The sequence below is a fragment of the Vicia villosa genome, linkage group LG5 (genome assembly GCF_029867415.1).
Source record: "Vicia villosa cultivar HV-30 ecotype Madison, WI linkage group LG5, Vvil1.0, whole genome shotgun sequence".
In the NCBI taxonomy this organism is placed as follows: Eukaryota; Viridiplantae; Streptophyta; class Magnoliopsida; order Fabales; family Fabaceae; genus Vicia; species Vicia villosa.
In genome coordinates this window covers 153,133,680-153,205,768 of record NC_081184.1, presented here as the reverse complement: position 1 = coordinate 153,205,768, position 72,089 = coordinate 153,133,680, and the positions used below count along the sequence as shown (strand labels likewise).

Here is a 72,089-nt window from a genome sequence, read left to right as displayed (position 1 = left end):
TATTATTATTATTATTATCATCAATATTATTATTATTATTATTATTATTATTATTATTATTATCAATATTATTACTATCATTATTATTATCAATATTATTATTATCATTATTATTATTATTATCATTATTATTATTATTATTATTATTATTATTTTGGACAGAAAATATATTATTTATTGAATAAATATAAAAAACCAAATTTACTTATTAGAATGAATTGTGTATAATTTACTCAGTGATTTTGGTGACCATACCATAGAAGCGCTTAGTATTTGTTTCTCTTTCCCATTCTAATTCCCCTTTTACAGTATCAGTAGCTATATGAACATGTCAGGGTTAACCAATCCCATACCCTCCCTCTCAATTCCTTCTCACAGATATAAATTCCCCTTTTCCACCATATCCCTCACCTTCCAACCTCCATGAAAACCACACCCACTTCCATTGTTTGCATCATCCAACAACAACAACAACAACACTGAAGAAGTAAAGGAAAAGGGCGAAAATTCACAAGAACAACAACAATCACCCTCTTCTTCTTCCAATCGGCAAGAACAAAAACGACCCCTTTTTGGTTTCAATTGGAGTTCCCTTCAAGATCCAGATCCTGACTCAAAATTAACACACAATAACAACTTCATCTTCATTTGTACTATTTTCTAGTTTTAGGGTTCCTCATCCATTGGCTTCCATTGTTTTCACCAATACAAAAATTCATCCATAGTTGTCCTTTTTGTTTTCTCCAATTTCGTTTCCTTTCTAGCTTCTGGTGGTGGAGTTGGTTGTGGCGTGGTGATGATGATGGTGTTTTTGGTGGTGATGATGTGTTGTTCTTGAGGTTCACGGCGATGGAAAACGGTGACAACCACATACAACACATTTGAGGGATATAGGGTTGTTGGGATGTTAATTTATAATAAATAAACAATTATTTTTCATTATACAAAAATGACCTGGCCACCAAAAAAAACAAATATAGAAAAACTAAATAATAAAATTTAGCCACGTCTGATGCCAGCATGGAAAAGTTAACACCGTTAGCAAAAATTGGACGGAAAGGACTAACGTGGTCCTTTTTGAACAATTAAAGTATCATTTTGACACTTTTTAAAGATAAGAGACCAGAATGGACCTTGGGGTATAAGTAAAGGACCAAAAAGGGTATTTTGCCTAAATTCATTCATCTATATTGTAGTAGCAATAGAGTTCAATGCACTTTATGAGGTGAATTTGTTGAATTTATGTAACAAATTTTGGAACATGAATCCTCACATAGTATTATTATTATCATACTTCAACTATACAAGTTGAAGAAATATTATGGTTTAAACTTAAACTTAGTTGATTTATTATTAGTAATGAATATTAAATTTATATATAAATTAACGTGTTAAGTGAAATTCATATTTTAATTTAGGCCCAATGAGAGTGTCTAATTTCTTTTTTGAAACAAATGTGTTATTGAACGTTAACATATATGCTCTTAATGAATATATGATGAGGTGAATGTGTTTTATAATTTTCATGTCATTTATAATTGTTTAATTTATAGATAGATGAATATTTGACATTATATTCCAACAAGATGAATGTCTCGGTTTTTGAATTAACTCATGGATTTATTCAAATAATTAGAACAACTATAATTCCATTGGTTGATGATTTGCTTCAGACATAAAAAAATGACTGGATCAACCATTGAAGATTTGATTGAAGCTATTGAAGTAATTGTTTTTTATTCATGCGCTAACAATAGTCAATTTTTGCGTCTAAAGTAAATCACCGGCCAATAAAATTACAGTTGGTCCATTCATTTGACTAATACCCTAAGTTAATTTTAAATTTGGGTCATTCATCTATTGAATTACATTGTCAAATATTCATCTATAAAATAAAGAATTATAAATGACACATGAATTATAAAACATACTTACCAAATTCTATATTCATTGAGAGTATGTATGTAAACATGCAATAACATATTTGTTCCAAAAAAGGAGTTAGACATTTTCATAATGTCAAAGTTAAAATATTTCACTTACCATATTAATTTATATATAAATTTCATATTCATTATTAATAATAAATCAATTAACTTTAAGTTCTAACCAAATTATTTCTTCAACTTGTAGAGTTGAAGTAAGATAATGACACTATATAAGGATTTATGTTCCAAAAATTGTTTCATCAATTACACAAATTCACACCCACAAAGTCCAATAAACTCTATTGCTTCTACAATATAGATGAATGAATTTATTTTATAATATTTGGTTATAATACATGATAATAAATAAAATGAAATATTTATTCACAATATAAAAAAAACTCAAAATTTTCAAGATAATATCCATAATCCTACTCTTTCTGCCATTTTTTCTTTTTATAATACTATCTTTATCGACCATATGACCAGTAATATCTATCAAACCAAAATTTTAAAAATTATCAAATGACATGCTTTAAAATTATCAACATATTATATTAAAGAGATCACATTAAATTTTACCAAATAACTTATTCTCTTTAGTTGATGTCAAAATATTAATAAAACACTTAAAATCAAAATATGCAAGAGGTATTTCAAGAGCATTCCCTTTGAAAATGTTTGTAGATCCCATAAAGTTTATCTTGTAAATATGTTCAATTGTCTTGAATGAAACATCATTAAGAGAAGCCAAAAATATTTCAAAAATATAAGTTGAATTTTCTAAAATTTTATCCTTAGAATCTGGTATCAGATTCTTCCTAACCGTTGATGAATCTTTCCACAACATATTCATAAAATTAATACATTTCATCAAGCAAAAGCATATGGAGACTACCATTCTCTACTAGATCGGTGCGATATTTTATATATATATATATATATATATATATATATATATATATATATATATATATATATATATATATATATATATATATATATATATATATATATAAAATTACATTTCTATTTTTCTTTATAAGAATGCAACTAAATTTAGAATCATATAAGACACTCTTTTATATCATGGATGTACTTATAGGGCAAAAAAACTAAATGTTTAAAATTTAAATTAGACTTAAATGCACTTTTGGTTTTCCTATTATGATTTTTCTAACTTTTTAGTCACCCTTTACAAAACTCCAGCTATTTGGTCTCTATTTATCACATTCTGTGTTTTTTTGGCAGCCCCATAGCTGGTTTTTTTTAAAAGGGGACTAAAAAGTTAGAAAAATCATAATAAGAGACCAAAAGTGTATTTAAGTATTTAAATTATAATATTAAAATTTATTCTAATTTATTGTCTTTCACATTAAAAAAATGATAGTATCATTGCAAGTATAATGTAAATGATTTACAATATAATTTAATATGCTATTAATAAATTAAATATCAACTATAAAAAAAAAATTGTAGCTTTCAATTCTAATAGACATGTGCATCGCACATGTCGATAGTCTAGTTTTTAAAATTCTAGCATCTTAATTAAATATGATATTATAATATGTTTTCTTAAATAAATATGAAACAAAAGTGTCACCTCACTACAGCGACACTAAAAAAAAATGTTATAATTTAGTTGGTAAACTTAAATATAATTTTGATTAATATTTAAAAATGTAATGTTTCTTTTGTCTTTAGTTATGGTCCATTTTGAATAATTTTTATCCTTAAATATAAATTATGTGTAATGGGGGAGAGGATCGAATCTTTTTGGAGGCCTTTGAAATTTGTTTTGTTGTTGATTTTGTGGGATCACCCATGGTTGTTGTGCTCTTGGTTGTGACGCTAAGGCATTAGTTTCTCCTTCCCTCTTTGTTGTGAAGTTAGGAACAAGTTTCTTCAAGTTGAAAGAGGCACTTGACGATGCCCCTTGTATCTTGCCATTTTTTAGACCTGTTTCGATCCGTTCTCCAATCACGACCAAATCTGATAAGCCAGAGGAGACATTTCCCACCATTTTTTCATAGTAGGTGCCTAGTAGAGTACTCATGAACATGTCCACCAACTCCTTCTCGAGAAGTGGTGGTTGCACTCGTGCTGCAATTTCCCTCTATCTTTGTGCACACTCTTTGAAGGATTCTTCCTTCTTTTGAGATAAGTTTTGTAGTTGCATGCGGTTAGGAGCCATGTCCAGGTTGTATTTATATTGTTTTAAGCAGGCGTGAGCAAGATTATCCCATGTTCGGATGTGAACTTTCTCTAGTTGCATATACCAATCTAGCGATGCTCCACTCAGGCTGTCTTGAAACGTGTGGATCATCAACTTCGGGTCGTGAGCGTAAGCAGCCATTTTTCTATAGTACAGGCGCAAATGGTTCCCTGGGCACGTGAGCGCCTTATATTTCTCAAAGTCTGGCACTTTGAATTTGGGAGGAATCACAACATCAAGCACCAAACACATTTCTCGTTATTTTGCAAATGTTCTTTTCTGTTTATTTTTTCGAAAATATGATGAAGAACTTAGAACAAAAATGCAGAAAAGTAAATGAACACAAGAGATTTATCCCAATTTCTCTTTCCAACTTAAGGGTACACTAAGTCCCTTCCCACCTTCAAGAATTTTCCACTATATTATATCGTTGTACAAGCCTCACAACAAAACATCTCTTACAATATTCTAACATAAACACCAAAAATATGGTGGACTTTGAATTAACTCAATTCAAAGGATCTTTTCACAAACACCATCACTATGATGAACTTTGAATCTCCCCAAATTAAAGAACCTTTTACAACACTAACAGAAAATATACGAATTTCTATTTACACACACTTATAGATAGTACACACACTTTCTTTACAAACTAAGTCACCAAACTCTTGGTGATCAACTATAATACTTGGAACAAATTTGGATATATGAATTTGTTCTTGATTCAATTTCAATAGACAATTAATCTGCTCTTTCAATATACAATTCAATAATATATGATCTTTAAGTGCTCAAAAATTTGAATGAAACATTTTCAATGATATGAGAGTTTATGCACAAAGTTTCATTGTTTTATGAAATATGAACATTTTGAAAATTGTTTGAACTGTATATGAAATTTGTATGAATGAGGTGGATGAAAAATCTAGAATTCTTGCTTTAAATTCATCATAAGATGCCTCTTAGATGAGTGGCAACGTTTGGAAAATGTTCATGATTAAATGCAATGGTTTGTAAAAAGATTTATGGACAATTGCAATATACATGCATTATAATAATTCAGATTTTTTAAAATACTTCAGGAAGCATTCGATTTCACTCTTGGATAAATGGATTATCCTATGTGCAACGTTTAAAAATTTGACAAAATTCAAACAAGTAATTGATTGCTTAACTTGATTAATCGATTGTAGGATCAAATTTTCAAAGCAAAAAAGACCCCAGAATCGATTGTCCCCTTGGATAAATCAATTGGCACTTCCAAAATTTCCAATTTTGATAGGTGCTGTAGCGGTAAAGCAGCAAGCAACAAAAGTTTTGAAAGTATTTATCCGGGAAATTATCGTGTCCACAGAGATTAGTGTCATTGAATCGCCATTCGACGGATTCTTAGTTCTTGAGTTTGGGTTAATTGAGTTTTAAGTAAACAGGAAAAATATAACATATGAACATAAAAAGAATACATTCTTGATAGAGAATAACTTATCTAGTTTGAATCTAAACTACTCCTCACAAACTTAGATTTATCACTCTGCCGCACTCAATCTACAATACTCGTCAGAATCACCACATACCCCTCACATCAATGTCCATTTCTGAAACACCGACGAGATTTCAACCATATTGCTCTTTCGACGATGTCTCAACCGATCGAACAACACAGAGGCATGAAACTTAGATATTATGTGGATGTTAACCCCAACCCTATGTCTAGAATCAAAAGCTATCAGGTGTTCTTCTAATCAAGATTTACGAAGCATATGTCTATAACAACATAAATCCGAAGCGATTAAGCAAAAAGATCATAAAAACACCGATTAAGATTTGTAAAGCAAACTTTATACAACTAGTAGAAAGAGTAACAAACATCCATGTGTTTAGAGTAATTAATATACAAACTCACCAAAAGAGAAATACAAAGAGAAGAGAAGAAGAGGAACCAAACATTTCTTGGTTTGTCAACTCCGATGGATGAGAAATTCGACCTCCGATCATTCGGTTGCAAGCTCCAATGGTGTTTCCAACCTAAATCTATCCAAAAATGACCTAGGATGAGTTGGGGTTCAAAAATACCCAAAACATAACCTAAAAAAATTTGATTTTCGCCTATTTATGCAATTTTCAGTTCTGTACATCACGCGTCGCGCGCAGGAGCGCGCGTCGCACCCACACTGCTGTCATGAAAAAATAGCTTTTAGTAAAAATAACGTAACTTGAGAACCGTAACTCCGATTTGCGTCCGGTTTGAAGCGTTGGAAAGCTTATTCAATTTCCCATCTAAAAATTACAACATATCAACCAAATTGATGATTTATTATTCTTTGGTTTTGAGCTTTATTCGTTGCTCAAAAGCGCGTGTTTGAAGCCGTGTCTTTGACACGTTGTTGCTCATGCTCCAAATACGCCTCAATACCTACAAAATGAATAGAAAACTATCAAAAAGTATAAAAGTATATGAAAATACATCTATTCACAAAGTATAAGTATTTATACACAAAACAGGATATTATTCAAACGGTATTAACAAAAAGTATCGATAAGTGCAACAAAACATATATACAAAATAAGTACATTTTTGCACTTATTAATAGGTAACTAAGAATTCGATTGCTCAAAATGTGCATTAAAAATTACGGTGGTTTCTAGAAGGTGATATGGAGGCTTTAGATGCCATAATTTACAACAACAAAAAATAGATTTTTTTTCTTTTTAAAAAACTTGGCAAGAACTTTCTTGATGCATGAGAGAGAGAGAGAATTGTTAAATTGGTTTTGTAAACACTTTTTTTAGAGTTGATTGTTCAGTCATTGATAATAAATTACTAAAACATATTTGAAGTCAATATTTATCATCTTACTTCCATTTGTTATTTGCTATAATTGTGATATATGTGAAAAACATCATAAACGATGTACACGCGCTAGCACACTTTTGCTTTGCTTCTCCTTTAATTCATACTTATGCGCACTGAATATTAAAAGTGAATACTATTTATTATTTTACTTTTAATTCTAATAATTATGTCTAAATAATATTAATTTTCATCGATGTAGATAAAAAAAAACTCAAAAATATACACGCGTTTGTATAATATAAAAAGCGGACAAACGAACACTCCGACACTAGTGTGTGTATATATCTATATATATATATATATATATATATATATATATATATATATATATATATATATATATATATATATATATATATATATATATATATATATATATATATATATATATATATATATATATATATATATATATATATAAGGAAAATATAATTTTAATCTCATATTGCAAGAATAAAAAACATATCACATATCTGAATAGATTTGCACTACACCAGAGATCGGTAGATGACTTTATGTTCAATTCCAGCCTAGACAAAAATAGATATACTTTCTATAATATTTTTACAAAGAATTTAAAGCCACTAAAACCGGTTGACTAAATCTTTATACTACTAGTTTAAAATACGTATGTCAAGAAAAAATCAAGACTTAATTACTAGAACTACATATCTCCTTAATAATCACATGATCAAATTATGATTATTGACGTATAATATCATAATTGGCGAGACAAAATCTGCAGTTAGATGAACAACCACTGATAAACTAGTTTTAATATTATTGAACTATAGAAAATATTCAAACAATGTAGAACAATTTGGGAACATACGGCGTGGACATCATATTATTATGGTACCGAGGAGGAGGAACTGCGTGGACATCATATTATTATGGTACCGAGGAGGAGGAACTGAGATTCCACATGTCATTACGTTTATTATTGGATTTTCATTATTGTTTCATGTATTAAATTAAGCTTATAATCTAATCTAGATACCAAAAAGAACATGAAAGAAAATAAGATGCTGGTTTTGTTTTGTATTAAATTATTTTAAGTTGGTATAGCATGATGTCACAGTTGTCTTAAGAGCATCTCCAATGGTGTAACCCATTTTTGGGTTCTTTATGGGTCCCACTAGCCACATCATCTTAAAATAATTTTTATAATTTTTATTTTAATTGTATAATTCTAAAAAGTTATTATTGGGCCCACAACTTTACCTCATAAACTAATTTGATTGGGTACCACAATTTTTTCATAGTTGCATTGCAATGCAATGGTACTATGATGTGGCATGTCTAGGTGGAGAACTTATTAGAAGGAACTACCATTGGAGATGGTCTAAGCAGATTTTAGTGTTATAACATATTTTGTCCTATGGTCGGCCTATCAATATAGCGGGAATATTGGTTAGTGTTTTCTTTCTCTAACAGACAGTCTGCTTCTTTGGAAATGTCATCTGATTCTAGTTTCTAATCTTGTAATTGAGGATGATGAACTGAATAATACTCTGCTTATATTAATTAATTAATTAATTAGGATCTTGCTAAGAGGTCATTAGGTCACTTGCTAAGACTTAAGAATAAAATAAATAAATTAAACACTAAAAAATGACAGTTTTGCATGGGAAAACTTCTGAAAAAAAAATATGCAAAAGTCACTAGAAAAACTAGTAATTTCAAGGGACATGGTTCAAAGGAGCTAGGGCTTAAGAAGTTTCCAAAGAACACACCCCTTAGAGCATCTTTAGTGGGAGACATGTTTTAGATTGGTTGTCTCGCTCAAATTATCACATTACATTTAAAAAATTCTTAATAAAACTTTTTCCCACTTATTCACTTCCATTTTTTCATTATTTTTTTTTTTGTTGAGTATGGATAATTGTTGTTATAAGATGATTGACAAAATATTTATTGGCAAGATGTCGTGACTTCTAGTGAGACATCTTGTTTCTATTTGATTATGAGGTGCGTTTTTGTTAGTTGTAATTTAGATTTAACATTAAATTAGTATTTGCATTTCATTTGATTTGCATTTAAGCTTCATTTCATTTTGGGTGTTAGTATATAAACCTAAAGTTAGTTGCATTTGTAACAGTTTTCTGATTTGAGAAATAGAGATTGAAAGTTTGTTACGATTCAATTTCTCTCTCTGCAACTTTTCTTTCATCTTCATCTTCTTCCTCTTATGCATCATTGGAGGTGTAAACTCCAACAAATTGGTATCAAGAGCTCTGATTCCGATTTAGGGAAACATGAGTGTACGTGAGGTGTGTGATTGATTTTGTTCCTCAAATTCACGCTGAATTGAAGTTCGAAATCGGGGAAAATCAAATTTTTTGATTATTAGGGATTGGGAAACACGAGTCTTTGTGAGATTTGCACAAGAACGAAGATGAACGGCGGAAACGGTAGCTTGAACACAAAGCTTCCAATATTTGACGGAAAGAATTGAAATCGATTGTTGTTTGGAGCTCAAGATGTTCTTGATCTCGTCAATGACGGTTACACGCCAGTTGCAGAAGATGCTACAGAAGCGCAAAGAAACTTGTTCTATATCCATCTGGCGCCCACCGTGGGGTCTCGGTAAAAATTTCCCAAACCACGAAAAAATCATCAAAAAATCCCTTATCTCACAACAGTCGGATGTCTGGATCATCTTCCAGTAGGTGTGAATCTCGTACTCCTCCAGACATGGCACAATTATTACAATCGTTGAAGCTCTACGACAGCAGAATGAGTCACTACAGGAGAGTGTTAATACACTACTACAAACTTTAAGCCAACAGTAGCGGAAGCGGAAGAGGAGTTGCTTGATCCCCAACCACTTTCGAAGGTAATCAGGGGCGATCAAGTTCCAGAAAACTTCAAACCACCACCTTTGGTATCTTTCGATGGCAAGAGTGGTCCTCGGGATCACATCATAATAATCAACAATCAAATGGAGATCGACGGCGCCTCCGAATCCCTAAAATGCAAGCTCATAGCAGGAACGTTTAATGACATGGTCATGCATTGGTATATGAGCTTACCCCGGTTCTCGGTCACCAGTTACCAAGATTTGACCAGGAAGATGGTACAACATTTCTATGTTAGTAAGCATATATAGAAAGGGATAAACAACAAGCTTATTCAATGTACGTCAAAGACATTCTGAGTCACTATGGCAATATCTGGCATGGTTCAACGAAGAGACCATCAAATTCTCTAATCTGAATCAGGAGATGTACGTAGGAGCATTCCAACACAGCCTGAATGTTGTTCACTTCAATGAATACTTGGCGCAAAAACAGCAACTAATGTAACACCCCAAATTTAGATTATCTTGTTTAATTAGATTATTAATAAATTTTTGTGTATTTATTTAATTATTGTGTGGTAAAAACTAAATTAAATTGGGTGGTAGGGGTGTGTGACCTTGAGAGGAAAGTTGGAAGAGTAATTAGAAGTTGGTAGATTTATTAGAATAATTTTATTAATTAAAATAATATTTTAGTTTTATTATTTAAATAAAATAATAAGATAAAGAGAAAATAAGAGTTTGTAGAGATATTGGGGACATAGTGGGGATTAGAGAAAAATGTGAGGGTAAGGTAGGAATATTCTAATAAGTGAATTAAGTTTTTATTTTAAAAAGAGAGTTAGGAGGAAAGAGTTTTATCATTACATAGAAAAAGTGAAACGAGAGAAAGAGTTAAGGAAAATAGGAGAACAAGAGGAGAGCAAGAGTCTTGAGAAGAGGAGACCATAGAGATTGCTCGCTTTTGCTGGAATCACAAGGTAAGAGGGCGAATAACCTTAATAAAGGGTATATGCATGAGGGGTAGGGTAGATAAGTCTTTAACCTCCAATAGGATTTGCTTATCCATTGATTCTTCAGGAATATTGATGAATATATGATGATGAATTTGTTTTTATATGCATTGATTTGATTTGCAATGGCGTGTTGCTATTGTGTGGTTGTGTTCTTATATGTTCTTGAGTTTTTATGTGAATTTGAATATTTTAGGGTATGAACATATTTGAATCCTTAATGATGTTTGGTTAGTTAATTAAGATGTTTATTAATGAAATTAGGATGAACTTACAGTAGATAATTGGTCCATAATGTTAGAATTCAAAATAAGCTATTTTGAACTGTTAAGGTGTGTTTGAGTAGGATTTAAAATTGATTAAAGTTGCAAGAACGTAACAAAAAACTAGAGTTTTTGGAAAACTCGCAGGTGTCAATCGATTGACACCCTGAACCAATCGATTGGTTCCCTTCAAAATTGTGAAAAACATAAACACCAACTTGAAACAATTGATTGGGCCAAGGGGACAATTGAATGGTCGTTTAAAAAATTGACAAATTTTGGGACAGCAACTTGAGATAATTGATTCACTCCGTTCAAATTTAAAAAAATCACACAACATTAGGTCAGACCAATCGATTCCTCCGTGGTAGCAATAGATTGTTTCGTCGGTTGTTTTGATTATAACTTTTGATCCGTAAGTCTAAATGAGTTGTCGTTCAAATGTTGCATCCACGAAACCTTTGTCGAAAACAAAAATCTGGCACATGGGATTGGGCCATGTCAGTGTAAGGGGTCTGGTCGAATTAGGGAAACAAAATCTGCTTGGTGGAGACAAAGTCGAAAAGCTGAAGTTTTGTGAACCCTGTGTACTTGGAAAATCTTGTAGAGTGAAGTTCAACTAAGGTAAATAAAGAACACATGAATCCCTTGATTACATCCATGCTGATCTTTGGGGGCGTGCAACTGCAAGGTGTCCATCACATTCTGGAGCAAGGTATTTTCTATCCATAGTTGATGATTATTCCAAGAAGTTATGGGTATTCATCCATAAGACTAAGGATGAAACTTTTGAGAATTCCAAAAGTTGGAAGACTCTGGTAGAAAATCAGACTGGTAGAAAGGTCAAGAGGTTGAGAACCGATAATGGCCTTGAATTTTGCAATGAGGCGTTCGACAGTTTTTGTGCTGCCTATGGTATTGCAAGGCACAAAACTACTGCAGGTACTCCATAACAAAATGGTTTGGCTGAAAGGTTTAATCGAACTATTTTGGAGAGAGTCAGATGCATGTTGACTGATGCTGGATTAAAGAAGGTGTTTTGGGCTGAGGCCGTTTTGACCGCAACATATCTGATAAACAGATGTCCTTCGACATTGTTAGATATGAAGACGCCTGAAAAAGTTTGGTCGGGACATCCACCAGATCTCGACAAACTGAGAGTATTTGGCAGCGTAGCCTATGCTTACATTAGGCAAGACAAGGTCGAACTTAGAGCTCTGAAATGCATGTTCATGGGATACCCTAAAGGAATCAAAGCTTATAGGCTATGGTTCCTAGATCTAGGTCACAAGAGGTGTATCACCAGTCGAGATGTAGTTTTCAACGAAGATGAGATGGCTTTCAAGAAAACTAATGATGATGGTCGAAGTGTAGAAGAGCTGGAACATGTAGATATTCTTGTTGAGGTGGAGCAAGTTAATGGTGAATTGCATATTCTAGATGAAGTCGAAGAAGAAGCAAAAGATGCTAAGGAAATTGAGGAAATTGTCGATGACTACCTATTGTCGAGAGATAGATCAAGAAGAGTCATCAAGCCACCTCAGATACTTGGGTATGCATATCTTATAGCTTATGCCTTAATCTTTGCAAGTAAGGTTCTAGACGAAGAACCAAGAGACCATAAGGAAGTTATGAGGAGTCAAAATAAGACTGAATGGCTGAAGGCCATGAATGATGAGATGAAATCTCTTCATGATAATCACACTTGAGAACTGATCAAGAAACCTGTTGGGGCAAGGTTAGTCAGCTGTAAATGAATTTTCAAAGTTAAAGAAGGAATTGAAGGAGTGACATCGAAAAGATACAAGCCAAGGTTGGTCGCAAGGGGTTTCACTCAGAAAGAAAGTCTTGACTTCAATGATGTGTTTTCTCCTGTTGTGAAGCATGGGTCTATTCGAATGTTGCTTGCCATGGTGGCACATTTCGACCTTGAACTGGAACAGATGGATGTGAAGACTGCATTCTTATACGGTGATATAGATGAAATGATCCTGGCGAGGCAACCTGAAGGGTATGTAGAAAATGGGAAGGAAGATTATGTGTGTGAGCTAAAGAGATCTTTATATAGGCTGAAACAATCTCCTCGACAATGGAATAGGAGATTCGACAAGTTCATGGCATGCATGAGTTTCGTTAGAAGCCAGTTCGACCACTGTGTTTACTTTAGATTTTGACATGGTAATTCATTTGTTATTTTGTTGCTTTATGTGGATGATATTCTCATAGCAAACAACAATGTCGAAGATGTAAAGAGGGTGAAGGCTGAACCCAATAATAAGTTCGATATGAAGGATCTGCGAGCTGCTTCCAGGATTCTTGGAATTGACATTCAAAGAGATAGAAAGAAGTCGAAGTTATGCTTATCTCAAGAGGCATATCTATGAAAGATTCTCGAAAAACTTGGTATGTCGAATTCAAAGCCAGTTGTGACTCCGTCAAACCCTCATTTCAAGCTGAGTATTGATCAGTGTCCCAGTACTGATGTCGAAAGAGCCTATATGAATAGCATCCCATATGTTAATATAGTTGGTTCTTTGATGTATGCTATGGTTTGTACCAGACCCGGCATAACATATGCAGTAATTCTTGTAAGCAGGTACATGGCGAATCCTGGAAAGGCTCACTGACAAGCATTGAAGTGGATTTTAAGGTACATAAATGGGTCTCTTAACAGGGTCCTAATTTATGGTGGAGCCTTGGGTGAAGATAGTAAAGTAGTAATCGAAGGATTCCAGAAAATCTATTTTTGAATATGTTTTCACTATATTTGGCACTACAATTAGTTGGAAAGCAACACTTTAGAAGGTTGCTGCTCTATCAACCACTGAAGCGGAGTATATTGTCCTAACTGAAGCTGTGAAAGAAGCATTGTGGCTTGAAGGTTTTGCAAAGGAGCTGGAACTTCAAGGTCGAGGTATCACTGTTAAATGTGATAGTCAAAGTGCAATACACCTGTTGAAGAACTCAGCATATCATGAGCGAACTAAGCACATTGATGTGAGGCTGCATTTCGTCAAAGAAGTAATCGAGCATGGAGAAGTTCAAGTGCTGAATGTTTCGACAGAAGACAATGCTGCTGATATGATCACCAAGACATTGCCGAGTTGCAAGTTTTTCCACTGTATGCAGTTGATAAAGTTGCATGAAGAAAGCTAGTTTGTTCCCTTGATGTTGTAGATTTAGGTCCAAGGTGAAAATTTATGAGATATTGAATCGAACTCTAGTATGGTTGAAGGGTAGCTTCTTGGTTCGACAGGATTAAGCATGAAATCGAAGGTTGTTCACATGCTGGTGTCGAAGATACTAGAGTTGTTAGCATGTTAAATTAGGTTTTAGTGTTTAAAACCTAATTTGTTAAGTTAGCTTGTTTATTAAGTTGGTTGTGTAATGGGACTTGTGGAAAAAGCCCATTAGTTAGTATGTTAGGTTTTATTATAAATAGCATACTAGTCTCTCATCATTGCGTACTGCAAATCCTAATTTAGGGTGAGAAAAGTTATTTGTTATTCTTGTAAACTTGTAATCTTGTTTTCTAAGAGAAAGTAAAAGAATAGCAGTTATTACCAATTCTTGTGTTCTTCTTCTTCCTTGTTCTTTATTTTTCCTTGTTTTATACTTCGTTATTGGCATTGAATTCACAACAAGTTGTCAGTGCACAATGTTAGGACCAGAGAGGGGTCTTAAAGCATTGATAGTAATATAAATGATTTGTGCATCATTTGAATTGTGTCAAGAGGCATGTTTACTAGTTAAGAGAGGAGACTGTTGGCTTGTCTCTAGCTCAGATAGGGGGCTTGGAGCTTAGTGAGGGGGCTCATGAGTTCAAAGAAGGGACCCGGTTCTTGAGAGAACCAAATGTTGAGTTGGTATCACATGCATATGCATCAATATGTAAATAATAATATTATGAATTATTATGTAATGAATCATTACTGAGAGATCGAAATTTTTTTGTCTGGAAAAGAGGATGTGAGTCATTATGTAGTGAATCATCCTACTTTTAGGAATATGTGAAAAGGGCTTTTTCATTAAGGAGGATGCCCTGGTGAGATAGTTGTACCTATTGGTTTTGTCTCCTAACTTAATGAGATGGTCTTTATGAGGGAGGTGAAGGTCTAGTAGTTTCCCAAATTCTTCTACATAAAGGTTTATGCGGTGTTTTCTTACTTCGCTCTGAAGAATTCCACCAGTTAGACGAAGGTTTGAGAAAAGCATATTTACGTTTTTTTTCAACATTATTTCATAATAAATAAAAATTAATGTATTGATATAAAGTAATTAATATTACTATATATGAAATATCAAAAAGTTGTATCAGATGAAATAAAAATTAATGTATTGATATAAAGTAATTGTAATACGGTGAACTGACTTTTTATCGAAATGTTGCGGTAAGCAAGAGTCGCCACCGACTTTTATTTTATCCAAATTAAATCAGAAAGGCTAAAAGAACAGAGAAAAATTGAGTTCGGGGGGTAATTATGCAAAGGGAAGGTGTAAGGCACCCTTTGCATCCATGGTTTTCCATGGGCTCTTAATTGCTTTGCTCGTTTTTTGAAAAGAAATGTAGAAGAAAAGAATAGGGACTTTAGCTCGTAAATGAGCGTAGCCCTTTTGAAAGATTATGAGAAAGAATATAAAAATAAAAAAGGTTTTAGAGCAAGGCAAAGCAATTAGGGGCAATTACCTTAAACTTAGATGATAGGTTTCTTTTAGCCTTTCAGGATGAAAGGGTCTATCCATGCCATGAGAGGGCAGGAAGCCTTTCGTTTGGATGTAAACGGGTCATCGCATTATCGTTCGCCATAAGACTGACCCATGCCATAGAGAGGAAGGTAGTCTAAGGGGAAGGATCAGAATAGCCTTTCGTTTAGGCAACCAGAGGATACCTCAGCCTTTTCGTAGCCAACTTCCGAGGGTCGAGATCATGTATATCGAAGGCAGCATCATTATGGACCATGATCTTAATTGAGGCAACATGGCTGAGGTATCCTCGTATTCGAGGGACTGGCTATTCTGCAAAAAAAACACAAGGCAACAAGGCAACAGGCAACAAGGCAACAGGCAACAGGCAACAGGCAACAGAGCGGTTACCCCAAAAGCGTGCGTGGGTGTAACAATCACGTGATCAGTATTCAGATATTTATCTTATATTTAAGTGATTCTAATTTAATTCAGGGTTGTCACTCCCTAAAATTACTAACCACAACAATTAATAATTAAAGCAATAACGGTAGAGGGAAATTGAAACCAGCGGAATAATAAACAAATAAGTCTAACATAAGTAATAATTAGGGTTTAGGGTTACCGACTATGCGAAGCTTTGGCATTTGGCAAACCCTGCAAGGCGGGAAAAATGGTAAACAAAAAGTAGGGTGAGTGCATTATAGTTCGGAGGCAAACGTTACTAACCCTAAAAATAAAGAATAAAGAAATTTAAAATAAATAAAGTAAATAGACACTTAGCTTCGAATTTGATCTGATATGGTTGGCGGGAAGCCTCGGAGTTAACCCTGAAAAAGGGCAAAGCAAAGGCAAAAAGTGAATGCAAAAGAGTCCATTGACTTTCGAGGTTTTTACTCTAATAATCATTTTATAATGCAACTAAAGATTTAAATAATAACATGAAAGAAAGGAAAAGTCGGGACTTAGCTTCGTAAAAGGCGTGACGCGTAATCGGAGGATACTGGGGTAACCCTGAAAATTTGCACACAAAGAAAAGAATTCTTAGTGTATGAATGATCTAATGAAAAGCTTTGCGACCTCGATTAGGGCACAAGTTAGCCATGGTTAATAGAATCAAAATAAATTAATGGTTGGTTTTCAACTCAATCCATTAATAATTAATTACACAAATAAACCAACAAATTAACTTAATTATTTAAATCAAATGGGAATTATTATTTATAATTAAATTAAATTAATTTTGTAATCATAAAATAAATATTACTAAAAAATAAGGTTATTTATTTACAAGATAAAAAGTTCTTAAATTAAAAGAAAATAAATAAAGAAAAAAACAAGAATTAGAATAAAAAACTAAAAAAAAGAAAAGAAAACTTAGCTAATTATCACGTGTGGAGCCCTCATGATGGACCATGGTGGTCTTGAGCCTTCAGGTGCGTCAGATCTGGAAGGGGAAGGGATCTAATGGCTGGTGTTGAGCGTGTATGATGGGCGCGCAAGGCCTTATTGCATTGAATCTGCAAATGGCTTACAACACTTAAACGTAAAAAAATATAATGTTGGTGGCAAGGCTCGAACTGAGGCCCCTTCGCTCACCAACGTCTCCGCTTACCATCTCAACTGAAGGTACATTGTGTCAAATAAACGCGCGCGACTGATTTAAACGTAAAACAAATGATTGGTGGGAAACGCGCGCGTGATTTGAATTAACCAACAGAATGCTGACACGCATCATCTTCTAGCTTGGACCTGCAAATATTTATCAGCACTTTGCTACGAATTAGCTGCGAAATATCCGTAGCTATAAAACCTGCGATTCACAAAACCTTCAAACAAGCATAAAAATAAGAATCGAAACCATGGTTAAACTCGTATCGTTCTTGCGATTCCAGTACTATCCATAACTAGAGCTAATTTTCCCTGTACCGAGTATCCCTCTTCTGAAACCCTAGAAACTCAAACATGGCATACTAGGATATACGCAGATAAACATCAAATTAAACGTCCAGGAATACTCAATGCATTATGACAAACAGATATATGCTTTCAAAACAAGTTTATGTACTATGAATCGATGGGAATAGTGATGATTTTGAACACGCAAACCTTGAACTCCACGAGCGCGATTCTGGGCTTGTTGGATGAAGGCAGTGATCGGTATCGCTTCTCAGAACATCAAGGAGCACGTTGCAATCCTTTAAATGCCTCGAATTACTCTCAAAACCAGAAAACGCAATTGACTTGTTCTTGATTTTTTGAAGGTTCGGTTGGAGCTCTTGGGGGCCGAATTCGTGAACCCTTGTTATAGACCTTGTTTGTGTATTTATAGAGGAATGCTTAGGTTAACAATTTTGCAAAAATCCCCTTGAAATCTTTGATTGCCAATTTAGAGAAATTGATTGAAAATATGATTTTTAATCTTTCTATATTTGCCAAATTCCAAATATTTTCAATCAATCATGAGGAGCACGAATTTGTGTGGAATATGGGATTAAATGATGATTGGATTTGATTCAAATTGATCCCTTAAACCATATCTTTGATTTTCTAGTAATTTATTTGATTTTAATCATTTTTAAATGAATTAAAAATTCATAATAAATCAAGTAAATCAAATAATTTCGTGGAAAGGAGATTTTGGGCCCTTGGATGTTTGAGGATCAAGATTGGATTAAAAGAACTTGGGCCCATTTGCAAAAATATTCAAATTTCTTCACATTCTTCCCTTCGAAATAGTCCAACTTTGACAAGGCCTATCTCCCTCAATTTTTGAGGTATGGAAGTGTTCTAGGACTTTTTAGAAACCTTAGAGAGTCCTCTAACCAGTGTCTTTGGTCTCATATCAAAATTATTTTCCATGCTCCTTGTGTGTCCTTTTGAAAAAAGTGACTTTCGGTTGACTTTTGAAAAGGACCTGTAATGTTTTGGTCCATATCTCTCAAATGAAGCATTTTTAGACTTGGCATGTGAGAGACAAAATTGTAGAGAATCAAATTTCCTTCAAAGTGAGCTTTGGATGGGAAATTTCTGATGTTCCATGTGAGAGTTATGGCTGGTCAAAGTTCAGTTGACTTTTCCTATACAAAACCCTAATTTAGAAACTTTTGATTTGTTGATTTTTGATCTTTCCTTGATGAGGATCTTGACAAGAAATCAGGAGTTTTGACTTTACTTTGACCACAATTGACTTTTAGGTTAACCTAGTCGACTGTTGTCTTTCTGAATAATTGAGTGACCAATTCTTTGAGATGAGACTTGATACTTGTCATGAGGATAATGTGAGATATGTTGAGCTATATGAGATGCCTTGGAGCCATTGATTCACTGATTTTCTTTTGAATAAAACAAACCCTAGTTTCAGATCCTTGCATAGGAGAGTGTGTCTTGGAGCTTTGTGTTTTTATTTGAATTTGAATAGGAGAAAATGTATGGACAAATTTTGGGGTATGACAGTAATTAATATTACTATATATGAAATATCAAAAAGTTGTATCAGATCTCTCTCTAATGTTTAACACACATGTTATCATCTTGTTTCATCACCAAGATTTTCTTCGTGACATTATCTCAAATAAATTTTCATTGCATCAGAGAATTAACATGTGTTCATAACTCATTGATTTTTCTCAGATATATCCAAAGTCCAACAAATTTATTTTTCACAAAACCCGAAATTTTCACATCTTCATATTACAAACTCAAAATTCATTTAACCTCAACCCTAAAAAACCTAGGAAATTTTAGAAAACTCATCACTAAACTAAGAGTCTTCATGAACAAAAACATCAATTCATTAGCTAAAATATAAAAGAATAATTGCATGAAGTAATTAGGTTTTCTCACGTGTGTTATTGTTCTTCTTCTTCATTTTCATACCTGAAAAAAATAATCTGAAATGTTAGTGATGGTAGAGTTGAAGATGTGGCGAAAAGAAAATAAATGAAAAAAAGAAGAGTGAAAAGAAATAAAAAGGAATTAAGAGTGAAAAATAAATAAATGAAACATGTTAATTTATGTGTATTAAAACTTTTTTTTTTTTTTTGTGTTTTATTTTTTAAGTTTTCAAATTCCTTTTCAACCTTATGATATCTAGTATCAATTTGTATATTTGATAGTAAATTTATTTTAAGATGCAGTAGAAATCATGTTATCATTTCGTATGGATTAAGAATAACTGGTAAGTTCGAAAAAAATAAAGTATAAAATGAATTATATGAGATGTATTTTTTTATAAAAAAAATATTATAAAACAACACCGAAAAAAAACAACAGTTGAAAATACACATATGAATACAATATTTTAAAAGAATATTATAAATCGATTAATCAAACCAAATCAAATCAGTTAGTTTAGTTCAATTTCCTATTTTAGAAACAATAAAAATCAAACAAAATCAAACTAATAAAGATATTGTGAATTCAATTTTTTTAACTAAAAACCAATTTAAACTGAACAGATTACACCATTTATGTTTCTTCCGTCATGGAAAATTAAAACCCTTAATATTTTTCTTCCGTCATAAAAAATGTAAATAAATGGTTTAAATTGAGTTTTTAAGGTTGATCTTTAGAATTAAAAAGGTAAAAAGAGTGTTAGTGGTATTGGTAAATAAAGAGATAAAATATTTTTATCATTTTCAAAATTTTATATTCCTTGATAACACTTTTTATTTTTCATTTCAAACATCAAGAGTAAAACTAATAAACCGTAGATAAATATTTCTATATAATATTCCTTCAAGTTTTTAAACATTAAAAAATCAATTTTTAGATATACTTAATAATTAATATATTTGAATCATGAATAAGATATATTAATAATTTAATATATTTAAAAAACAAATTTGTTTTTTTATAAGAAAAAAAAGTATATAATAAGACTTTTGTTAAGATTGTTCCATAAAAGTTAAACTTTATCCTAAAAATATAGTTCAATTTTTTTAATATAATAAATAAGACATTTTTTAAGCAATATTTCAATTCACCCCATAATATTTTTAGGTATTTAGTGCAAATTTTTTTATTTTTTTAGATAGAAATATTTTGTCAAAATTTAGATTTTTTATTTACGGAAGTATTTTGAATAAAAAATGTAAAAATTTTCAAACTAATTCAATTAAAAAAATATTCCGTAAATACATATATAAAACAAACTAATATTAAATAAAAAATTACTTTTAAAAATATATCTCCAAAAATAAAAAAGCATTTTTGACAATGCATGTCTAAAAATTTTATGAGATAAATTAAGAGTTTCTCATTTTTTATATATAAACTCATTTTTTTAATTGATTAAGTACTTATTTGTTAGCTATAAAAATATATTAAATGCATCTCTTAAATTTTAAAATTCATTTTAAAGTCTTGAAATAAGTCATTTTCATAGCCACCACCGTCCACCGTAAGTTAGGGATGTCAGTCCTAGTGCACCCTACGCTAAGAAAAGAAAAATAATTTTACATCACTTTCGTATCACTTCTAATGATTACGCTAGATTATTGAGACTGCACCGCATTTGAAAATAATTTATAATTTTAACTTTGTAAATCTTTTAGAATTATTATAAATATATTTGCAATAAGGTTGAATATAAATTAAGATTTTGGCTAACTTGTATTTAAAACAATATAAATTAAAGAATTTAAAAGTAAAAATATTTATATTTGTTGTAAAAATAGATAATTAATTTTAAATTTTTTAATGAATATTTTTAAGGTGAAGTCTAGAATGAACCATCTATTAGGTACTTCACGGTGAACCATCACTATATACCGTTGGATGAAAGAATTCTATGTGATGTTATTATGTACTATATACATACTAATTTATTTTTTCCACCGTTTTCTCTTCTCTGATCTCTCGCTCATTTTTCAGCGTCTATCCACTCAGACACAATTTTTGTCTAACTCTGCATTTCTCACTGTGTCATATACTCTCTAAGGGTGCTTCAATGTTGAAATTTCAGAATCGCTTAACTATCCTAAAAAAAATTTGTCCATCTACTTTTGTTTCAAAAACAAATTTAAGAGTTTATCCAAACAAACAAACACCATAGTTTCTGAGAAAAAATTTATTCAGAATCTCCAAATTCATATTGCGATTTTTTCTGATTTTCAATCAATTCATCATAACATTTGAAAACTTTCTATTAATCATTTGTGATTTATGTTATCATTTTTTTAAGTTCTCTACAAAATATATAAATAAAGCTAATTAATTTAGGAATCAATAACAACTTCTTTTTTTTTTATTTTGGGAAAAAATCCACACAAAACCAAGACAATTTTTTTTCCAGAATCGAGATACAATTGAAATTGAAATTAAAATTGATTAAGGGCAAACTCATTATGCTTTATGTATAATCTGATTTAGATCTCAAGCAAAAATGACTTGAACAAGCGATGGTGATGGAAAGCACCATTTTCTAAGGCATGAGAGAATGAAATCACCATGTCTGGGTTGGAGAAATTGATGGAGGCAACATAGTGACTGGAGTGAAATCTCATAGCAAAAAATGTTCTTTGAAAAATTATGTTCAATGTAGTACCAAACAATAATGAGTTAATTAAAAGAAAGATAAGGCAAAAATGAATGAAACCTAAACTGCCAAGACCCCTTAGAGTGGTGTTACATAGGAGAAAGGTTGAAGGATGACTTGGAAGATGAAGTGCTTCTAGACAACGAGGCGGAAGTTGAAAGAAACTAATTGCAAAGGAAAGATTCAATGTGGTAATGAGTAATAAGATAATGTAAGACTATATGATCTAATGGTTAAATTAAATGGTACATGGGTGAAACACTTAGTTGGACCCTCACCCTAGAAGCAAAGAGTATATTTTTTAAATAATTTAATATGAAGTTAACATTTTTTAAAATAAAATATTTTATAAACTTTTGCTTTAAGAATATTTGTTAAGAAATGCATACCAAATTTAAAAGCAAGGTTAACACAAGTTAATATTAATTTATGTCACCTTTTATTCAATTATAGTTTTCATAATTTTATCAATTTATAAATTTAAAATTTTCTTAATTTTAAATTCATAATATTAATTTTCTGTTAGTTTTTAAAATTAAATCTTATTTAAAAATTAAAGTTGGAGAAAATGTCTATTTTTGCTAGAAAGTCCCACATTGAAGTAAGACACCGCTTCAACTCAGACTTCGCTGACATGGATGTTGGACTGTTAACAATTGTAGGAACACTCCTTATTCGACCATCATAGACATCCATTATTTTGCTAGAGACCCTCTAAAATGGGCTTCACTAGTCAACAACGTATTCTTTGTTGCACACACAAAATTGTGATGTCGTTTGTGGAAATCTCTTCTTAATTTCCTTTGTAGCGTTATTGGAATTGTTTTTGCTAACCAATCTAAGCAATGTTAACTTTTGCAACCGTCAACAATGGTAACCTCAAAAGCAATTCAATCTAGGGTTCATCGCAACCTTGTTCCTACATATGATGTTCATTTATCCTTCTAGGCGTTTCATAACACTATCATATATGTCCTCTCTCTCTCTCTCTCTCTCTCTCTCTCTCTCTCTCTCTCTCTCATCTTAAAAACAACTTCCTCCCCTAAAACCGGATTTTGATCCTAGTAACTCATCAAACAAATACACATCTACCATCGCTACAATTTTAAGAACTACAAATGTCTCACAACCTCCTATCATTCCTGGCCATACTCAGAGCGCAAGGCGTCAATGGATTTTCTACCAGCATTTTTAATTTGATCTCGCGTTAGCCAGAGGCAATGTGTTAGTTATTCCTGGGCCACTCTTGAGGATTCTTCCATCGGCATTGCAACATACTCAAATAAAGCATCAGATTCACCAGATCACCAATGTTTTTGTTGCTACGACCATGATTCCCCTCCTCATGGCTCAAAGGGAATTAACACTGTTTGTATCTATCCCAAAAACATTTTTGATAGGTCTCCTTCATGCCACTCTCAACTAGAAAAGTCATTATTCATTGCTTTATTAATGAAGGATTACCCCGCCCAATGGTTGAGTGACCTGTCATTGGGACTTTATAGAGTTTATGGTCACTTTCAAGGAAGGAAGAAATGTCATAATGATGTACTTATAATTTCTAGCAGATCATTGTAAAAGTGCCTATAGTTGCATCTTGGGAAGATCTTTCTCCCCAACCCTTGAGATTATTGCTTTGATTATCCACCTGAATATGAAATAACAACATATTCACCATGAACTAGTAACTATTTGTGTTGACCTAGCAAGATTATGTCAAATACATAAAGCTTTTCAACGGAACCCATACGCGAACCCGATCAGCATAAGGAGATTGGAAATGGGACAACTCTTCCAAACAGCACCCCCTAGACATCAATATCGTGAATTTTAACGAGCGCATGGTGGAGGCGACGTTGAGCGACGAGAAAGATCCATACAACCCTCTCCCTAAAGAAGCTTGAATGAAGATTTCATAACGGTCCACTCGATGAGAATCTAGCTAAAACAATGAAGATTAAAGCAAACCTTCATAGTTTAGTGGAGGAGAAAATCATCAAATGTCTAAAGGCCAACACTGGCTTAATCTCCATTTCTCTTGACGAGATGCCCAACATAGGCTCTAACATTGTCTGCCACTAATTGAACATTGGTCTTTATATTCAATATGATACTCAGAGAATAAAAGGTCAACTACCAGAGAAATATACCAAATATGACATCCTTAAAAAGGTCATGTCGGTATTTAAAGCCTGAAAGCTTCCTAAAATGAATCACATGTACCCTAAATGTATCTAAACACGCCTTACAGAAAACAAGGCAATCCTCATCAATAGGAAATAAATGAATCATAATGAGGTATCTTAGGATAGTACGGTACTCCACTGATGACATATGTTGGATAAGTCCATCAATAGGAATAGGAAATAGAAATTCGTGATCATGTGCGACTTGCAAACAAAAAAAAATGTTATATGTCTTATGTTCATGTCAAACTTTATATTTATGTTCATAACATTTACTAAAAAATGCACTCGCCAAAAATGTTGTGCTTTAGGAGGGACAACGTCCTTGTTAGTAAAACTTCTATGGTCAAAATTTGAAATTGCAACCCTAAGACCATCCAAAATATTAAAGAATGATAAAGATAGCATAGTTGAAAGAAAAAGATGAATCTGTTATAATGAATTAACATAATAAATGGAGTTAGTTACAATGTTTGTTATTTATCAATAAGATGAATTAAATGAAAACTCAACATAACAAACTAATAAACCAATCTCTAAGTAACTTGTTAAGATTGGTTAAGCCCAACTTCTATTATCGCTTAGGTTGTGAACATTTTGGAACCTTATACCATGTTGTCTTAAGTTCTGGTATGTTTAGAACTTTTGACTTCTGAGTCCTTGGTTCTGGTTTCTTTAGAACCTTTGACTTTGAAGTACTAAGTTATGATTCATTCAAAACTTTGGACTCTATAGTCTTTGATTCTGAGTGGTTCAGAATTTTTGCTTTGTTAGCAGCAGATACAAAATGAGAATATAGCCATTTCTCAATAGAGCTAGAGCAAGCTTCTATTGGTTTATTCAAGGTTCTCATCCTTGGATTATTAGGTTTTTTTGAATAACCATTGCCTTTTCCTCTACTCCTAATAACACCATAAATCATGGAAGCAAGTTTTGTCCTGTTAAAGTCACTAATGATAAACTCCCGAAGAGCAAGTTCATATTCGTCTGGAGGTGTTAGAAGATGTTAGAGCCATTAAAGCTAGATTAACGTCTTCCTCGTCCTTTTTAGATTCTTCTTCATTGTCAAGTTTATACCATGTTTCTATGAGACTCTTCTTGACTTTGTTTCTAAAGTTGTCCTTCTGATAGCTTCCTTTCACTGGCTTGTCCTTATGCAACTCTGAACAGTCAACAATGAAATGACCAGGCTTCTTCAAATTGAAGCATCCCTTATAGTTATATTTTTTGTCTATGGAACTATATACTTTGAATCCACTACATCTTCCTAAGTTTATTCTGTTTTTCATGGCTAGATACTAAAATCTCTTGATCAAGAATGCCATTTCTTCATCATCTGAGCCTTTTTCAGAACCTCTTGCAGAATGAGTTTCTTTATATTCCCAAACTTGAAGATGTTTGGCAGAGTGGCCAACAGATCTCAAAGCAAGAGAATTGAGTTTATTTGTAGGTTCATCATCCATGATTTCCAACTCACGACTTTGGAGAATACTTATCAAACTTTCAAGACTAATCTATTGAGTCTTAATCCTCTTGAATGGCTGTTACTTTTGGTTTGTATTTGACACGAAGACTCCTAAGAATCTTCTTGACATGATCAAAAGTTGTATAGCTCTTGTTTAAAACCTAAAGGCTAGAAATGATAACTTGAAACCTTGAGAACATGGTTTCAATATTCTTATCTTCCTTCATTCTGAACAGTTCATATTGTTGAACCAAAAGAATAGCCTTTTACTCTTTAACTTGTTGATTTTTTTCATAGGTAGAACACAGAAATTCAAAGATAGTTTTAGTAGTAGGTTTGTCAATAATCTTTATGTACTCATAGTGAGGTAAAACATCTACCAGAATGCCACACACTCGGTGATGTTTTCTATATATCTTCTTGTGTGCAAGTGTGAGTGTTTTTCTATCAGCAACCATTCCTACTCCATCAACTGGAATATAATTCCATCTTCAAGAATATCCCATAAATTATCATTAATACCTATTGTATGAGTATACATTTTACTTTTTCACCATTCAAACTCGGTAGAATCTCCACTGATGGTTGAAGGTTTAGAAATATAATTATTCTTCTCAGAGTTACTATAATCTTGATTCACATTAAGGTGACTACTAACACCAGATTCATCACCATTAGACATGTTTTTCTCTCAGGATCTTTAATGTACCACTGTTAAGTGTTAGAGAATAGACCAGGCATTATAATGCCAAATGAAGGTGAGAAAAATACAAGAAATGGGGTTGAATTGTGTTAGCTTTTTCTTTCTTTTCTAAAACCCTCTTATCAGACTCTAAACACAAGGTCTAGAATCCGATACAAATGTGATTGTTTGTATAAAATAAGTTCAAAGTTAAAGAGTCAAGAAAAGAGATACATGTGCGATATATCTTGTTTCTTCCCACAAAACAGAAGCAGTCTAGTCTCCTTGCACTTCTAAGGGATTTCACTATAATCACATATGATTACAAATGCTCAAGCACACAAGCAAGAGATTTTAAATGCTCAAACACACAAGTAAGAGACTTCTAATGCTCTAGCACATGAGCAAGTGACTTCAGATGCTCATGCACACAAGCAAGACACTTTTAATCCTCATGCACATAAGCAAGAGATTTCATTTGCTCAAGCACACAAGCAAGAGACTTCTAACACTCTAATTTACAAATGAGATATTGTATGAGTATTACACTTAATATACAATCATAAGTATAAAAATAATGTATACAAAAGAATCTTAAGACTTAAGAGTTTCTAATGAAATTCTGGCCCTTACAACAGGTGTCAAGACAAATGTCATAACAAGACACAATCAATATCAAGATAGTTGTTATAACATCTGCCGACTTACAACACACTTATTAAAACTGAAAGTTAATGACAAAATGATAAATAACACAATGAATTGTTAACCCAGTTCAGTGTAAACAACACCTTATTTGGGGGCTTCCACGCCAAGAAAGTTCACTATCAGCAGTATTATTTCAAAGCCTAAACACCTCTAGTTTACAACTTCTCGCTTAATCACTACCCAATACTACTTTTCCTAGAAGTCGACATCTAAAACTGAGAAATTGTCATCCCACTTCTAGTCGCCGTAGTGATAAAACAGTCACACACCCCGTGACAAAGGGAACCCAAGTAGAAAGATTACACTTTCCAATATATAATACTTAGTTAAGCACCTTAGCTAAGAACAATAATTGATCTTTCTGAAAAGCTTTGATCAAAAACACCACTAAACTCTATTGCTTAAAAGCTTCAAGAATGAGAACACGCGTTCACCTCAATACATCAGAAGATACATAAGTGACACAAGGAACAGAACACACGAAGAATTTGAGAGACTCCCAAAACAACAATCCTTATTGCACCCACGGTTTTCCTTGTGTGAATACTTAGCAGACTGGGTTTCCCAAGTTCCTTTTTATAGATACTTGCATAATGGGCTATGACTTTAAACTGAATTCAATATTCTTTTTTTCTGAAAACAACTGCAAGATCTTTTCACAAATTAGGAACAAATAAAATCTTAGTTTTCCAAAAAAATCGCAAAGATTCTTTTTTTAAAAACAGAGACTAATATGCATTTATCCTAATCATCCATTGATTGCCTGCAACTATAATGATTATATGAATATTCCAAATTCTCATATTTTTCAATTAAATCTATCAAGGTTTAAAAACCAGTCTGAACAGTCAGGATGTTCTGGTGTAGGATGTCACAACATCTGACAGAACATCTGCCAAACACATAACAATTGAATCTGTTATGACAGTAGGACAAGATGTTTCAACATCTTGCTTAATATAAGTTAAGAACCACGTTTTAGCAAAATTTTGCCAATTACAAAAATCATGGAATTAACAATCTTCTCCTTTGACAAATTTTGGCTAAAATAACCAACACACAATTAAGTCCTGGAGATAAATCACATTTGCATGATAGCATATAAATTTAAAACAAATTGCAAGGACATATCAGAGATGCACATCAGTTACACAAAAGGTCTTCTTCAAAGCTCTTTGGAGCTTGTGCAAACAGACAAGTCCACTACTCTCCCTGTCATACAAAACTAGTACTCCCCCTCAAAGGGATACCAAAATATGAACTACTCAAGTTCACACATCATGGGCATATGCAGTAGAATATTATTTAAACAACCTCACATTCGACAGGATGTAAGAACATCTTCCACACATTCTTCAATCTCCAGTCTTTAGCAACACAATCAAGCAGCATGACAAACTATCATGGTCCCCCTAAATAGTTGCGGCAGACAATCATGATAGTTACTCTTCCCTTAATAGTAGAACAACAATTAAGATGCATGCCAAGCAGCATGTTGTAACATTAAGATAATCAAACACACTAACATTTTACTCCCCCTTTTTAGCCAGAAATTGACAAAAATAGAGTAAATGTAAACATATGGAAGCATACAAATATTGCAATCAAGCAACACACATAAACACATATGGAAACACACAAATTTAATGGAAACACACAAGTAGAACACCTTTAGGTGGTCTTCTATCTCTTATCACTGTCAAAAAGTCTTTTGCATTCCTTATGGCTGTCTTGCAGAGTCCTTCTGTTTCATCCATTGTCCATAGCAATTTGAGTAGGCTTTATCAGCCTCATTAAATAGAGGAAAGATGCATAGAACAATCTTTTCACCTGATTGAGTAGCCATCCCAATCTGCATCACAAGGTATCTCAAGAACAAACCCCTATTTTCTACCCAAGTGTTTCTCAACCTCTCAAACTCCCAATATATAAATCATTCAAAACCAAGGTATCAAGAAGTATTGTCTGATTCTTCTATATAGCTCTAAAAGGTTTCCCTAAACTATTATTTCTCCATTTTCTCCTAAAGCTCTAAAATTGTCACATTAATAAAAAGAAGATATATATTTTGTATTAATTTAGAAATAGTCTAATTATAAATATCTTATAATATCTTTAATTTATACTATTTCTAAATTAATACAAAATATATATTCAATATTCTAACGATAAATAAACGGATCCTTAAATCGAATATGTCAAACTAGATACCCGCAAACCGTCCAAAACAGACATTACAACAATTTTTTTGACTTCTTGAATTTTTTGCAATTTCGACACAAACTTTCTTTCTCTTCATCACTTAAGAATTTAAGACATACTTTAAAAATGTAACACTCAAGATTGAATCCTACAAACTACAAAACGTATGAGACAACCTTTGCTAATTAATATAAATTGAATCCCCTAATTCTAATGAATAATGAATAAAGAAGTCACCTTCCGTCATCGAAAGTATCCAAAACCACCCTTCCACTTTATTTAAAAAAAAAGTGAATTCTTATCTACCCAACTAAAAAAGTTGGATAGAGTTATCTTCAGTGTAAAATATTTTGGAAACAACAAATAATTGTATTATTTTGAAATTAATTAAATATGTTAAAATAAAATGAGATTTTGTGATTGGTTGAAAGTATATTACCCAACTTTTTTGTGATGAATAAGAAATTGTCCCCATATGAGAATTGATAATCCTCACGTTGAAAAGAAGATCTGTTCTATTTTCTCTATCAAATCACCCATGGTTTATATAGATTATAGAGAAAGTATTTTAAAGAGTCACAACAAGCAATTCAAGTTCATTTGTAGATAGTATTTTAAAGAGTCGCCGCAAGCAATTCAAGCTCATTTGTAGAGATAGATATGATTGGTTTGATATAAACGAGTCCAAAAACAAACACGTCACTCAGCAAGCACAATTATATGATAGATCAAAATCACAATATGGAATGGCACAAGATGTGCATATTTGCATATCATAGTTAACTGTGTCTCTGCTTCTACAGGCACTATATAGTCATTCATCATCAATCTTTTCATTAGACAATACTCTGCATGAATGCATGAACGCCAAAAAGTTAGCTTGATTCCAAACACTAAAATTGTGCTTCTTAGATAAGTCAATTATTGGAGATTTTTTCACTTTTCTAAATATGCTCACATTCCTTACTCTACTATTTAATAAAATAAAAAAATAAGTAGAATAATTCTGTTATTCAATTTTGGAGAAAAAGTAAAGAGAAAATGGAATCTTGATTATTGAATAAATGGACCTCCATTGGTCTATACTTTTTATTTTGTCTTTTTTACTGTACCTTAGTCCATGACTCCATTAGTTTTCATTAATTTTGTTTTATTTATAGTAAAAGTATAGGTTAGTAAAAACAAATGTTCTGGTCCCTCTTTCTGGGAGTCGATTGAGATGAGTGATTGAAATTGTGCAGAATCATCCCATTAATATTGAAATTTTGCAGAGATTGAGATGAGTGATTGAAATTGAGCATAGAATTGAAGAATTACATTGGAATTTGCGTCCCAATATTTATTAACTCTTACAACTTTAAAATCACTTCCTCCTCTTCTAAAATTAAAAACAAAACACAACCAGTGTAATTTGCATGTCCTTGAGGTTTTCAAACCAATTTGAATAAGAGATTAAAAATGTGTGAGTCTTTGGTCAAGAATAAAGCAAAGCTACCTTAACTACACACAACCTTGTCTGTTTGGTCATAAATAAATACCAGTAGATGCATAAAAATTACTACTACGGTTGACCGTAGCATGGTTTACCTAACCTTTTCACCGGGACTTTTCAGTCATTACAATAAATTACTGTCTCAGCTTTAAAAACAAAAAACCAAAAACATAAAAAGCTTCAAACCACGCAGTCTGTAACACACGCTCATAAGTAAATTACCCAGTAATTTGTCAAAGCTTGAACTATGGTCCAAATTAACCTTTGCCACGTGACAACATTTCTCTTCCTAAATTCGTCACCACCCTCCAGGGTCCCTGTCCTATTACTACACTCCTACTTTCCTCTCTCTTCTTCACACGTGCGAAAACAAAAAACTCACACGCTTCGCTCTCTCTCTCACGTGACCCCACTCCCTTTTTCTGTTAAACTCAGTACGTCTTTCGCTTAAATACATCACAACTACCTCCCCCTATACTATACCTCTCTATTTCTGGCCCAACCTGTTCCTCTCTTATTACTCTGTAAAATCTTCGTACGAATACAAATTTATTATCCTTTCTATATTTTCTGCTCCCATAACCCTAACCAAGTTCCAATCTCTTCACAAACAGAAACCCTACACTTTCTATAATAACTATATGTATTTTATTATTTCTATTACTTATCCTCGTTTTATTCAATTTCAAGTTTACCATTCAACCTACGCATTCAAATTTCCAAGTTTAAACCCTCTGTTGCGTGCAATCAACAGTGAACCCTCTCTGTTTTCTGTTTACCATGTTAGAACCTCCTGCACGTGATTCTGAGTTGAGTTTAGAGACTGTGAATTCCACACAACGAAGTTCAATGAGCAGTGAAAGCCTCTGCAGCACGAGTTTCAGTCGTCTTTCATTCGACCTTATCCCTGCTTCCCCTGAGAGCCTCTCCATCAAGCCTCACCGCTCCTCTGATTTTGCTTACTCCGCTATCCGTTCCGCTACATTCCGCCGCAAATCGGCACTTACCTTCCGTGACTTTCACCTCCTCCGTCGTATCGGTGCCGGTGATATTGGTACTGTTTACCTCTGCCGCCTCCGAAACAGAAATAACAAATTCGAAAATGAAGAAGAAGCTTCTTGCTTGTATGCGATGAAGGTAGTGGATAAAGAGGTTGTAGCATTGAAGAAGAAAGTAGAGAGAGCTGAAATGGAGAGAAAGATCCTCAAGATGCTTGATCATCCTTTTCTACCTACACTTTACGCTGAGTTTGAAGCTTCTCATTTCTCTTGCATTGTTATGGAGTTTTGTTCCGGTGGAGACTTGCATTCTCTACGCCATAAATATCCTAATAACCGTCTTCCTCTTTCTTCCGCAAGGTAAATTTCTTGAAACGATGACGTTTTTGTTCTTCTATTATTCTATCACTACAGTTACTTATCTTTTTTTGTTGTTCAGATTTTATGCATCTGAGGTGTTGGTGGCGTTGGAGTACCTTCACATGCTTGGAATCATTTACAGAGATCTAAAGCCTGAGAATGTGCTAGTCAGATCCGACGGTCACATTATGCTTTCAGATTTCGATCTTTCACTCTGCTCTGATGCGATCCCCGCCGTTGAATCATCAGATTCATTACAAGACTCCGCGTTTCCACCAACATTACCATGCACTCGCACGCGTTCTTTCTCTACTCCATTCACTTGCTTCTCAAATCGGTTATTCCGGTCTCGTAAGGTTCAAACCATTCAACCGAACCGGCTCTTTGTAGCTGAACCGGTTTCAGCCCGGTCCTGTTCATTTGTTGGAACACACGAGTACGTCTCACCGGAGGTAGCTGCCGGAAACTCCCACGGAAACGCCGTAGACTGGTGGTCGTTTGGAATATTCATCTACGAACTCATCTATGGACATACTCCATTTGCAGCTCCATCGAACAAGGCTACGCTGCGTAGCATCTTAAAAAAACCCTTAACCTTTCCCACAGCCACGCCTTCAACCACGCTTGAACGTCACGCGCGAGACTTGATTTGTGGTTTGCTTAACAAGGACCCGGCTCAACGGCTCGGGTCAAAGCGCGGGGCAGCTGACGTCAAGAAGCACCCGTTTTTCAAAGGGATTAACTTGGCGCTGATTCGCATGCTGACGCCGCCTGAAGTTCCTGGCTCAAGAAGGCCAAAAACGACGTCGTCGTACCGCGGTAACGTTAGTAGTAGTAGACAGGAACCAACGGCGTCGTTTGATATTTTCTTTTGAAAAACCAACGTAGTACTAGCATTTAGTGCCACGTCTTCAGTGACGTATTTTGTATATTGGAGCATATGTTTTCAATATGAAAAAAAAGATAAATATTCACATGAGCATTATTTTGTCTTTTATGCAATTTTGAATGCTGTCTCTATTATTAGTATTATTATTGTCTATGAAATCGAGAAGGAAAATAAGTAACGGGGACTGTGTTGTCACATTTTTGTTGCCCTATATATGAGTGTATGAACATAGACATTTATAGGTGCCTTAATTTAAATTTAAAGCTGAGACTGGATTCTACTATCTCTAGCTCTTTTCCTCTTGAAGTATGTCTACAAGAGACCAACGTTGAAAACTTACTGGACAATTCTAAATGCAGAAGATTCGATACTTTGTTTAGTTTTCTCTACCCTACTCACATTTTTGAGGACTGCCAACATGTATTTTTATGGGTCTATATATGCATCATAAAGTCAATATTATACGCAAAAATAGAAAATCGTCAACGTAGAAAAATGTAAAATAATCAATGGAAGAATGCGAGGATTCTCGTTATTTTATTTTTGTGATATTCTAGTCCTACCTAAACCGGAAGGGTTTAGTTACAACTCATAATCGACTTGTTTAAAGAAGTATGATTAAACTGTACACCAATTTTTTAACCTGTTTGTGCCTCAATGCAGGGAACAAACAAAAAACAGGCGTTAAGTAACGTGCGGATGATTAAATTTGTGTGTGTGAATGTCGACCATTTATATCCTATCATTTGACCTTAGAAATATTAAGGAGTTTGTTTTTTTATAAGTTTGTCTCTTGTTAGTAGAGAATCATAAATTATAGAAATGATTATTCACATGGAATACTTTCACGAAAAATATTAATTTTAGGTACATTCAATAATAATCTTGGCTTGGTATAATTTATTTAACCGAGTATTCATTCCTAATGTTATTTTAACTTAAAAGAAATATGTATCAATATATTATAGACTCAGACTCAGGTCAACATCATCTAACCTCCGCTAATCTGAATACAGTCTCGAGAATATACTCCAACGATGTTAAACAAGAATTACAAGAGTTTGTAATTTTTTAGAGTTGTCGAGTTAGTCAAGCTTGTGTCCGACTTGAACTAAAGGGCTAAATACCAACTCATCATATTCCCTAAATTAGTTCACTTGGTTTTGTGGCCGGTTTAAGCTAAAGGTGGTATGTAAATCCGATATCAATAACTCATATGAGGTCATAAATAACAAACTTGATAAGTTTGGCATACACAGAGACAACAAGGTTAATGACCATTGTGACCGTTAGACTCAGATATGAGAACAACAATTAATTGTCGTTATGGTCGTAACGCTCAGATGAAAGAACAACAACATTAAGTAATATGCATAAATATAGTAACGATTATAACCGTCAAAAAAGAGAAAGGAAAAGTTGAGTTTTAAAAGCCAAGGGACAAAAAAGGAAGAGAGCTCAACCATTTGACAATAGTAACACCATGGCTTTGTTGGCTATAAGATCACATAGTTGCAAATAATATACATTTTTCACTATATTTAGCGCTCACCATGGAATCAAGTAAAAATTTCCTAGGTCAATCCTTCTAAAAATTGAATTACAAAATCACTGGTTTTCAACGGTGAGAAATACTACAGTAATAACAATGATGGGTGTGCCGTAACAAAAATACATACCGCTATGGACGTATTGCGACGACAAATTGTAGCTTTTTAGGGCGATGTGTGAAACTTGCAACAAAGGCAACAACAACTAGTCCTTATGGAGGAAAATGAAGAATTTTGTGATCCTCTGCCTTTCTCCTCTGATGCTTGGGATGCTTCTATCAGCGAAGGTTTCAAACCGTCTACAGTAACACCTTTTTATGACAAGAGTGATCCTGAGAAACATATCAACGTATTCAATACCCAAATGGCCATAATCAATGCAACAAACTCTCTCAAATGCAAACTCTTGGCAGGAACGCTCAAGGAGACAACAATAAGGTGGCATATGAACTTGTCGAAGTTCTCCATAGTCAGATAGAAGGAGCTCACCATAAAGTCAATCCATCAATTCTCGACAAGCAAGCATATAACGGTCTCGACAACCAGTTTATTTATTGTTCGTCAGGGAAAATGATGAGTCCATGAGATAATATTTGGTCAGGTTTAATGAAGTGATGATTAAGGTGGTTCATCCTAATCTAGAAATGTTCATAGGGGTTTTTCAGAATGGCCTTAAGGCATGACAATTCAATGAGTTGCTCGCACAAAAGCTGACAGATTCAATTGAGGAGATTATGGCAATAACATAATGCTTTGTAAAAGAAGAAGAGAATAACATTGAGAATAAAGAAAAGATTAAACGTTTTATTTAAGAAGACCTTTTAAGGAGATACATGCAAGGAAATTTTCGTAACAATTGAGAAAGTTCGCTCTAGCTCGAGAGAAGTCAACTAAGACGCCCCTAACCAAGAAGAAATAGGGACCCGGAAGATGCCGAGCAGATTTTCCACACACTTAATACCATCGTTGGAGGGTTTGCAAAAAGAAGATAATCAAGTTTTCTTAAAGGAGATATGTCAATTAGGTATGCATATTTTTGAGCCACTATCTGGATTGAAGTTAACATCTCTGACAAATATGGCTTTTCATATCCAGAAACTGTAAGAATCTTACTCCTTCAGTCTCATATATAAGTACTTTACAAAAAATCCCACCCTTTAAGAAAAATGTCTAGATGCATTTATGTTTTACATTCTTTTTAATTTTACCCCTACTTTTTGCCTGGGAAAACGTTAAAAACATAGAAATGTGAAAAAGTAGGGTTATATCTGGAATAATGACATTAAATGTAATAATTATAGATGATTTTTGCTTATATTTAAGACCATAGATTTTTTTGTTGCTTATATTCGAGACCGGAGGGAGTAGTTCACAAGGATGACCCTATGGTCAATAGCGTGAAAATATATGATTGGGATATCAAAATATTTCTCATTGATCCCAAGAGCTCGACCAATGGTATGTATTGGGAGGCATTCTAAAGACTCCAATTGGACCATGAACTTCTCCAGCCTTTCAATGGCTCATTAGTTGAATTTTCGGGAGAGCAAGTGCGAGTATGTGGCCATATCACTTTCACCTTACAACATCACCATGGTAGGCTTGCGTTCAATGCGTTAGAAGTAGTCTTATCCACCATCTATCTAACCATGAAATATCCTCTTGATAATAGTCGAATAGGAGTGATAAAGAGATACCAGGAAGTTTCCTGAAAGTGTTATTAGGATAGTTTGAAGATTAAGAAGAGATAGGGGTAACCTCCTTAAAGCCCAACACCCGTAGTATCAACTTTGTGGATTTAGACCCGAAAGAGGAATTCTTGGATGATCGTCTAATTGCTATAGAGGATTTGAAAATAGTATAGATTGTTTCCAAAAGCTTCCCAACTAACAAGACTAGAACACCTCTATCAAAGAGCTAGGAAGTCGAGATTTTCGGATTGCTACAAAAAATATGGATTTATTCGCCTGGGCGCACTCAAAATACAGTCCAAGCCTGTTATATATAGGAAATAAAAGGTTTGAGAAGAAAAAATAATTGTTATCACATAAGAGGTTAAAAAATTAAAAGAGGCCACATTTATTAATGAAATCAAATATCCTTCACGATTCTCAAACATGGATTTGGTCAAAAAGCCATCAAGAAATGACAAATGTGTGTATTGATAAGTGTCAAATTGTGGTGAATTTATGCATGAGAAAGTGGCACTTATTAACTTAATTCATTTGACTAACAAGTCAAAACCTCAACTTTTATGTAAATATTATTTAGTTTGATCTTTACACTTTATTTTTTTTAGGTTTGTGTGCATTGGAGGAGCTTTGGTCATCAAAAGGCAAATAAATGACTTCAATATGAATTGTTGGGAAAAAAAGGAAAAATGTTGCAGATGGGGCTAAACGCCAAATGTCGTGCTTAGCCCACCGCGCTTAGCGCCTTCAAAGCATGCTTAGAGGTGTTGGAGTAGAGGGTAGTGCGCTAAGTGTCATTTTTCTACACTTAGCGCGATTTGTGGCAGTTTAAGTTTCTTTTTTGTCCTGTAGCCGCGCTAAGCGCCGTCTGTTGGGGCTTAGTGCGATCGCCTATTTTATATTTGTATAAATAGAGCTCCTCTTCATATTTTTGGATATAGACACCAACTTTGAGAGAGAAATACACCAGACACATTGGAGAAAATCAGAATCAGAAGAATCAAGGCTGGATATGCATCGAGTGTCAAAAAATCAAAATTGATGCTCATCCATCTTTTTTCTCCTCACTTGTATCAAATACCATACGTAGCTTAATCTCTTTTTTGTTGGGATTGGATGTAATTAACTGTAATCGTATGTATTTCTTCTGATCTTTGTTTTGTGAACTAGTTATGAATCAATATAGATGTTAATATTTGTTTTTATGTTATTTATACAGTTTGATTTTCTATTGACAAATATATTTCAATTCTTAACCTAAGATCATCATCTATCAAAGACCAAAGTCTAGACATAGATTTGGAGTTTGACATTCACTTTGTATCAAGTCTTAATGCTTATTGTATTGTTTAATGAGTTGAGAAATTTTTTATTGATCATGGTGTTATATACAATTTATTTAATAATTGATATCAATGTTATCTTTTAAGATGAACTTCTGTTAGATTATAAATTCTAGACATAAATTTAGCTTAACATTCACATAAAGTTTCAATTCTTAATGCTTCTGTATTGTTTAATAGGATGAGAGATCGTCGATTAAACAATAAGGTTGAAATCTCATCAGAAGTTTAGACATAAACTCTGTTGTGTGCGATGCGTAATGATATTGATAGATGTTTAGATTGTGTATAGCTGATTAGTAAGTTGCATATTTAATCGGTGGATGAAATCCAATCCCAGCAAGTCTCATCTCTCTAAAATTTTATTTATCATTCATCCGTTCTACATTATGTAATTTTCCATAATAAAAAATCTTGCAAACTTACGCTTAAAACCATAGTAACTATTTAACAACATTGATATTGTATCAGTCCTTGTGGATACGACAAAACAAACACTTACACTTTTGATTGCTAACACTGCAACATCATGTATACTTCACTGATCTTAATCAAGCCTGTCCAAAAGATCCCTATTTGTTGTCTAACATTGATAAGTTGATTGATGGTTGTATTGGCTACAAAGTGTTCAACTTTATGGACACGTGCTCAGGTTACAATCAGATTAAAATGAACCCACCTCACACGCCCAAGACAATGTTCATGACCAATAATTACAAAATACTGTTATGAAGTAATATTGTCTGGCCTAAAAACGCTAGGAAAATTTACTTAAGGGCGATGGATATTGTGTTTGCCAATCATATTGGACGCAATTTGGAGGTGTGAGGACCTTAACAACAAAGTGGTGTCATTGATAAGGTATATCATGCATCTAAATCCAACAAAATGTTCTTTTTTTTTTTTATTCAAACCAAAAAAATATTTAGGTTTCAAGATCACAAGAAAAGGAATTTAGGCTAAGTCTAAAAAGTTTTGGGCCATAATTAACTTATGGAGTCCTAACTCTGTCAAAGAAGACCAACAGTTAATATTCCATTTATGCTAACATTAAAGAAGAAAGAAATGTTTGAATGCACAAAAGAAAGATACGTTTGCAAAGCTAAAGATGTTTCCACCTACCCTCTAGTATTATCTCTCCCAAAGGAAGGAATGCCTTTATTGATGTATTTATCTACCAAGAATAATGCCATGAGCTCGGTTCTGGTACAAGAAGTAAAGGCGAGAACATACAAATTTAAATTGTTAACAAGGTGTTTAAAAGAGTCGATATAAGATATCAGAAGATTGAGAGGTTAGTGTTGGTAGTCATCGTCGTAACAAGAAAATTAAGACCCTAGGGTCATCATGTCATAGTAGAGACAAATTATCCTATGCTCCTTGTGTTGAAAAAAGCTGGGTTTGTCAAAAAGAATGGTCCCATGAGCTATTCAATTATGAGAGTTTAATATCACTTTCGCAACAAGAAGTAGAATTAAACCTCAAATTCTCATTGACTTTCTGGTGGAGTTCATATCATCTATGAAGGAAGAAGATCCTCACACATGGATCTTGTTTGCAGATGGATCTTACGATTTGAAGGTGAGTGGAGTCGAAGTAGTATTGGAAGGTCCAGGAAGCTACTTGAATGAGCAGTCCTTACATTTCAAATTCAATGCTAGAAACTACGAAGTAGAATATGAGGCCATAATCGTTGGAATGAGTTTATTAAAAGAAATTGGGGCCATAAATTTTGTGCCCAGAGTGAATCTCAGTTTGTCATAAACTAATTGACAAATGAGTATCAAACCAAGGAAGCACATTTGCTAAGATATTTAAAGATGGTTCAAGAGATGGCCAAAAATTTCAAACACTTTAAAATGATCTATGCACCAGGAAATGAGAACTTTAGGGCATACCTGCTCTCAAAGCTGGAGACAAGGTCATAACAAGACAATGATTCAAAAAACATTTATGGTTCCTAGCACAAAATTTGAAACATGCTAGTCATAGGTCAGAGGAACAGAGGTCGTCCATATTAAGATATTTGAAAACGACCTATTACTAGAGGATGAGTCGGAGGTGAAAAGGGGGAGAAGATTGACCGCCAAGTACATTATAATGACATACTAGTTATATAAAATGGGAAGAGTCACCCCTATGATAAGGTGCTTGGCTAAAGATAAGGTCATTCCAGTCTTTTTCCGCACATTTTAACAAAGGAGTTGACAAGCCTCTTCAATATATTTTCCTTCAAATGATCAAATATGAACATGTCATTCTCTTTATGAGGTTGGCCTCTACAAGGTCGCTCGGTAGGGTGTTGACTTGTAAAATATTATCAGTCTCATCCATGAGAGGCGCACACGGTACTGTCATTCATGGCCACTACCAGGCTAGGTGTGACGAGACTAGATTTGTTCGATGTCTCTTGAATGAGAGAATGGTTACCGCCTACACCTTTCGTGCTTGCAAGCTTGAACAGGGCATATGCCCTCGTGTTTTGCTCTGGAGGTACGTGGACGATTTCATATGATCTAAATGAGGTCACCTTGTTCTTCTTCTCCTCCTACCACTACCAACCCTCCAATTTCCACTCTTTTCTCTTAACAATTTTAGTAAGCAAAAGCATTTGATTCCTGAATTCTTGTCATCAATTCTGACAAAGTAAGAGAAGTCGAAGAACCAAAAGAATATATATATGGATATATCTTGAACAAATTAGCTTTAAATTATTCTAATACAATTAAAATTGCTTATCTGTATATTGATTATTAGAAGACACATAGACATGTTTGTAACAATAAAACAAAAGACTGGTTAGACTAGACTTTCCATCAACAATAAAATATCAAGACAGTGCATATATGAAAGTGCAGGAATAGATTAAACTTAGTGACTTTCTTACCCCATGGTTTTCCAGTATAGTACAGTACAGTGAGACCATTCATCACTTGTTGATGCAACAGTTCCTAAATCAATTCATTTTGTAATGGAATATTTTTCAAACCTGTCACAACCTCATTCTTAAATTTCTTTCTCGCACAATCTCTTAAAACCTTGCAGAACCCTCACAATTCCTCAACACCATATTCGGAATCAAGTCTCTGCTGCGAAAATTCGCGAGAGCTGCATCCCCTCATCGGATCAGTGTTATCGCTCTTCCAATATCATTCACTACAAATATACTTAATAAGCTCCACTGCAAACATCTTTTATCATCAATCAGCTCATCAAATAACCAAATCTATAAGGCACATTCAAATGGAAATTCAAATCACCATGCATAAATTTATAATTGGATATAACCTTACACATTTGTTACGAAATTCCACTTGTAATTGTTTTTGTCATGCTTGAGTTAGGAAACAACAGTCTTAAAATTAAAACAGTTTAAACACAACCAATCCTAAAACCACTGATATGAAGAAAACATAAAAAGGGAGATGAAATTGCATCATACTAGAGCAAATCATCGATCAGGGAGCGCTTATAAAATCGTTTAACTTTAGACATGGCATCTTTGACACTTTGAGATGCCATGATGGACTCTTCTTGCATTCTAGCCAATCTCTTTTTCCAATCGGCCTCTATATCACATATTTCCTTAAGCTTCAGCCACAATTTCTTCTTCTCATCTTCGCACTCTTTCAATTCACTCTCAGCAATTTCAGTAAACCCCGTAATGTTGTCTATTTTCTCTTTCAGCTTGCCACATTGCTTAAAAACCTGCCTTGCCTCAAGTATCTCAGTGAGCCTCGTGTGAAGCCACTCAACCTCCACCTTCATCTCTTTTACATCATCGATTTGACCGATCATCTTTTTCACTCCTTTCAAGTTTGTGACATCTTTCTTGTCCAATGCTGATATGACTTCACAGATTATCTCCAACATCATCGAACGAAATTTCACTGATTTTGCCTGACAATTCTTAGCAATATCTCCATGCTTGTCGATGATTTTTCTTAATATCTCCATATACTCCGGCTTCACTTGATATGCATTAACATTGTCTTCATACCGACTTTGTGTTTCCGAATCGTCATCATCATCATCATCATCTCCCACCATGGCAACCAAGTCACTTAGTTTGAGACTAAGGGATAAGGATGAACATTCATCTTTTTCCTCAATTACTTCTGGTCCACCTACTGCTGAATTTTCAACAATTTTAGCTGGAGACATATGAGGCTCTAAACGTCCTGGCAATGTTTTTTCAGTTTCAACCCGCTTTTTAGAAGATCTCAAAATGCGGCGGCTATTGCAATTCGGATTTAATTTCTTTCTGACAGAAGGAGAGCAATCCAAAGGATCTGACTGAATATATATATACAAAGCAACAAGTTGAATGTTAGGATAAAATTGAGTACCAAGCATATACATCCATGAATAGGTTTATCAAAACTGAGAACCAAAGGGTTTAATCTACTTTCATAGCATACAAATTAACTAGTCTAAAAGCAAAAACAGCCCTAAATTATATCAACATTGCTAAACAAAAAAAAATAGAGTGGATGAACAAGGTTTTACCTGGTTGTTAAGGTTGGTTGGTTCAGTATGAGAAACATTTTCAGCTTCATTCAAGTTCTTCCTTTTCATCTCCCCAGTTTTCTCTATCTTTGGTGACATTGTTGTGTTATTGAGTATGAGTAATATTTGAATCACACTTTTATTGTGACAAAAGTAGTTTAAGGATAAAGACAAATTAGTGGCTGTGTAGTACTAGGAAAGAATACCAATACAGCAAAAAAGAGAGGATGAAGCCACATGCAAATACTGCAAAATACTCAAAATAGAAGATTCTCACATTGCTATTTCAAGTGTTAGTGTGCTAAATGTGGTTTATGGTGGACCATCATGTTTTACCGTTGATCCATCTAATCCTCACCATCGTACCATGTACACTCCACATGCAATCCATTTCCTGAATGTGACTTTCCTCCGGTTCGGTCATTGCCACCAAGCTCAGCCACTTTCAGAACTAGGTTGTTTTCCTTTTATGCCCACTTAGTAGTGCTATGTGAATTGTTTTAAGAAACAACTATTTCATACAAAAATAAAATAATACTCCCTCCGTCTCATAATAAGTGTCCTATTTGAGCTGTGCGGTTCTTAAGAAAATGATTAGATGTGTTGATTTTAATGAAAAGATTAACATCATTTACTAAAATACCTTTATTTATTATAGGTAGTGGAGTATTGATTTGGCTTGGTTTACATGACTAGTTTTAGATTGTGTTTTTACATATTAAATTGTATTTTTTTTAAATTATAATTGTTCCTCAAGGAAATCAGATTCAATTAGTGATCAGCGGATGCAGATTGCAATGATAGTTTGTAGTGCGGTGGAATTTGAATTAAAAAAATACATGAAAAATGGCGTGTTTCCCCTTGTATATTAGGGGGGATATAACTACTCACTAACCTTTTGGCGTGAACTGCGGATATCTATAAGATTACATGCATTCTTAATTAGGATAAAATACATGCACCACATGTGATGCGGTGGATCGTTCAACTCTCTGGATCAAGCCACTGCCTCTGCTTTGTAGGGTGAGAGCTTTGATACATTTGTCTTTTTTGTTGGTCGTTTCCTGATTGGAGTGAAAAGTCGTGATGTGGTGTCATTGTAATGTGGAATCTTCACCTTAAATGCGCTTCATGCTTTAGATGTCTCTTCAGATACTTTACCATGATGACCTTTGGCAACTAGAGTACTTGGGTGTTTTTTTATAGGAAACTTGAACTGCTGATAGTGCTCAATTTTTCTCTTATAGTAAGAAATTGCCCGATTTTTTTAGGAGAATTATACAATTTCTTTGTATATTACCTTTGTTCTTTCATCATCTGTGTTCTTGCAACAAACCATTTTTTTACGTACCCACCATGACTCAAAAAGTGAAGGAGGATATTTCTGTTGCTTGGGTAGACTCCACAATTTCGGCAACTGTTTCTATCTTTGCTCGCGAAGGTAGTCTCAAAAGGGTTTTTCTTGAAGTGGGTCCTTCTTTTAACTAGTGTGTATTGATCACTAAGAAAGATAAAAGGATTTGTAGTGACATTGGATAATACGTTATACCTTTTTATGAGTGCACCTTTTAAATCTTAGATCTTTGATTTCCTTTTCATAGTTTCAAAGTTGAAGGTCTAAACCATTTGATGATTTCTCCCTCTCAATTGAACTTTGTGACTTGGGCCTTAATCAAATTCTTCTAATACTGGAGTAACTATCAGGGAGGAAACTCATATATATATATATATATATATATATATATATATATATATATATATATATATATATATATATATATATATATATATATATATATATATATATATATCACTCTTCTTCTGTCTTTTCAAGGTACAATAGAGTGCATTGAATTGAGTTCAGGGTCAAGGCTTGATTATACTGATGCATATTATTTATTACTTCAAAGCGTATTCCAATGGCATAAAACATTTCGAAAATTGGTTTTTTTATTACCCCTCTCAATGAAGAGGCTCATGCGAAGGCCTGTGTCATAGAGACGGAATCAGAATATCGATGTTTGGTCTTATTTTGTAACTTTTGGAGCCAAAGCCACGTTTTGAAGGGGAATGGTTCACACGTCTACAAACAAAGCGACATGTCTAAGGAAGAGCTTTACCTGGATAAACCGTTAATTATAATCACCTTCTTTAAAAATTAGGTTATGTCGGGGGTGTTATGTAAAACTTGTGCATGCAGGTTTAACAAGAAATGATCAAAGCTCATAAATAAGCAAGATATGACTAGCCCTGATAACATCATGGTTTTGATGATTAAAACACGTGAATATGCAACATCCTTTATAGTGACTTTAGGACAACAACAAACAAGTGTCAAAGTTGGTTCAAGCGGTCAAAGATGCATAAGACACTTGTAAAATCCTCTGATGATGGCATTTGAATTGAAGTAACTCAAACCTCATACACAAGAAGACTCAAGTGAAGTGATCATATAATTGTTATATATGGAAAAAAGACTTGAAGCTTCAGAGTGTGAAAGAGACAAAGTGTGAAAGCTCGACTGGTCGTATCTGTTAAAGTGATCACTGTTTTGTAAAAACACAAGGTCGTTTTTGTAAAGTAATATGGCTATATCACACACAATCGCTAAAACTGATTTTGAAGCCTCTAAGTTTTTGAACTGCCTAATCAATTTACCAAATACTTAATCGTTTAAATAAGGGCGAAACAAGTTGATAATTGATTATGATATTGTCTTAATGAAAGGTAAAAGTTCTCTATTAAAATCTTCGAAATTGGGTTCAAACAATCGATTATTTATGGTACCAATTTCGTCTATGGATTGTTTCATGTTTCAAACCATCCTTTGGCCTATAAATAGATTTCTCTCCTTCATTTCTTTCCATCTAAAAAATATTCTCTCCTCTCTCTCTCTCTCTCTCTCTAATATTTTTCATTCTCATATATTTTTAGTCATATCGCTTTGAGAAACGTTCTTGTGTTTAAGTGAGGAGGTTGTTCTAAAAAGGGTATTATTGCAAATTCACTAAGATTTATTTTGGGTATTAATGTTGGTTTCTGTTTGGTTCGTGAGTTCTGCCACTTAGAGAAAAGCTCTCTTTCTAGATTCGTGAATAATAACCAGTAAAAAATCTCCACATCGATTTTTGAGCTCATCTGGGTATAAAAGCTCAATCGGTTCAAGATCTGTCTGATATAAAAAGTTTTACACAATCAATCTATCGCAACCATTTATAATAATTACTTTAGATATATTTATTTAAGATCTGACGGTTACCATTTACTGACGGTGTAAAATTTCTTTAGATAGTCGGTGCATTCCAATTAATTTTTTTTAATATATGCCAAAATTGATTTTTCTAATAGTTATATGCATTTTTTCTTCTTCTTTCTCCTCCTACCACCACCAGCCCTCCAATTTCCACTCCTTTCTCTTAACCATTTTAGTAAGCAAAAATATTTGGTTCTTCAAACCTTTTCTCTTAACCATTTTAGTAAGCAAAAACATTTGGTTCTTGAAATCTTGTCACCATTTCTGACAAAGAAAATGAAGTTGAAGAACCAAAAGAATATATATAGTTCAAATTGCTTATAAATATTCAATAAATGTTAATATTGCTTACCTATATATTGATTATTAGAAGACAGAAAAAGACATTCTTGTAATAATAAAACAAAAGACTGGTAAGACTAGGCTTTCCATCAACGATAAGCGCCATATTACAACATTGTCTATGTTACCAGAGGACTATTAGATTTAGAACTGAATGCATTTAATCATTTTATGGAAATATGATAGTTGTACATAAAAACATTTTAACTGTTAAATACTAAAATATCGATATGTTAGACCATCCCTTTCCCTGTTCTAAGTAGATGAAGCTCCCAACAGCCTTCAATACAGATTCCTCAGAAAATCTCAAAGTTATTCAGACACATTCATATAACCAAGTCATCAAATAACCAAAACTATAAGGCACATTCATAGGGAAATTCAAATCACCATGCATAAATATATATAATTGGATATAACCCTACACATTTGTTACCAAAATCTGCATATAATTGTTTAAGTCATGCATGAGTTAGGAAACAGAAGTCTTAAAATTAAACCAGTTTAAACATAACCAATCCTAAAACCACTAATATGAAGAAAAAAGAAAAAAGGAGATGAAATTTGCAACATACTAGAGCAAACCATCGATCAGGGAACACTTAAGAAAACGTTTAACTTTAGATGTGGCATCTTTGACTCTTTGATATGCCATGATAGACTCTGTTTGCATTCCAGCCAATCTCGCTTTCCATGCAGCCTCTCTATCACATGCTTCCTTAAGCTTCTGTGAGAATTTCTTCTTATCATCTTCACTTTCTTTCAATTCTTTTTTAGCAATTTCAATAAATTCCGTAATGCTGTCTGTTTTCTCTTTTAGCTTGCTACTCTCTTTAAAAGCTTGTCTTGCCTCAAGTATCTCATTTAGCCTCGTGAGAAGCCAATCAACCTTCACCTCCATGACTTTTACATCATTGATTTGATCAATCATCTGTTCCACTCCTTTCACGTTTGTAACATTTTGGTTGTCCAATGCATATATGACTTCACAGATGTTCTCCAACATCACTGAACGATATTTCATTGTTCTTGCCTTACAATCCTTAGCAATATCTCCATGCTTGTTGATGATTTTTCTTAATATCTCCACATACTCCGGCTTCACTTGATATGCATTATCTTCAGGCCGGCTTTGTGTTTCGGAATCATCATCATTTCTCACCATGGCAACAATTTCAGTTAGTTTAAGACTAAGTGACGGGGTTGAACTTTCAGCCTCATCTTCTTCCTCAATTACTTCTGGTACACCTACTGTTGAGTTTTCAACAATATCAGTCTTTTGACATGCCTGCACCAAATATATTCAGTCCGTTGAATTTTCATACGTGCTGATAAAGTTGACAGAAAATTGCACGAAAAATTACGATAAAATAGATATTGCGCATAAGAAACATTATTTATTCCATACAGAATTGATGGTTTGAGGTGGAAGAACATCATGTTGTTGGATGGCATCAGTGGCAGAACAATGTCCTCTTAACATAGGAGGCTCTAAACATCCTGGCAATAATGTTGTGCCCTTTTCAACCAGCCTTATAGAGAATCTCCTGCCAGAGGCAAACTGAACATATATACAAAGCAACAAAATGAGTACCAAGCATATACATCCATGAATAGGTTTAGCAAAACTGAGAACCAAAAAATGTTCAAAACATCCCCTAATTTTTTTTGCTTCATCTCCGTGTAACAAATGATTTCCTAAGATAGTTAAATGAAAAAAAAGAAGGAGAAACTGATTTTGCTTCCAAGATCATGTTTTTATTTTCAATAAAAATTCCTCCTTTAAGTAATATTTAAATTTTATAAAAAAAAAAAAAATCACCATCTTCATAATATCTAGAGAAATAAAGCTAGAGGGTTTAATCTACTTTCATATCATACAAACTAACTAGTCTAAAAGCTAAAATAGCCATAAACTGTATCAACATTGCTAAACAAAAAAAAAAAAAAAAGAATCAGTGGATGAACAAGGTTTTACCTGGTTGTTAAGGTTGATTGGTTCAATATGAGAAACATTTTCAGCATCATTCAAGCTCTTTCTTTTCATCTTCCCAGCTTTCTCTATCTTTGGTAACATTGTTGTCTTGATGGGTTTTTTAGTATAATGTATCCCACTTTTATTGAGACAAAAGTAGTTGAAGATTAAAGAGTAAAGACCAATACAGGAAAAAAGGGAGGATGAAGCCACATGCAAATTCTGCTTAATACTCAAAATGGCAAAATATTTCACAATGCTATTACATTGTGTGTGAACTGTGAACCATCATTTGACCGTTGATTCAGCTGATCACTCTTTTTTTGTTTTTATTTTAATTTCGATTTTTTTTCTAGCTGTTTTCCTCTTATTCCTAGTAAGATAAGAAGTGCTATTTTTTGTTTGTTTTTACAAATTGATTTGGTTCCATTTTATGCGATCAAATTTTTTTAGTAAATCATATTTTTATTAATATTATTCCTATAAAGAAATATTTAAATAATAAATTTCATATAAATCATATTATGTAATATATTAGAAAAAATAATTATGTTTGTTATAATATTTTAAAAAATTGTTTAATAAAAATAATAGATAGCATGGAGTATATCATGCTAATGGAAAAAAAAGGGATTTGGATCGTCTACTGCTGCTCTACCTCATGTCTACCTTTTGTTCCTATCTCTCTACCTTTTACTCTCTCTCATCTTCAGCAATTCTTTTTTGATATCCAATTTCTCTCTCCTTACTCTCACAAAACATAGGCTGCACTGCTGCTCAACAGCAGATGATCCATTTCCAAAATAAAGGTTTAATGCCTTTTTTAGACTTTATATTAATATTTGAAATGATTTGGTTGGTTTAGTTGTATATTTTTAATGGAAATTTCTTTTTACACCTATATACATTCTTACAAATCCGCCGTAAAAAATCTAAAATACTTCTATATTTCGGATATTCATATCCGAAGACACATAAAAGGGTGATTTCGAATATACATATCCGAAGACATTTTTTATAAAAAAAAAATGTTTTCGGATATGCATATCCGAAATCACTCTTTTTTTTTAAAAAAAAAAATTGTCTTCGGATATGCATATCTGAAAATTGTTGCGGTTTTTCACAAAACCCAAACAACCACGCCTTCTGTTCATTCTCTTCAAAATTAAAACTTTTTCATTTCAAACTCATTTCTGCCAAGTTGTATTCAAAGCATTGTTACTCTACAACTCCTTCCAAACATTGATAAAGGGTTCAAAACTCCATTCAACATCTACTCAAAGCTTCAAGAAATTGTAAGTTTCCACAACTTTACACTCTAGCTTGTAAATGTTATTAGGGCTGTTAGATATTAGAATAATGTTGTAGGTTGAAGTTATTGTAGGTCAATGATAGTGTTTAGATGATAAAAATTAGATTTTGAATAAGTTAGGCAAGAAATGGTAGTCTGCAAAAATGGTTGTTCGCATGTAGGGGGCTTTTGCGGAACGGTGGCACAAGGAGACGTCTTATTTTCACTTTCCTGTTGGGGAATTGACGATCACCCTATACGATATAGCGTGTCTTCTCCACCTGCCGACCAGAGGGAGGTTATTGGACCATTCCCGGATACAACGGATTGAGGCCATCGAGTGGATGTTGGATCATATGGGAATGAACCCATATATTACTGATTTTGAGTGTCGAGCAACGAATGGGGCGCATATCTGGTTCTCCATCCTAAAAGAGCTATATGAGAACCACTTGGTGGCGGCAGCAGAGTCCGAGGAAGAGGGTGATGGGGTTTTTCTTGAGTACCACTGGGCCTGCGCTTTCAGTGTTGGTTCATGTTGTTGGTTGGCACATCCCTCTTTGTGGACAAAAGTGTCACCTACATAGACATGACATACCTCTAGTACGCTATTAATTTGACTAGAGTGCACGAGTGGAACTAGGGACCGCCATTATGGTATACCTATACCAGAAGCTGAATGAAGCAAGTCTATGGAGGACCAGACAATTGAATGGCTCTTACACACTCCTCACGGTACATTTATTTTTAATTATATCACATTTAATATGTTATTCGTTAACGTGCACCAACATATTATCTTATTTGTGTTTCAAAGCTGGATCATCTCATACTTCCACCGCATCCACGACTACGTATCATGCCTAGGGCTGCACGATACGTCCTCCATATGGGGAATTAGAAGGTGGATTCATACTCGATCGTACTGCTCATGATGATATCCAGTGGACGCCTTTCAGTGATTACAATGATGTTGTCCCATTCGACCGCATCACATTATATTTTGGCTGGTTGGCATGTGGGACCAACACCATGGTCAGATATTTGTCGGAGCGGTGCATGAGACAGTTTGGACGTGTACAGATGATACCGAGATTTCCTTTGGAGGCTGCTTCCGACACCGTTACCCGTCGAGATCTCACTGCTACATTTGAGGATTTGGCGCATCATTTGGTGCTTGAGGAGTATCGGCGTATGGTGGCCACCCAAAGCTGGAATTGTGTAGATGCTTATGTGACATGGTTTTATCAGGTGTCACATCCTATCATGACACTCGGTGCTCTTGGATGCTCACCTAGGCCAACACATGAGGAGCTCTTGAAGAACCTGTAGACCGAGGATGACCATGCCGTTGATCTCCTGCCAATATGCCAGTGGATACAGCTAATTAGGCAGGAAGCATTGGACAAAGGGATCATGTAGCGGAGCGGTCCAGAGGCGATTGCCATCATGGAGAGGGTTGTCAGTGAGGCGGTTGGTGCGGCGACGTATAGGAGGCAGAGGAGGTCGCATGGTGTTCGCATTAAGCATACTCAGTAGTAGTTGCTTATTTATGTTTTATTCATAACCTTTTTTCTGTGTTGTAATATTTTGACATTATGCACTCATCGGACAAGTATTTCCATATTATGATACCGGTATCTTATTCTAGATTACGTAGTTTTTATTTTCCGTTACATTTTGTCGAATAATAAGAGGTTTTAAAAGAAGGGTTAATGAACTTTTTGGTCCCTCTAAATATTGCAGATTTCGTTTTTAGTCCCTCCAAAATTTTCCTTTAAGAAATCGTCCCTTCAAAATTTTTTGTCTAAATTATTGGTCCCTAACGTCAAATTTGCTAGAGATTAGCTACGACTTTAGCTACCGATTAGCTACGAAATTTGACGTTAGGGACCAATAGTTCGGAAGAAAAATTTTGAAGGGACGATTTCTTGAAGGAAATTTTTGGAGGGACTAAAAACGAAATTTGAAATATTTAAAGGGACGAAAAAGTTCATTAACCCTTAAAAGAATGATATCATTGTTTTGAAAAAAATGAATCACTTAGAGCATATTTCGGATATGCATATCCGAAACTGGTTCATGGTGTTTTCGGATATGCATATCTGAAATCAGTGAAAATGTGATAAGGGTGCCTTCGGATATGCATATTCAAATGGTATTTTGGAAATATTAGGGGTGTGTTTCCACCCTATATGGGTGCATAAAGAAATTTCTATTTTAAAATGTAAAGTTTTATTTATCCAATACAAAAAATTAGATACAATTAAAATATCCTTTTAGGTATTTGCACCTGTATGAAGTTGTCCACGAGTCATCGTCATGAAGCAATAAATGCCTAAATTCCCATGAAAGTAAAATGTTTTCTTTTGCTCTTCCAAACATAAATGTGTGAGTGCACGACATTCGATGCTGAAGTAACAAACCCATACCTTATTGAGCATAAAAATGGGCTTGGAGGGCAAGTGTTATGTGTTTGTCATATCGACCCCGACCGAACACTCTAAGGGAGTAACAACCCTTCTAGAATCTTCAGAGAAGATGCCAAATTGAAGTAACAACTTTCAAAAACAATATCACTTCACTCTTCTTCCCCACATATTGATTTGCGCATTGGAGTGTTAATCTTGAAGATTCCCCATCTCCATCGCGTCGGAAGCTAGACCCACCATTACTTTCGATCATCAGTTTATTTCTAATTTCAAAACAGAACAAAATATTTAAGAACTATTAATAAAAATAATATTAATAATTTAGTAATAATGTATATATATATATATATATATAATAAACTAATCAACATAATTTTATCCTTTAAAATTAAAATAAATGAGATATTGTGAGCTCCAGTCACATGAGTAGATATTTTTGATATTGCGTATGCATTTAATTGATTAAAAATCCTCCTTGTTTATATTTTGATTTTAAATTATCGTAAAAAAAATCAATCTTAAAAAAAAATTCTGTAAATTCTTATCTATTCAACATAATTTTTTTTGGTAAAAATACTTTAAAAAAACTATTTAATAAATAGTTAATACATTATATTAAATTGTTAATATTATGTAATTAGTTGAATGTATAATATTCAATTTTTTTGATGGTTGAGAAGTTGTTCCCAACATTTCCTCTTAACTATAAAACGATTTGTTGACTATAGAAAGAAGAAAAAGCGGTTTGAGAGAAGAAAGGGTGTGTCTGAAATCACAAAATCGGAAGTTAGAGGAAGCAACACGCACAAACTAAAATACAGTCTCATCTTCACTCACACATCATGTTCATGCTTTCTCTCACTCTCAACTGCTGGAGTTGTTGCGGTAGCACAAGTAGAGCTCACACCACATATTCTCCTTCTATCTTCACCACTCTAGCTCACAGTTAATTACTCTCTTAACTTCCTCTAATTTCTCTCGCACTTTTGTTATTTCTTTCATACTTTTTGATTGATTTTCCTATTACCAAATAGCACAAATGAAGATAAACCCTAATCAAGAGTTTCCCAAACTCTTAATCAGATAATTCAAACAAGCCTAATAATATGGCTTTTTTTCATAGGAAGTAGATATGGCACATGTTGCTTTGCCAAGAAATCTTTGAAGAAATCCAAAAGAGAAGGACCACCAGAGTCATATGGTGGTGACATTTCAGATGAGAAATTTGTTCAAAATGATAATTTGGACACTTCTCTTATACCACCTGCTCAGAATGCTAACCCTTTTCCTTCCAGAAATGCTGTGCTTCAGGCTTGCATAATAACTTCTGGTCTTATAGCTGCGTTTGGGACAGTCATTCGCCAGGTTCTTGTCCTTTTATCGCATTTTTCAGTTCTATTGTATTGTCTATTTTAATTATATAAGCACGCCTATACAAGAAATCTATGTTTCATTTAGCCATCATAGAAATTATTTTAGTTTGATTTGATCTTTCTTCACCATATTAGCAAGGAGAAGTTGAATCGAGAGTTTTTAAGTTTATGAACATATCATTGAAGGTTCTTAGTTAGCCATCGAAATTTGCATACACAAGACATTATGTAATATGTTGCACCTTGCAGGTGTCTCATATTGCGTCAATAGAAGGATTGCCGGTCTTGGATTGCTCTACAGAAGTATCATGTATGACACTTTTTTTACTTCATCGTGCTATTTTTGATTTTTCAAACTTCTGCGAATTCTCTTTAATCTGAATTTGTAACAAGATAATATGAATCAAGTACTATTTATGAGCTTCTAATTGCATAAACAATACGTTATTCTCAAATATGAAGCAGTACTGATGTTGGTGGCAACATACTGAAATGAAATGCACCTTTCAATTTTGGATTTTCGTAAGCTATGTCAGGGGGAAATTATTGAACATGAAGGTTGATAATTTGCCAATTTTCAACCATAAAGCTTGAAAGAAAGTACAATGTTTCCTCTGAGTGGATGGAATGCTCTTAATAATTGGAGTGAAGCTAGACATGCTCAGATTTTTTTATAGTGAATTGGGATTTTTTTCGTGAACACTAGCATGTAATCTAAACTATCTCGTATTCTGGTGGTGGAACTTTAAAGCTAACATGAAATGACTTCTAATTGATCTAAACATGATTTCTGTTGTGACCTCAAATGAACTTGTTTCTTCTGGTAAATACTTGACAAATGTGTTGAAAATGTTTATTATGATGTGAGAAATATCTTAAGATATTTGTCTCTTATTTGCAGTTGGTTTTGAAATGTGGCATCTTGAGTTGATTACAGGACTTGTAGTATTAATATCATCGAGCCGCTATTTGCTACTGAAGACTTGGCCAGATTTTGCCGAGTCCAGTGAGGCAGCCAATAGACAGGTAACTGAATGAAATAGATTCTCTGTGATCAAAATATCATACTGTCCCTGCAGCCGGCCGGACATTAAGTACTACTGAATGAAGATTGGTCTACTACACACAATTTTAAGTTAACTTTTAAATCTGATTTACTGAATTTAAAATTATAGAGTAGTTTGATTTTAATCCAACAGTTCTTAGTTATTGAATTCAGTGAATAATTCCTGCCTGTGATAACTTTTTGTTTGTCATTTTTGTGTTTCTTAACTCTGAAACTATTTTGTTTTCCCAATCAGGTCCTTAGCTCACTCCAACCTTTGGATTATATTGTCGTTGCATTTTTGCCTGGAATTAGCGAGGTTAAAACATAACTACTCTTCTCGGCTTATTTTACTATTCTAATTTAATTTTCATTACTTAACCTAAAATGACATCTTATCAACTTGAATTCCAGGAACTACTTTTTCGTGGTGCAGTTCTGCCACTTTTAGGAATGAACTGGCAGAGTATTGGGGTAGCAGCTTTCATCTTTGGTGTTTTGCATATAGGCAACGGTCGAAAGTATTCCTTCGCCATTTGGTGCATATCTTTCTAAAATCTAAATTCTTCCCCACGACTCTCACTACCATGAACCATCTCTTTATCACCAAGGCCTGAAGATCACATCAATCATGATCTAATTAGAATCTTTTTTTTTCTTCCATCAGGGCAACCTTTGTTGGTCTTGCTTATGGATATGCTACAGTTTTATCTTCTAGCCTCGCAGTTCCCATCGCTTCTCATGCAGTGAACAACCTGATTGGAGGGCTTTTATGGAAATACACATCAAAGCAGAAATGAAACGAGTAAATCTATAACTCCTGGTAAAAAAAAATCTCAATAGATAAATCTCAACCTCCTATTTCTCCTCAACCGTCCCCCGTCACTGTCTAGATTTGGTGTTATGTATACAAGAATTATGGTGCAGAGACTCAGATCATACAGAGGCCAATCCAAGAGATCTGTTTGCAAATGCAGCAACTATTATTTTTTTGTTTGTATAAACTGGGAATCTTCTGCGTGCAACTACGGCAACTATCGATAGCACATTATTTCTCCATTTTTTAAGAAAAAATAAATTTGATTCTGTATAGGTTTCTGCTGTAATTACGTCGAAACCCTTGTCGTTTGATTCATTCCATAAATTGATAACTAAAATTTGTAACAAAAAAAACTACTATATCAGTTGGCTTGGTTAATGATGTTAATTATATTACCATATTTGGAAAATGGCTTCATTCCTTTAGGACTAACCCATCATTTTCTGTTACCCTTTAAAGGAATATTCTTCTAAAAATAAAAAGGAAAAAACAAAAAACAGAAAAACCAAATCAGCCGCGTGTTGTACGAGTGGGCCAATCAGGAATGTAACAACAGCTTGCATTCCGCATCGTTTCCCATTCCTCACCCCTCTTATAAAATCTTTCATTTCCAACCTGTTTTTTAATTCATTTCATTCTCTTCTTCTTCCTATATATATATTTTTCTCTTCTGTCTCTTCTTTGTTGTCTATATTCCTTTTCCCCTTCTGAAATTTGGGTAAACCACCAATCATCACAAAGCTTCAAACACCATGGCTTCGGTAAGTTCTCTGTCCAAACCAATGATTTTATACACAATTTAACATAAATGAATCATCTTTCCTTTATTATGTACAAAAGGGTATCTTGATTCTTGATGATCATTTATATTTAATCAATGTTTTGAATATATGAATATGCAGTATGAACAACAACAAGGAAAGCCTTTACCCAAATTCGGAGAATGGGATGTAAATGATCCTGCATCAGCTGAAGGATTCACTGTTATATTCAACAAAGCCAGAGATGAGAAAAAAACTGGCGGGGGAGGATCAGCCCGAATTAATTCACAGCGAAGATCTGATTCGCGCAAGGATGACGATAAATCCGCCAAAGTAACATATTAATTCAATTGGTTACATCAATACATTTTATCCTTAAAATAACAACAATAGTGTCTGTTATGATTTATGAAGGTGAAATTTGATGATAATATAATTTATTTATTTTTGCAGAAAAAGTGGTTTTGCTTCAAACCATAGACAAACAAGGATATGTGCTCTGGTGCAAAGAACATATGATTCTTATCAGTTTTCTTTTGAGATGTTCTGAGGCTACCTCTGTCGTTAAATCAAGAAATAGATAAAAAAGAAAAAAAGAAAAAAGAAATAATCATTGTAGTTTTTAGTTTTGTTTTTGTTTACTTTTTCTTTGCCACCTAATACATACCATGGATCTATCTATCTTGTAACTTGTAATACCCTCCAGCCAAAAAAAAGTTATAATATAAATATATGTAAATAGGTGAATGAATGAATAACTACGTTTTGCAATTATAGTAAGCAGATACTATTGTTAATTTTTTCATTTGTGAAACTTTTCTATATACTTTCTTCATGTTTATGACCTGAATTTTTGTATATTTTGCTTTTGTTTTTTTATTGAGGAATCTTTTATTTAAATGTGAGGTTTGGAAGTGGGATTGGTGTCGTTGAATGAAGACAAAATGTTAACAGCAGGCAGCATGATGTTGCTGACCATGACTGATAATGGTAATGGTATATGTATGCATTTTATTTAATACATAATTTATAGTACTATATGATGTTATAATAATGATGAGTAATAGCTTACTAATATTTTCAATTGATTGACTTTGAAATAGAATGTGTTATTAAATGATTGATTGGGAAGGTGAAACACTGCTTATTTCTTATTATTTTCATATTGGCTTATTAGCTATGGAAACCAATATTTAAGTTACTTGTAAGCTTGGTGGTTAGTTTGTTGTTAATGAAATTGATACAAGACAAAATAGTACTGACAAACTTTTAGGTTAATTGAAAAGATAATTTATCTAATATATATTGTCTAAATACATTAATTATTTAAGGGTTTAATGGATATGCACCGACACTGTAAAACAGTTTTACACTGTCATCCAATAAAAAACAAGCAATTTGCCATGTCTTTAAAAATTTTAAAGATAAAAGTTTGATGGAATTAGATACATGGTTGTGATTGATTGACAGTGCAAAACTATTTTACATTATGAGTGTATCACCCATATTTTCTGATTATTTAATATTTTTTTATTTTTTATAAATGAGATTGGGGAGAGAGAGGACAACTTTGGTCAATTAAATAATAAGAGAATGAAGTTTTTTTGTGTGGCTTTGACAAAATGGTTTATATTGTCCTAAATAATAAGAGAATGAGAAGGATTTTGGCTAGTGGTTTTGTTGGAAGCATCCATATTGCAATTCTTTGTCTGTCTCGACGTTTAGTTTCTTACAAGTGCTGAAAACTTCATAATTATCTCCAATTTATTACGTTTCAATTTGTGCTCATTTTAAAATAGTCCTTGTGGTATCTTCTCATCTCCTTGGATTTGTGTTTATATATGACATAAATGGAAATTATTGAGAAATTGGAGGTGAAGCTTGTCTTAAACCGAAAGAAACTTATCTCTTAAATTGAATGAAGTGAAATCGAGTGGAATATAATGAATCTAAAATTTTCATTAAAATTTCGGAAAGTTCTTCATTACACTTAAAAAAAGTTATTGTACACATAAATTTGTGGAGAAAAATATGGTAGTAAATGATAAAATAAAATGAAATCAATATCAATCAATTTCATTATGCTCCGTCCAATTTTAACTAATTCAAATAATAAAATTTTGTTCTACTTCATCTCAAGTCACTCAATTATGCCCCAATCCGTCGATTAAAATAAAATCTATAACAATTTAAATTCGTTAATTAAAATTTATTCATTTTTAAATTCTTAAGTTTGTATGGATCAACTATAAGTCTTCATTCTTAAATTTTGTTGGACTATTTATATAAGTTTAAAAAATTGTAAGATAAAATTATATCTTCTAATCAAAAGTGATTCAAAATGCATATTACAGAAAAATTTTGGTCAAATTTTTTTATTTTTAAATAGAAGGATCAATTTTAAAATTTGAAAAATATGGACCATTGGATAATCTTTAAAAAAAAAATCCAAAACAATTTCAAAATGTATCGGGGAGACTTCACAACATTTTTAAAAGGGTGATTACTCGAGCTTGGAGGCTCAAGAATTTGATGAAGGTTCAAGATCTAAAGAAAAATATGTTTCTCTCCGGGTTTCTATAGAAAAGGATGTTGGCGGGGTTATGAAGAACAACCCATGAGGCTATGTGTTAAAATGTTATTGAGAATTTTATTGTACACTTTATGTAACTTGAGTTGCGTTGGACATGATGAGAGGGATGAGTATATATAGTAGTGTCATACGGTGAACTGACTTTTTAATAATCGAAATGTCGCGGTAAGCAAGAGTCGCCACCGACTTTTATTTTATCCAAACTAAATCAGAAAGGCAAAAAGAAACAGAAAAAAACCTTTTTAAAGAAATCTAAGTTCGGGGGGTAATTTATGCAAAGGGAAGGTGTAAGGCACCCTTTGCATCCATGGTTTTCCATGGGCTCTTAATTGATTTGCTTGCTCGTTTGTTTAGAAAATGTAGATGAAAGAAAAAAGTGGACTTTAGCTCGTAAATGAGCGTAGCCAGTTTTCGAAGAATTGTGAGAAAGAATATTAAAGATGAGCATTGCAAGGCAATTAGGGGCAATTACCTTAAACTCAGATGATAGGTCTCTTTTTAGCCTTTCAGAATGAAAGGGTCTATCCTTGCCATAAGAGGGCAGGAAGCCTTTCGTTTGGAGGTTGAAGGGTCGTCGAAGCATCCTTTGCCATGAGACTGTCCCATGCCATAGAAGGGCAGGTAGTCTAAGGCAAGAATCAGAATAAGCCATTTTCGTTAGGCAACCAGAAGATACCTCAGCCTTTTTTCGTGGGCAACTTCCGAGGGTCGAGGTCATATTGTGTATCGAAGGCAGCATCATTTAGGGTCGTATGACCTTTAGTATTCGAGGCAACATGGCTGAGGTATCTTCGAATTCGAGGGACATGGCTTATTCTGCAAAAACACAAAGGCAACAGGCAACAGGCAACAAGGCAACAGAGAGGTTACCCCAAAAGTGTGCGTGTGTGCAACAATCACGTGGTTAATTCAACATTTATTTGTAATTAATTATCTAATTCAATTAAGACTTGCACTCCCTAGGATTACTAACCACGCAGTTTAATATAAAGCAAAAAAAACAATAGCAATATGGGGAAGGGAAATTGTAACCAGCGGAGGAGAGGGGAATCGAAACCAGCGGGATAATAAACAATAATTGAAACAGAAAATATTAGAGTTAGGGTTTTAGGGTTACCGATACGCGTAGCTTTGGCAATTGACAAACCCTGAAGATTGGAAAAGAAAGAACAAACAGAAAAGTGGGTGAGTGCATCATCGGTTCGAAGGCAAAAGAACTAACCCTAAAATAAAAGGATAAATGTTGAAAGGCTAAATAAATGAATAAAGAAGAATAGATACTTAGCTTTGCATTTGATCTGATATGGTTGGTGATCGAAGGATGCCTTGAGACTAACCCTGAAAAGGCAAAAAGGCTGAGGAAAGATGAAGGCAAAACAAACCCCTGATTTTAAAAGAAAACAAAAATAGACTTTAATTTTAAGGTACTTAGCTCTGGGTTCTTGATCGGGCGCGTTGTCGGAGTGAACCATGTCGATAACCCTGAAAAGGCAAGGCACAAAAGAAAGAAAATATTTTTCAGTGTATTGGCATGTTCTTCGTAAACCCTGAATAGGGCACGGTTTTAAATAAGACAATGATATAATTTAATTAATTATTGGTCTTGCGACCTAATTAATAAAATCGGGATAAAGTAATTGAATCGAAAGCAGAAATGATTTCTATGAATTATTGAAATAAATAAAATAGATAAATATAAAATAAAATAGGTAATTAAAATAAATATATGGTTAAATATATAATTATGTAATTAAAAAAAAATTAATATAAATAATATATAATAAAACACGAAATAAATAAATAAATAAATAAATTATGAAAGAAAGAAAAAAAGGTTTTATAAAATTATTTTATTTGTTATATTATTATAGAGTAAAGAAAAAGAAAACAAATAATAATATATATATATATATATATATATATATATATATATATATAAATAAAATAAAAACTATATCACATAAAAAAAATTAAGAAAAACTTAACTTTTGATTGCGTGCTGCGCCTCTATGATGGTTCACGGTGGACCGGCACATTCTGGCGCGTTGGATTGAAGGAGAATGCAATCTGAAGGCTAGACAGACGAGGGAATACAATAACGCGTGCTTCTTGATGCACATGATCCATTCGCTCCAATTCAAAAACGCGCGCCCAGGGACAACCAATGGGGAACTGACACGCAGTCATCCCCTACCTCTGGCCGTCGTCTTAGACTCTGCAACAGTCTATAGCGACGGTTTTGTCCGTAGCCAAAAATCGCCCCCTTTCGAATACCTGCAAGCAGCCATAGAAATATTTCGCGAGGGTGCGATCGAGTTCGTATGAACCTCACGCGTCCCTTTATGGCCTTAATTTGGCCAACAAATACCTGTAGCGAAAAACCCTAAAACGGAAACCTAATCTCTAACAATGGCATACCTCAATACAGTCACGCATTCATCTAATAAATTATCCAGAATCACTCTATGCATCATAACAAATCATAATATGCATCCGAATCATGTTTATATGCGATGAATTATGCAATACGAGTCAAGAAAATTCACGACAAACCTGGCCTTAATGGAGATAGTTCTGGGGTTGCTGATGCCGTATGACTGTTCAAACACCTTCAATAATCCTCAGGGAGTGAGTAGCAATGCTCAGAACGGGTTGAATTGCTCTCAATCCTCAAAATCGAAGTTGCTCCTTCTTGAAACTTTTTGAATGGCACTAGGGTTCTTTCTCTGCAGATTTTCGTCCCCCTTGCATCTGGTATTGCTATCTATTTATAATGGATGAATTAGGGTTGATAAATTTAGAAAAAATCTTAGTGAATCATGAATTTGCAATCTTGAAAATTGGCTTGGGAATTTGTCTTTAAAAACTTCTAAATTTGGCCAAATTAATCCAATTTTTTTCCAATTAGCCTTTGCACGAAATTTGATTGAATATTTTGTTTAAATGGTGATTGGATTTGATTGGAATGGAGTCTTTAATTGAATATTTGATTTTCATGATTTATATAAGTTAATTATCATATTTAAATGATCAAAAAATTTATATAAAATCAAATAAAAATTAAAATTTCGTGGGAATTAGGTTTGAGGCTTTAGATGACTTGTGGATCAAGATTGAATCAAAATAACTTAGGCCCTATTTGCAAAAATATTCAAATTCTTTCACATTTTTCCCTCCAAAATAGCCTAACTTTGACAAGGTGTATTTCTCTCATTTCTTGAGGTATGGAAGTGTTCTTGGACTTTTTGGAAACCTTAGAGAGTCCTCTAACCAATGTCTTTGGTCCTATATCAAAATCATTTTCCATTCTCATTTTATGACCTTTTGAAAAAAATGTCTTTTTGTTGACTTTTGAAAAGGACCTATAATGTATGCAGCCATATCTCTTAAACCATTGACCTATGGGCTCTGATTCTTGGACCATTGGATAGAGGAATGAATTCTCTTCAAAATGAGCTTTGGTGGGAATTTTTCTGATGAAGTATGAATATTTGGTGAATTTTCAAAGTTTGGTTGACTTTTTAGTTCATGCCCAAAATAGTAACTCTTGACTCTTGACTTCTCTGATCTTTCCTTGCATCATCATGATCAACCTTTGATCAAATGATGATTTTAGGGTTATGAGGATGTTGTTGACCAAATATCTTGAGTTTTGACTATATATTGACTTGAAATGACTTTTTTGCCCTTGAGAGTCGACTGTTGACCTAATCAGGATTTGAGGGACTAAATTTGCTCTGTTTGACTTGAAACTTTATATGGAGATACTTCGGGATGTTAGCTACCCTATGGAACCACCTTGAGCCATTGATTCAATGATTTTCCATCGAATTAATCAAATCCTAGTTCAGAGCTTCTGTATAGGAGAGTGTGTTTATGAGCTTTTGCCTATGGACTTGAAGCTTGAATAAGAGAAATACTGTGGGCAAATTTTGGGGTATGACAGCTGCCCCTGTTCAATTATCTTAAACCTGAAGGTGTAGAGTGGTTTGTGTGCCAGTCGGTATCTGAAGGTGGAAGATGATTGAACACAAGAATACCAAGAAATTTGCCTTATTTGAAGTAGGGACTTTTGTCGGAGATGGGCTTGTAGATGCCATCTGGTAGTTGTTGGAGTATGGATTGTTGCAAAATTTCTGCTTTTGTTGTCTTCCCCTTTTTGAATGTTGAGGAATCGTCAAAGGTATCGACTTAAATCTGTGTTGGGTTATTTAAGGAACCGTCAAAGGTATCGACTTAAATTCGAAGCATATTATTGAGGCACCGTCAAAGGTATCGACTCAGATGTGCGGATAGATTGTATAAGGAACCGTCAAAGGTGTCGACTTATATCTGAAGTGTGTCGTTAAGGAACCGTCAAAGGTGTCGACTTAACTTTGAAGCATATCATTGAGGCACCGTCAAAGGTATCGACTCAGATATGTAGATAGATTGTATAAGGAACCGTCAAAGGTGTCGACTTATATCTGAAGTGTGTCGTTAAGGAACCGTCAAAGGTGTCGACTTAACTTTGAAGCATATCATTGAGGCACCGTCAAAGGTATCGACTCAGATATGCAGATAGATTGTATAAGGAACCGTCAAAGGTGTCGACTTATATCTGAAGTGTGTCGTTAAGGAACCGTCAAAGGTGTCGACTTAACTCCTGATGTATTAAGGAACCGTCAAAGGTGTCGACTTAATACTTGAGAATAGATTGTTAAGGAACCGTCAAAGGTGTCGACTTAACTCTTGTAAATAGAGATAGTAGTATCCTGAAAAGTAGAGGTTAGTTTTCTTATGTCATGATGCATGCGTTTATGTAATGAATGAGAAACTTTGTATGTTATGCGTGAGTTCAGTATGTATGTGATGTATGACTATGTTTATGATTTATGGTATGCAAACATGATTTATGTTGTCTTAGTCGAGAGAATAAATCTCCAGGTCTCTGTGATTTTGATGTTTGATTTCGTCTTGAAAGATGCTCAGCTGGGGATTTATGATTTCTGCTTTGGGATGATCAGTAGCTTGATATTTCCTGATTGGGGATAAAGAGAAAATAGGGATGTAAACCGTGTTGGGGAGCCATGCCTTTGTTGTTGGAAGACGTCTTCTTAGTGATTGCTCCGAGGGGATGTGATTTTGTGAACCCGACTCTGTGGGGAGATGTGGGTGTCTTGAAAGTTGCCCCCAGTATTATAGTAACTACCATTTGATTTAGGGCACACCACTGAGTGTTGATCAAGATGTCAAACTGTACTTGCATAGGTTTGCCCCAGTTAGTAGAAACTGTGGAAAGATTTGCCTCGCGAGGACTTTACGAAATATGAACTATGGGCGACATGCCCCTAGTAATCATTGGTCCAGGACAAAGTCCCATGTTGATTGGAGATAGATTAGGATTTGCTTGGATGCATGCCCCTGATTGTTTTTTTTTTTTTTTTTTGCATCTTTGAGAGATTCTCGGAATCTTGACTTGCTTTCCCCAGATTGATCGGGAAATATTTTGAAACCCACTTGAGATGTATGCCTTTGACTGTATGGTATTTGAGAGATTCTCGGAATCTTGACTGGATTGCCCCAGATTGATTGAGCAAAGCGTGTCATGCCCCTTGTATACGTAAGAGACATGGATTCTTGGAGTAACATTGTCTGTCGGGATGACTTTCAGTCATTAGTTGTTCCATGTACAAGTTCTTTCTGATGCTAACATTTGAAATTATGTAGCAGAATATGTTTAATAATGGATTCATGAGATGCAATGCATACGTTTGTCTTGAGTTTTTGAAAACATTAAAACAGGAGATGTGAAAGAGCGATATCTGTAAAACATGCTATTTTTTGTAGAAGCGAAATATCCACTCCGCATTTTAGTAAACCTTAAGGAGTCAGGATACCTTTTTGGTGACAGTATGCTTTCGAACTAACCATGCTTCAGTTAGGACTTTCAAGGGTTGTAACGTGGCTTGGTTCACGGTTTTAAGAAACAAAAGATAAAGGCTCAAAGTTTATTTATACCCATCCCCTTCTTCGTGATGTTCTTCATTCCTAAGCTCAGTTGGTTCGACTTATGCATTCAGGTTCCAAGAGACTTTTGGATTTGCGCCTTTGATAATGTTGATGGTTCGCAAACAAGGAGAACTTTTGAGATGGCAGTCACTTCTTCCTTTTGGTAGTCACAACTTTGAGTTGTTCAAGAATTTATTGACTTCTCTTTTTTCATTTTTTTGATATCCCTAATTTTTGCCTGAACTGTCTATTTTGAGCTTACAGTCAGCGGGATGCCTTGATATTTGCCTAAGTCTTCTTTTTTATTTTTGACTTAGCAGGCTTTTCTTTGTATATATGTTTTTTCCATTTTTTTTTGAAATATATTGACTGCCTTGTTTGATGATTGATGAACCGTCATTGTCTTTTGATTGATATCTCCAACACTTCTTTGATGTGTGCGGATGAACGCTTGTGATTGAAACCTTTGTTGAAAGGTGTACTAAATGATTCTCTTAAAATAGAATGCATAGCCAAATTAACTGAGAACTATCCTGCCCCAGGTTATAATCAAAGGTTTTAATTAGTACAAGAAAGAAAACTTCTACTTCTTAGGCTCAAAGGGGTTAACGAGGGATTAACATCCTTATATCTCCACTGTTTAGGAATTGAAACAATGCCTGTACATCGTCAGCATAGTCTGTTCGAAAGCATACTGTATGAGGTTGCGGTATCGTTCTCGTCATCCTCCCTTAAAAGGCTTACAGCTTAGCAGGAGTTGAGTATCACAAAACATATGCAGAGTAACGACATAATTTAAAAAGAGTGATAGCGAAATAATTTAATCAAGACAAACATATGCAATGCACTGATGATGATTATTAAAACAGATAATGTCTATCGTAATTAGAATGTTTAAACAAACAGAATAGAAATTGCAAATGAAAGTAAATCTAATGATCTAAAAAGTTCATCTTCCTAGGTATTAATCAATCTTTTTGTGATTAGGCATAGGAGTAGTGATCACCACAGGAGTCTTGGGATGATAGAATTCAATTTCACCAGCATCGATCATGTCTTGAATCTTGTTCTTCAATGGCCAACAATCATTCGTATCATGCCCCAGGGCTATTGGAGTGATATGCGCACCTTGCATTAGGCTTATAACGAGAAGAGGAGGTACTAGGATTCCTCGGAGGATCCTTCAAAGTGATTAGCCCTTTCTTCAGCAATTGTTGCAATGCTTCGGCCAGAGTCATATTGATCTTTGCGAATTGGCGCTTAGGTGTATCTGACTTGTGTATTTGTTGTCGAACTGGTGTAGAGATTAGAATTGTCCCCACAGATTGGTTGGGTTCATTGCGACCTTTCCGATTGTACCCAGTATTGGCCATATGAGGTTTCTCAGGTGAATTGAAGTCAATGATCTTGCAATCAATGAGGTCTTGGGTCATGTGCTTCAACGGTCCACAATCCTCTGTATCATGACCAGGACTGTTTGAATGATAAGCACATCTTGCATGGTACTTGTACCCAGGAGCGGGATTAGTAGGAAGTGAATATGGAGGCAATAGAGTTATCAAGTTCTGATTGAGCAGTTGTTGCAGAGCTTGAGACAGCGACATATGTAATGGAGTAAATGACCGCTTAGGCTTGGATCTCTGATTATCTTGACCACCTTGATACTTATATTGATTCTTCTCCTTCTCGATCAGAAGTGCCTTCAATTCTTCTTGCCCCTTGGCCAAGTGAAAGATTACTTTTTGGAACTGGTTATTCTGAGCCTGAAGATTTTTGACAGATTGTTCGAGATCCATCTTTCTTACTGAAATAAACAGCGGAAAGATGAGGCATTTGTTTTTATGAAACCTGTGATGTGATGTTTATGAATGATATGTTTATGCATATGCAATGATCTCAAGGAGTTAAAGGCCTTTTAACACATTTAAAAGAAAAGTAGAAACAAAATAAGTTAATTATTCTAAATAAAAACCAATGTATTATATGTTTTTTGTTACTGTTATTTTTTGAAGTTACATCAAAGAAATACTAAATAATAAATATAAAATAAAAGAATCATTCTTCAAGTCGGCGCTTTCTCTTCAATCCTCTGATTTCCTCTTTATGAGCTTTAACCATCTCGTTCTTTTCTTGAATGAGCCTATCAATCTCTAACTCCCATGATTGTATTTGGTCAGGTGAGATAAAGTCTTCAATCTTCCACTTGCGAGAGAAATAGTCAAGCATACTATCTCGTTCTTTAGCATTAGCCACTAATACTGCTTTTTCTGCTTCAACCTTTTGTAGACGCTTCTCAAGATCAGCCTTTTCTTGTCTTAAATAAGCAATGGTGGCAGCAAGGTCTTCGTTTGGAGCGGGTACATAAGGCTCCAGTTCTATGTGAACCTCAGGAGGAGTGATCCTCGGAACAACGGGTGTGTCAGATGGATGTGGTATGCCAAACTCGACGACTCGGTCATAAATCCATTTAAAGTAAAGATCTGAAGGAGTATCGATCCTCATTCCCAATTCTCTTGCACCCACCTTTTTTACTTCATACCAAGCTTTAATGAAGCGATTCTTCTTTTCAGTTGTATCTGAACCATAGTCAAAATTTTCCGCACTAAGATATATGGAGCGGGGCTTATCTTTCAAAGCAAAACCAAACTGATGTCGAGCAAGTATAGGGTTATAGGTAATTCCTCCATGGATGCCAAGAAGAGGCACATTAGGGAACTCTCCACAGCGGTCGTATAACTGAACTCCCTCGAATTTCTTTGGATACCAAATGATGTCGTCGTATGAAAGCTCCATAATCCTTTGAATCCAAGTCAAACCTTCTTCATTCTTTATTGAGGATCGGGGTAAGTGAGAAATAAACCACCTATGTAAGAGAGGGATGCACCCTAGAACACAACCTCGTCTCTTTGTTACTCTAGCGTTGATGGAATGCAATAAATCACCAAGTAGAGTAGGAACAGGATTCTTGCTAAGGAAGATTTTGATAGCAGCCCTATCAACAACTTTGTCGCAGCGGTGAAAAAGAACTTGTCCATATATCAACAGGGTTAGAACACTTTCCAAGGCATCCATGCTTAAAGCTTTAGCAAAGATCTTAGCTTTCTCGATCAAGAAATCCACAGGTATCCCAGAGTAGTCTCTTTTGTTGATCCAAACTTTGTTAATTTCTGATCTTGGTAGGTGTAGAGCAGCAGCAATGTCTTCCAACTTAGGACCTCCTTCCTCACCAGTGTAAGGGATTTGATCAGGTATGGGCATGTCCATTATGTAAGAGAATTCTTCCAATGTAGGTACCAGTTGAAAATCTCTATAAGTGAAGCAATGGAGAAGAGGATCATAAAATTGCATCATAGAGTTGAGGAGAGCTTCATCCACTTTGGTTCGCATTAAACTCATCAGTTTGTTGAGAGATTCAGAAAGAACAAGAGAACCAGTAATATCATCACATAAGAGTCTTAATGCAGTAGGTACTTTCTTGAAGTTGAGGAAGAAAGGTTTTCTGATTAGGATTCCCATTATTTAAATAACCTACAAAACAAATTATGGTTAAAAGACCTTTTTCTCCTTGAGATGAGTTAGCCATGTCATGAATGCATGTATGCATGATGCATCACAGAAAAACAAATTCATACAAATCACACAATTTTTGCTTAAGGCTTGCATGGAGTTTAGATCAGGTGTCCTTCCCAAGGGCATTTCTATGGATAAGGAGATTTCAGCAACAGGTTCTACAAGTTATCCAGAATTGTAAGCCCTTCTAAAGCACCCTCGGACATGATGCATTTGCACCATGCAATGATACTTTGAGAAAGAACCTATCTGAATTGTAGCATCGGGTAGCGACTAGTCCTTAACATTTGTCAAGGGTAGTCCCCCCACTACGTTCCTAAAGGCCAGGATGGGTTAAGGGTAACTAAAGGTCCTTGAGCTCCGGCGCACCCACAGACACATACATAGACCTCCCTCATTTGAGAAAGGTGTGCATATGCTATGGAGTCCTAACTCAAGCGTGAACTTCATATTGACTCATCTCCCACATATGTGAAAGAGGTCGCCATGACTATGCCACTCCTAATCTTAAGTGTTCTTGAATCCGGGAATAGGATTCGTCCTTCAATTTTCCCAAAACGCCCCTGAAAGATAAAACAAACAAAGCAAACAATAGAAAACATTTAAGTGAATCCTAAACTTTTAAGGTAACCCCTCTTTTATCGAATTTTGATCCCCAGCAGAGTCGCCAGTTCTGTAATACGGTGAACTGACTTTTTAATAATCGAAATGTCGCGGTAAGCAAGAGTCGCCACCGACTTTTATTTTATCCAAACTAAATCAGAAAGGCAAAAAGAAACAGAAAAAAACCTTTTTAAAGAAATCTAAGTTCGGGGGGTAATTTATGCAAAGGGAAGGTGTAAGGCACCCTTTGCATCCATGGTTTTCCATGGGCTCTTAATTGCTTTGCTTGCTCGTTTGTTTAGAAAATGTAGATGAAAGAAAAAAGTGGACTTTAGCTCGTAAATGAGCGTAGCCAGTTTTCGAAGAATTGTGAGAAAGAATATTAAAGATGAGCATTGCAAGGCAATTAGGGGCAATTACCTTAAACTCAGATGATAGGTCTCTTTTTAGCCTTTCAGAATGAAAGGGTCTATCCTTGCCATAAGAGGGCAGGAAGCCTTTCGTTTGGAGGTTGAAGGGTCGTCGAAGCATCCTTTGCCATGAGACTGTCCCATGCCATAGAAGGGCAGGTAGTCTAAGGCAAGAATCAGAATAAGCCATTTTCGTTAGGCAACCAGAAGATACCTCAGCCTTTTTTCGTGGGCAACTTCCGAGGGTCGAGGTCATATTGTGTATCGAAGGCAGCATCATTTAGGGTCGTATGACCTTTAGTATTCGAGGCAACATGGCTGAGGTATCTTCGAATTCGAGGGACATGGCTTATTCTGCAAAAACACAAAGGCAACAGGCAACAGGCAACAAGGCAACAGAGAGGTTACCCCAAAAGTGTGCGTGTGTGCAACAATCACGTGGTTAATTCAACATTTATTTGTAATTAATTATCTAATTCAATTAAGACTTGCACTCCCTAGGATTACTAACCACGCAGTTTAATATAAAGCAAAAAAAACAATAGCAATATGGGGAAGGGAAATTGTAACCAGCGGAGGAGAGGGGAATCGAAACCAGCGGGATAATAAACAATAATTGAAACAGAAAATATTAGAGTTAGGGTTTTAGGGTTACCGATACGCGTAGCTTTGGCAATTGACAAACCCTGAAGATTGGAAAAGAAAGAACAAACAGAAAAGTGGGTGAGTGCATCATCGGTTCGAAGGCAAAAGAACTAACCCTAAAATAAAAGGATAAATGTTGAAAGGCTAAATAAATGAATAAAGAAGAATAGATACTTAGCTTTGCATTTGATCTGATATGGTTGGTGATCGAAGGATGCCTTGAGACTAACCCTGAAAAGGCAAAAAGGCTGAGGAAAGATGAAGGCAAAACAAACCCCTGATTTTAAAAGAAAACAAAAATAGACTTTAATTTTAAGGTACTTAGCTCTGGGTTCTTGATCGGGCGCGTTGTCGGAGTGAACCATGTCGAGAACCCTGAAAAGGCAAGGCACAAAAGAAAGAAAATATTTTTCAGTGTATTGGCATGTTCTTCGTAAACCCTGAATAGGGCACGGTTTTAAATAAGACAATGATATAATTTAATTAATTATTGGTCTTGCGACCTAATTAATAAAATCGGGATAAAGTAATTGAATCGAAAGCAGAAATGATTTCTATGAATTATTGAAATAAATAAAATAGATAAATATAAAATAAAATAGGTAATTAAAATAAATATATGGTTAAATATATAATTATGTAATTAAAAAAAAATTAATATAAATAATATATAATAAAACACGAAATAAATAAATAAATAAATAAATTATGAAAGAAAGAAAAAAAGGTTTTATAAAATTATTTTATTTGTTATATTATTATAGAGTAAAGAAAAAGAAAACAAATAATAATATATATATATATATAAATAAAATAAAAACTATATCACATAAAAAAAATTAAGAAAAACTTAACTTTTGATTGCGTGCTGCGCCTCTATGATGGTTCACGGTGGACCGGCACATTCTGGCGCGTTGGATTGAAGGAGAATGCAATCTGAAGGCTAGACAGACGAGGGAATACAATAACGCGTGCTTCTTGATGCACATGATCCATTCGCTCCAATTCAAAAACGCGCGCCCAGGGACAACCAATGGGGAACTGACACGCAGTCATCCCCTACCTCTGGCCGTCGTCTTAGACTCTGCAACAGTCTATAGCGACGGTTTTGTCCGTAGCCAAAAATCGCCCCCTTTCGAATACCTGCAAGCAGCCATAGAAATATTTCGCGAGGGTGCGATCGAGTTCGTATGAACCTCACGCGTCCCTTTATGGCCTTAATTTGGCCAACAAATACCTGTAGCGAAAAACCCTAAAACGGAAACCTAATCTCTAACAATGGCATACCTCAATACAGTCACGCATTCATCTAATAAATTATCCAGAATCACTCTATGCATCATAACAAATCATAATATGCATCCGAATCATGTTTATATGCGATGAATTATGCAATACGAGTCAAGAAAATTCACGACAAACCTGGCCTTAATGGAGATAGTTCTGGGGTTGCTGATGCCGTATGACTGTTCAAACACCTTCAATAATCCTCAGGGAGTGAGTAGCAATGCTCAGAACGGGTTGAATTGCTCTCAATCCTCAAAATCGAAGTTGCTCCTTCTTGAAACTTTTTGAATGGCACTAGGGTTCTTTCTCTGCAGATTTTCGTCCCCCTTGCATCTGGTATTGCTATCTATTTATAATGGATGAATTAGGGTTGATAAATTTAGAAAAAATCTTAGTGAATCATGAATTTGCAATCTTGAAAATTGGCTTGGGAATTTGTCTTTAAAAACTTCTAAATTTGGCCAAATTAATCCAATTTTTTTCCAATTAGCCTTTGCACGAAATTTGATTGAATATTTTGTTTAAATGGTGATTGGATTTGATTGGAATGGAGTCTTTAATTGAATATTTGATTTTCATGATTTATATAAGTTAATTATCATATTTAAATGATCAAAAAATTTATATAAAATCAAATAAAAATTAAAATTTCGTGGGAATTAGGTTTGAGGCTTTAGATGACTTGTGGATCAAGATTGAATCAAAATAACTTAGGCCCTATTTGCAAAAATATTCAAATTCTTTCACATTTTTCCCTCCAAAATAGCCTAACTTTGACAAGGTGTATTTCTCTCATTTCTTGAGGTATGGAAGTGTTCTTGGACTTTTTGGAAACCTTAGAGAGTCCTCTAACCAATGTCTTTGGTCCTATATCAAAATCATTTTCCATTCTCATTTTATGACCTTTTGAAAAAAATGTCTTTTTGTTGACTTTTGAAAAGGACCTATAATGTATGCAGCCATATCTCTTAAACCATTGACCTATGGGCTCTGATTCTTGGACCATTGGATAGAGGAATGAATTCTCTTCAAAATGAGCTTTGGTGGGAATTTTTCTGATGAAGTATGAATATTTGGTGAATTTTCAAAGTTTGGTTGACTTTTTAGTTCATGCCCAAAATAGTAACTCTTGACTCTTGACTTCTCTGATCTTTCCTTGCATCATCATGATCAACCTTTGATCAAATGATGATTTTAGGGTTATGAGGATGTTGTTGACCAAATATCTTGAGTTTTGACTATATATTGACTTGAAATGACTTTTTTGCCCTTGAGAGTCGACTGTTGACCTAATCAGGATTTGAGGGACTAAATTTGCTC

General features: G+C 34.2%; 5 protein-coding genes across 5 annotated transcripts; 3 read left to right on the top strand and 2 right to left on the bottom strand.

The window, feature by feature from the left end:
• The first annotated feature begins 31,503 nt into the window (after positions 1-31,503).
• On the top strand, positions 31,504-33,370 carry LOC131607830 (protein kinase PINOID-like). Its single transcript, XM_058879786.1, has 2 exons — positions 31,504-32,396; positions 32,476-33,370. The coding sequence occupies exons 1-2, from the start codon at positions 31,819-31,821 to the stop codon at positions 33,269-33,271; spliced, it is 1,374 nt and encodes a 457-aa protein (XP_058735769.1). The 5' UTR covers positions 31,504-31,818; the 3' UTR covers positions 33,272-33,370.
• Positions 33,371-41,056: 7,686 nt separating this feature from the next.
• On the bottom strand, positions 41,057-42,640 carry LOC131607829 (uncharacterized). The gene is made up of 2 exons (XM_058879785.1): positions 42,379-42,640; positions 41,057-42,165 (listed from the first exon to the last, which is right to left on the bottom strand). The coding sequence occupies exons 1-2, from the start codon at positions 42,475-42,477 to the stop codon at positions 41,311-41,313; spliced, it is 954 nt and encodes a 317-aa protein (XP_058735768.1). The 5' UTR covers positions 42,478-42,640; the 3' UTR covers positions 41,057-41,310.
• Positions 42,641-46,392: 3,752 nt separating this feature from the next.
• On the bottom strand, positions 46,393-48,129 carry LOC131607828 (uncharacterized). The gene is made up of 3 exons (XM_058879783.1): positions 47,952-48,129; positions 47,382-47,534; positions 46,393-47,261 (listed from the first exon to the last, which is right to left on the bottom strand). The coding sequence occupies exons 1-3, from the start codon at positions 48,048-48,050 to the stop codon at positions 46,548-46,550; spliced, it is 966 nt and encodes a 321-aa protein (XP_058735766.1). The 5' UTR covers positions 48,051-48,129; the 3' UTR covers positions 46,393-46,547.
• Positions 48,130-52,377: 4,248 nt separating this feature from the next.
• On the top strand, positions 52,378-55,318 carry LOC131603283 (uncharacterized). The gene is made up of 7 exons (XM_058875585.1): positions 52,378-52,616; positions 52,795-53,036; positions 53,294-53,354; positions 53,946-54,070; positions 54,346-54,408; positions 54,504-54,628; positions 54,757-55,318. Exons 1-7 carry the CDS (start codon positions 52,514-52,516, stop codon positions 54,887-54,889), a joined length of 852 nt encoding a protein of 283 aa, XP_058731568.1. The 5' UTR covers positions 52,378-52,513; the 3' UTR covers positions 54,890-55,318.
• A 143-nt stretch (positions 55,319-55,461) lies between these two features.
• LOC131603284 (protein NOI4-like) lies at positions 55,462-56,450 on the top strand. The gene is made up of 3 exons (XM_058875587.1): positions 55,462-55,670; positions 55,812-56,003; positions 56,124-56,450. Exons 1-3 carry the CDS (start codon positions 55,662-55,664, stop codon positions 56,148-56,150), a joined length of 228 nt encoding a protein of 75 aa, XP_058731570.1. The 5' UTR covers positions 55,462-55,661; the 3' UTR covers positions 56,151-56,450.
• Positions 56,451-72,089: the final 15,639 nt, after the last annotated feature.

Coding starts and splice junctions, on each gene's coding strand:
- LOC131607830 (XM_058879786.1), top strand. CDS start 31,819: ATGTTAGAACCTCCTGCACGTGATTCTGAGTTGAGTTTAGAGACTGTG. Junction 32,397..32,475: donor CTTCCTCTTTCTTCCGCAAG/GTAAATTTCTTG, acceptor TTTGTTGTTCAG/ATTTTATGCATCTGAGGTGT.
- LOC131607829 (XM_058879785.1), bottom strand. CDS start 42,477: ATGTCACCAAAGATAGAGAAAACTGGGGAGATGAAAAGGAAGAACTTG. Junction 42,166..42,378: donor CAACCAACCTTAACAACCAG/GTAAAACCTTGT, acceptor ATATATATTCAG/TCAGATCCTTTGGATTGCTC.
- LOC131607828 (XM_058879783.1), bottom strand. CDS start 48,050: ATGTTACCAAAGATAGAGAAAGCTGGGAAGATGAAAAGAAAGAGCTTG. Junction 47,535..47,951: donor CAATCAACCTTAACAACCAG/GTAAAACCTTGT, acceptor ATATATGTTCAG/TTTGCCTCTGGCAGGAGATT. Junction 47,262..47,381: donor CACCTCAAACCATCAATTCT/GTATGGAATAAA, acceptor TATTTGGTGCAG/GCATGTCAAAAGACTGATAT.
- LOC131603283 (XM_058875585.1), top strand. CDS start 52,514: ATGTTCATGCTTTCTCTCACTCTCAACTGCTGGAGTTGTTGCGGTAGC. Junction 53,037..53,293: donor TTGGGACAGTCATTCGCCAG/GTTCTTGTCCTT, acceptor TGCACCTTGCAG/GTGTCTCATATTGCGTCAAT. Junction 53,355..53,945: donor TTGCTCTACAGAAGTATCAT/GTATGACACTTT, acceptor TCTTATTTGCAG/TTGGTTTTGAAATGTGGCAT.
- LOC131603284 (XM_058875587.1), top strand. Junction 56,004..56,123: donor ATGACGATAAATCCGCCAAA/GTAACATATTAA, acceptor TTATTTTTGCAG/AAAAAGTGGTTTTGCTTCAA.